We start from the raw sequence: 72,089 nt of genomic DNA on the forward strand, positions 1-72,089 counted from the left end.
TAAACTGAAGACCTTGGACACTCTTCATGGTGAGTTACATTGTTTTTGTTTCTATGCCAGAGTTTATCTGTGTGCATGAGCTACATCATTAAACTAAATGACAGGAAACTTCTTTTCCATAACTACGACCACACACACACACACACACTCTCTCTCTCTCCCCCCCTCTTACATGGACAAACAAACATACACACACTGGCAAACACTTTTGCATGCAAATTACACATATACTCACATTACAGGATTTCTATCAATAACAACAACAACAAAAAAAGAAAATGTAATGTTTGGGATATTTCTTTCAAGTAATAAGTCATAAAATAGACAAACATCTATAATTGATTCCCCATTTGAAAAATGAGATTGGAGACCCATGAAGCTTCTTAGTCTTGACTAGCATGTCATACATGTGGCTAAAAAGTGAATAATAATAATAAACTATTATCCCCAGAGCTGAAGTCCAACAGGTGGAAATGGTTCCAAAGTTTTGGCCAGCTATTCTCGTGTAGCCAGATTTTCACTAAAGTCTTGTCCACATTTTTAGCTTATTCTGACCAAGAACCGCTGACTTAGAATGTAAAGGTCGGTCTGAGTGACATGAACTGTGACCAATCAGTTTGATTTGTTTTAATGTGCCTTTTAGGGCCAGGTTTATCTAACACAATTATACAACAACAGAGTGCAACAGAGCCCACCCACTTCTTGTTTCCGTAACTATTTTTCCCATAATGTTTGTACGTAGGAATTTCATTAAATTCTTCATAAAAGAGTTCTAAGCACATTACAAACTTTGATTTGAAGCAAAAAAAGTATTTGAAAATCAGACATAAAGACAAAGGTACTAGAGTGTGTACTTACTGTAACAGCATGATCTTATGAAAATTACGTGACTGTGGCAACATTTTTGCAAAACAAAATTACATGCTTCATTACACCTCGTCCTAACCAGACAAGACGCAATAAGTTTCCAGCAGCAAGCTATCTGTCTGTCCACACCAGACGCGACGTGACACTGTGATATTAATACACTAAAATGAGGATAATTAACAATAAAATGTAGAAAACAGAGCAATTACAGATGGAACAGTCTGTTTATTGAACGCAACTAATTTTTTCACATAAGCTCAATAACACTTTCTACGGCAACCCCCAAGGGGATAAATACACAGTCACACTGTTTCACACACATACACAGGGCAAAGTTACATTATGAATCGCATCCTTATTTAGTCTGTTACGATTGTTTATGTTCAAGTGTTACTCCTGTTGTTATTTCGCCGATCTCCACGTGAGAGGGAAGCAGAGAGAAAGTCAGAATAAGCTGGTATGTCTCCCCTCTGCCATTGTGAACTGGTGTGTGTGTGTGTGTGTGTGTGTGTGTGTGTGTGTGTGTGTGTGTGTGTGAGACAGAGCTCTGGCTGAAGAGAACGAGACCTCAAGCACAACATTCCCTCAAATCAAGTTGTTCTGAACCGGCTAGTGAGATGCGGCTTTAATATACTGTTAAAAGAATAATTTTAGACCCATTTGTTGACTGCGCTGCCTGGCGCGATGTCACAGAAATAGAAATCATTCCAAAAATAGAAAGCCCTGTCGCTCATCGTGTGTTGCGGTTGGTTAGGACAAAAACTCTGATTAACACTGAAAAACATACATTTTATCGCGTGTCGCGGCATTGCGTCGCATCTGGTTAGGACACGGTGTTACACGGTTTGCCGCAGTTTCCCAGTGAAATGTCCAGCGAGGGGCGACAAAAGCAAGTGAATTGGTGTCATTTTCAGGCAAGGTTTTTAAGGTGCATGTCAGATAAAGGTTTAATGAGTAAAACATACCACTAACAAAAAACTTTAACCTAACCTAACCAATAGTATCTTAAAAGCAAATGAGAAGTGAACAAAACAGACATCCTTTCCCTAAACTAAAACATAAACCTAATCGAAAGTGTCATAAAAGCAAATTCAACATAAAAAGCTAATTTTCTGAAGCAGCCAAGTCATCTCAAGTCACTTCAATCACACTTTCATCTCACCTGTTAGCTTGCGTGTTTGACTGGGCTTGAGCCTCTGTCTTCCGAGTCCAAAGTCCAACACTCTATCAAGAGAGCAACCACGGAAGCTAATGTCATTGGAATAAGTGTGTAAATGTAGGTGGGTCTGTAATACAATCATTAAAATGTATAATATTTCAAATGAAAAAGTGTTTTGATATCATATAATAGCAGTGTGTGAGTAATAGAGCAAAAAATAAGTGTTTATAAAGTTGTAATTGGCCGTTGAAGTTATGATTTTTGTGAAAGTGAATAAAACACACAGTTGTTGTAGCGCCTCTAGTGTTAATTTCACCAGGAAACTGTGGTGGGCAGCACATAAAACTCAGTTTGCAAACATTTTGCTATACTAATGTTCATTCTATAAGGTTTGTAATCACCGTCTTTTATGAGGGAATAAACTACAATCCCATGAAACTTTGTGAATGACATACCTGTAATCAAATAAAAACCAATGAAAAATAAGTAAATAAATAACTATTTATTTAAAGTTGTTGATTATAAGTATAGAACAACATATTTGTTTAACTTCATTGCAAACTATTCCGATATATTCAAATATGTAAGTAGTTTGAGAGTGTAGGGAGAGCTACTCGATTGCATCATTCACAGTGCATCATGGAAGTGGGCGGTCACTGCAGAGCTCTTTTGGCATACTTTGTTTGCAACGACTCTCTGATTGGTGAATCTTTCTCTTCAGGATTATGGGTAGTGTAGTTCCTCAACAGGAAACCCACTATTAAACATTTCAGTATTATAGTAACGGCACCTCACACCAAGTAAGAATAACTGCAAACAAAAGTAGCAAAGTAGTGTTTAAACTGCGGATTTCAATGCAGCATTAGAGTTTGCTTTTACAGCTGGCTGCGGGGTGCAGGTGAGAAACCCCAGTGAGCCCCTAAGATGAATGGCATACTTTTGCATGAAGGTGAAACACTGCATAATAAGGGGGGATGGAATAATTTCTCCATTTTGAAGCATTTCCTAATCTATTTATGAATAATGTTTGCCCTTATTTGTGGAGAACCAAATGGCTACTTGCTGAAAATAGAGAGCTGATGTAAAATTGAGGTCTGACCACATTATTTCCCAGAAAGCAAGTGAACTAGAGTAACTGGCCTGTTTGAGAAAAGAGGTTCCAAAGGATAGCAAACCAAAGGAAGGGGTCGGTTTACAGCCGCAGGAAGAGCTGCCGATCTCTTGGGGCACGTGCTCCTTCTTGCATAACTGCCTGGGAAATAAATATTAATTTAATGAAAGATGAATGACCTTTCTAGATTTTTATGGATCCTTTTTCTAGATAATAGACAGAGCGCACAAACCATAGATTAGGAGCAACTCAGCAGCCTTTAATTTGTGTCCTGCATCATGCCTAGTTATGAATTTACACTTATATACACATAATCATCCCCCAAAAGTTGTGTGAAAATTGTATAATGTGCTTTTAATTTCACATCTAATGCATTATCATTCTAACTGACAATGTTAAAGTTCACTAATCATCGTACAAAATATAAAATATTTTTGGTTCAAGTCAAGTTAAGCTTAATTGACAGCATTTGTGGTAAAATGTTGATTACCACATACATTTATTTTGTCTCGCCCCTTGTTTATTTAAAGAAAAATAAAAAGGGAGGTCACGTGACACCATGCAAGAAGCAGACGTGTGAGCGACGAGCTCTGCGCACTTTGCTAAATTTGTAATTATTTTCATGTTATAATCTGGTGAAATTTGATACACCCAGTTACACATTTGCTCTTTGAGGCAAAACATGGCAAAGAAGTCAAAATCCTCGGGCTCTGGAGACATTAAAAGACACTTACGTGTTCAGGATGAAAGCCCCGACAGGCCTACAAACCGGGGACTCGATTTGGATGGCACGGCGGGAGATGAGATCCAGCGTCAGTTGTCCAACATGTCGGTGATATTGACGAAGGTTCTTGCTGACTTGGAGGATCTCGCTGTAATACGTCGATCGATTATGGCGATGGAAATAAAATTCTCTGAGTTAGTTACAAGAGTGACTGATGTTGAGAGACGAATCGATTGTCTGGATCACTTTTGCTCTGATGTTTCCAGCCAAACTGAGAATAGAAACAAAGGACGGTCGCAAAGTATTTACATGTCCCAACCGGGCAATGTCTTTTATTGAATCAATGGGTGAGTAAACCATTGGGTGTTTCTCATGTGAGTGGGTCGACTCGCTGTACTTACTCTGATTTTGAGGAAGTTGGGCGTCATTTTGGTTTCTTTTTTCTTTTTGAGTTGGTTCCATCGAGCGGCTGGAATTTGTTTTGTGAATAACACTTTTCCTTAAAGAAACTTTTGCATTGACAAAAGATTACATTTGCATTGAAGTTCCCGGCCAGTTTGAGAGTGGACAATACGGATGACCGCAAAATATCTACATGCTCACACAAAGGATGTCTTTTATAAAGTTGACAGATTGTGTAAGTCATGGTATTTACATTTATGCGGCCTCCGAGTGAAATGACTCGACCATCCGGGGAACCGGGATGCCGGTTTTGTTTCTTTTTGTATTGGTTCCGCCTAGCGGCTGGAGCTTGTTCTATTGAATAACACTCCTTTGGAACAGCTGTGGATTAATCTGTTCGTTCTTCGTGCTTATTCCTCCTGCTGGCTGGAGTTTGTTTTGTTGAGTATTTTTACAGAACATTGGAATGATTACGTCATCTGCTGAACTCATAAGAGCCGGTTCACTGAACATTCGTTTGTCTGTCCGAGGAATCTGAACGGTTTTATATCAGCTGGAATTTGTTTTGTGGAAGATCACACCTTTGAGACAGTTCTGTGAATGAATCTACACGTCCTTTGTGTTCATTCTTCCTATTGGCTGGGGTTTATTTTACAAAGTATTTTCTGTTATGTAATTTTGCCTCACAAATTTGTTTTTGACACACAATTTATTTTTTCTACTATATCAAAATGTCAAATGTTAATATGAGTGTACTATCTTTCTCCACATGGAATGTAAATGGGTTGGGGCACCCCATAAAAAGAAGGAAGGTTATTACTTTTCTTAAACGTAAGAAATATGATATAGTGTTTCTTCAAGAAACACATCTTTCCCTGCAGGAAGCTGAAAAATATGGGAAGATATGGGGTGGACATGTTTTTTTAGTGCTGGCTCAAGTAAGAGTAAGGGAGTCATTATATTGATTAATAAACATCTACAATTCAAATGTCTCAAACAGACTAAAGATAAATTAGGGAGAGTCATTATTGTTTTAGCTGAAATTCAAGGTCAAAGGTTGATTTTGTCTAATATTTACGCACCTAATGCTGATGATCAGGGCTTTTTTATAGATCTTGAAGGGATGCTGCAAACCGCTGGCACCCCTCATGATATAATATTGGGAGGAGACTTTAATCTTTTGATGGACTCAGTCCTTGATCATAGTGAAGCAAAAGTGTGCAAGCCCCCTAGATCAACATTGATGCTTCACAGGATGTGTAAAAATCTTGGTCTTACAGATATTTGGAGACTTTTGAACCCATCTGGTAGGGACTATACATTTTTTCATCAGTCCATAAGATTTATTCTAGAATAGATTTAAAAAAAAAAAAACAAAAAAAAAAAACATTTATATCCAAATCCCTCATTTCATCTGTTGTTGATTGCTCAATTGGTGTTGCCATATACAGAGAAAAAGAAATCATATAGCAGGTGCCTTATGTGTCCCTTTTGCAAAATCCTGATTTCCAACAAATGTTAAAGACTGAAATCAATATTTATATGGAGACCAACTGGTCCTCAGTATCCTCTGTGGGCGTGGCTTGGGAGGCACTTAAGGCGGTTCTTAGGGGTCGGATCATACAGTATGCCTCATTCACCAAAAAATCCAAAGCACAAGAACTTGTGGAGTTGGAAGGAAATATTAAAAATGCAGAGGCAGAGCTGAAGTGCCATTTGTCATCTGATGGCCTCAGAGAACTGACCCGATTGAAATACAGATATAATACTATTTTGTCGTGGAAAGTGGAGTTTTGGCTATTCAGGGCAAGACAGTCATACTTTGATTTGGGGGACAAAGCAGGAAAACTTTTGGCTAGATATATAAAGCAGAGAATGTCTTTTTCTACTATTCCCTCAGTGAAATCTGCTGGTGGTGAAATATTTACCTCAGCCATTGATATTAATAATGCTTTTAAAGAATTCTACTCTGATCTCTATAGTTCCACATCTTCATCTACTGATGAAGATATTAGAAACTTTGTGGAACCATTAGATCTCCCTAAACTGACGACTGAGCAAAAAAATTCTCTTGATTCTGAGATAAACTTTGAGGAGCTTGGCGAAGTTATTAAGGCCTTACCTGCAGGCAAGGCTCCGGGGCCTGGCGGCTTTGCCGCTGAGTTTTTCAAATCTTATGCTACAGAACTGGCTCCACTTTTGCTAGAAGTTTATACTGAATTGTTAAAGAATGGAAAGCTCCCGCCAACCATGACACAAGCCCGGATCAGTCTGATTCTTAAAAAGGACAAAGATCCAAGCGAGTGTAAGAGTTACCGTCCAATTTACCTGATCCAGTTAGATGTAAAAATTTTGTCAAAAATTCTGGCTAATCGATTAAGTTATGACATCTCTTATACATATAGATCAGGTGGGCTTTATTCGAGGCTGTAGCTCTTCTGATAATATTAGGCGTCTCATCAATATCATGTGGTCAGTAGCAAATGAACAATCTCCAGTCGCTGCCATCTCACTTGACACCGAAAAGGCATTTGATATGGTAGAATGGGATTATCTTTTTAAGATTTTGGAAATGTATGGGTTCGGGAGTACTTTTATTGGTTGGATTAAGCTACTTTATAGACACCCTGTAACGGTGGTACAAACAAATGGACTAATTTCAGATTATTTTACTCTGAATAGGGGCACCCGGCAGGGTTGCCCTCTTTCCCCATTATTGTTCTGTCTTGCTCTGGAACCATTAGTAGCCATGATAAGAAAGGAGGATGATTTTCCAGGGATGATTGCGGGAGGTATGGCACATAAGCTTTTGCTATACGCAGATGATATTTTTTTATTCGTCTCTGACCCTATGCCTTGTCTCCACAGAATTATTAATTCCTTTTCCAAGTTCTCTGGATACAAAGTCAATTGGCCTAAATCTGAAGCTTTGGCTTTGACAGCGTACTGTCCAATAACGGCTTTTCAGCCAGGCAAAAATTTCTAATTTTTGCTATAATTGTAAGAGACCACTGTAATGTGTGTTTGTGTCGGATGGGGGGATGTTCGGGGGGGGAAAGATTTAATTTATATACAGGTGCATCTCAATAAATTAGAATGTCGTGGAAAGTTCATTTATTTCAGTAATTCAACTCAAATTGTGAAACTCGTGTATTAAATAAATTCAATGCACACAGACTGAAGTAGTTTAAGTCTTTGGTTCTTTTAATTGTGATGATTTTGGCTCACATTTAACAAAAACTCACCAATTCACTATCTCAAAAAATTAGAATATGGTGACATGCCAATCAGCTAATCAACTCAAAACACCTGCAAAGGTTTCCTGAGCCTTCAAAATGGTCTCTCAGTTTGGTTCACTAGGCTACACAATCATGGGGAAGACTGCTGATCTGACAGTTGTCCAGAAGACAATCATTGACACCCATCACAAGGAGGGTAAGCCACAAACATTCATTGCCAAAGAAGCTGGCTGTTCACAGAGTGCTGTATCCAAGCATGTTAACAGAAAGTTGAGTGGAAGGAAAAAATGTGGAAGAAAAAGATGCACAACCAACCGAGAGAACCGCAGCCTTACGATTGTCAAGCAAAATCGATTCAAGAATTTGGGTGAACTTCACAAGGAATGGACTGAGGCTGGGGTCAAGGCATCAAGAGCCACCACACACAGACATGTCAAGGAATTTGGCTACAGTTGTCGTATTCCTCTTGTTAAGTCACTCCTGAACCACAGACAATGTCAGAGGCGTCTTACCTGGGCTAAGGAGAAGAAGAACTGGACTGTTGCCCAGTGGTCCAAAGTCCTCTTTTCAGATGAGAGCAAGTTTTGTATTTCATTTGGAAACCAAGGTCCTAGAGTCTGGAGGAAGGGTGGAGAAGCTCATAGCCCAAGTTGCTTGAAGTCTAGTGTTAAGTTTCCACAGTCTGTGATGATTTGGGGTGCAATGTCATCTGCTGGTGTTGGTCCATTGTGTTTTTTGAAAACCAAAGTCACTGCACCCATTTACCAAGAAATTTTGGAGCACTTCAGGCTTCCTTCTGCTGACCAGCTTTTTAAAGATGCTGATTTCATTTTCCAGCAGGATTTGGCACCTGCCCACACTGACAAAAGAACCAAAAGTTGGTTAAATTACCATGGTGTTGGTGTGCTTGACTGGCCAGCAAACTCACCAGACCTGAACTCCATAGAGAATCTATGGGGTATTGTCAAGAGGAAAATGAGAAACAAGAGACCAAAAAATGCAGATGAGCTGGAGGCCACTGTCAAAGAAACCTGGGCTTCCATACCACCTCAGCAGTGCCACGAACTGATCACCTCCATGCCACGCCGAATTGAGGCAGTAATTAAAGCAAAAGGAGCCCCTACCAAGTATTGAGTACATATACCGTAAATGAACATACTTTCCAGAAGGCCAACAATTCACTAAAAATGTTTTTTTTATTGGTCTTATGATGTATTCTAATTTGAGATAGTGAATTGGTGGGTTTTTGTTAAATGTGAGCCAAAATCATCACAATTAAAAGAACCAAAGACTTAAACTACTTCAGTCTGTGTGCACTGAATTTATTTAATACACGAGTTTCACAATTTGAGTTGAATTACTGAAATAAATGAACTTTTCCACGACATTCTAATTTATTGAGATGCACCTGTATATCTGATTCCGTATTTTATGTTGTGTGTATTGTTTTATGAATGGAATCAATAAAAATGCTAATAACAAAAAAAAAGAAACCGTCATGGATAAAATTATTAAGGTAGGTTTCTTTCAACTGTACAGTCGGGTAAATGGCTGTAAATGACATACTTTTAAATTGATTGTACCAAAATTAATTGCAATAATATTTACAGTGCAATTTTTTTTAATAAATTATCAAAACGGAACACTTCTGATTTGTCTGCAAACTTCAAAACACTTGTTCGGTTTTGGTAATAATGCCTGCATAAATTGAAAAGTACAACTTCTAAGCTTTCAAACGATCCCTGTTTTGTGTTGGACAAGACTGTAGTTATTAACTGTTACAATAGCAGGCTGAAGAAGGCTGGATCCAAATGCAGTTATTTAATGAAAAAACTCAAAGACTCACAAAACACTGAAGAATAAATAACAAAACGCCGGAGAAAATGCAAAACTTGAACACATATCTATATTGCAGTCTGAAATAAACAGAACAAGAACCAACAGTGAACAGAGGAAAACACAGGGATTAAAAACACAGAGACTAATGATGAAATGAGGGACACCTGACACTATTGAACACAAGGACCAATGAACAAAGACCATGAAAAGAACTACAAAACCCATAAACAAACAAAAGACATGAAATGAACAATAAACATACCTAGCGACCCCTGGTGGTTGCCCAGGTAATCCTTACAGAGCCCCCTACTAAGGAATGGCTCCTGAAGCTCCTTAACACATAAAAATAAAAATAGTTCCTGGGTGGACCAGGAGGCGGAAGCTCAGGGGGCGGAGCCACAGGAGGCGGAATCCCAGGGGGCAGAGCTGCAGGAGGCGGAGGCTCAGGGGGCAGAGCCGCAGGAGGCGGAAGCTCAGGGGGAGGAGCCGCAGGAGTCTCAGGGCATGGAGTCCCAGGGGGCAGAGACACAGGGGGCAGAGCCACAGGAGGTCCAGGAGAAGGAGCCGCAAGAGGTGGAGGCTCAGAGGGCAAAGACACAGGAGACCCAGGAGGAGGAGCCGCAAGAGGCAGAAACTCAGAGGACTGAGCCGAAGGAGGCGAAGCCACAGTAGATGGAGCTATAGGAGGCAAGGGCTCAGAGGTTATGGCATCTGGGGATTCTGAGGGCTCAGAGGTCAAGTCAACATGGGACTCAAAGGGTTCAGAGTTCAGAGCGGCTGGGGACTCCGAGAACATGGCACTAGGGGAGTCAGAGAGTATGGCACTAGGGGATTCGAACTACAGACTGGTAGTTTGTGTCTAACAGGTGCTGGCCACTGGACTGAGCAACAGACTGGTCGATGGCCGCTGGAGACTGGACAGGCTCGCCATGGAAGACTCAAAGGGTGGAGCCGCTGGACAGGGATCAGCAGACTGGGCGGTGGCCACTGGACAGGTGTCATACTGGAAGTGGGCGGCCGCTGGGCACTAAACAGACTGGTAGCTTGTGTCAGACAGGTGCTGGCCATTGGACTGAGCAACAGACTGGTCGACGACCTCAGGAAACAGGGACAGACTCGTCAACGGCCTCAGGGAATGGGGACAGGCTCGTCGATGGTCTCAGGGAACGGGGACAGGCTCGTCGATGGCCTCCGTGGCCGGGAGTGCCGGCAGTGACTGGAGAACAGCCTCTGTGGCCGTGAGCACTGGCAACAGCAGGGGAATGACCTCTGTGGCCATGAGTGCCGGCAGGGGAATGACCTCCATGGCTGTGAGTACTGGCAGCGATAGGGGAATGACCTCCGTGGCCGTAAACACTGGCAGTGACAGGGGAACAGCCTCTGTGGCTGTGAGCACAGGCAGTGACAGGGGAACAGCCTCTGTGGCCGTGAGCACTGGCAGCAACTGGGAAGCAGGAGCCCTTCTCCTCCTCCTCTTCCGGATGACCGTGAGCACTGCTGTGGGAACGGCCTCTGTAGCCGAGGACGCTGGCACTGGGATGGACTAGGCTTCGGGCGCTGGCTCTGGGACGGGTGAGGCTTCAGGCGCTGGCTCAGGGATGGGCGAGGCTTCAGGCACTGGGTCTGGGACGGGCGAGGCTTCAGGCGCTGGCTCGTTGACCGTGGCATGTGTGTGCGCTGGCTCGTTGACCATGGCAGGTGTGGTCAGCTGGACCACCGAGTTGGGGACCACTGGACCTCCGTTATGGGAATCTCTGAGGAGGAAGCCTTGAGAGTCGCATGGGGACTGGAGCAGTACCCCACTATGTAGAGGGAGGAACTTAGCAGTAAGGCATATTCTATGTATTGTTCCAAAGTACAGTTAAAGCTGCCTCCTGGCATCCATGATTGATGGACTCATTGAGCCCAAATCGAAATAGGTCCTTTAACACAAGCTCTCCCTAGTTTACATAATCTGCGAGGGCACAAAAAAGCTTAGTGAACTCTTCAATTGTTTCACCCTTCTGCTTCAGATGTATTAGTTCCACTGCTGGACCCATTTCTTTGGTTGATTGTTCTGTAACAATAGCAGGCTGAAGAAGGCTGGATCCAAATGCAGTTATTTAATAAAAAAATTAAAGTATTCACAACACACTGGAGAATATTGCAAAACACCAGACAAACTGCAAAACTTGAACACATAGCTACATTAGTCTGAAATAAACAGAACAAGAACCGACAGTGAACAGAGGAAAACACAGGGATTAAATACAAAGAGACTAATGATGAAAGAAGGGACATCTGACACTAATAAACACAAGGACCAATGAACAAAGACCATGAAAAAGAAATACAAAACCCATAAACAAACAAAAGACACGAAATGAACAATAAACGTACATAGTGACCCCTGGTGGTCGCCCAGGTAATCCTTACATTAATATTTTGACAGTATTTTTTTTTATGGCAGGCCCATCCAAGCTTAAAAGGTTAAACTTCTTAAAGAAAAAAGATTACACAAATTATTTGAAATAATGTAGCCACATATGAAAAGACCCTACTTGTACATCAGCATAATAAAAAAATAAAAAAATAAATAAAAAAAACAATTTTCTAAGTTTCTCAATCTAGTTATTTTTCACCCACCCTTTACTATTTAAAAATGATAAAGTTCTTGAAACTTGAGCTGACATATAGGGCTGAAATTGTATATAAAATAGGGTCCAAAAATCAAAAAGTGTGAAAAGGCTTCTATTTTGCATTATTTTCTATCAACAATTTCAATTGTTCAACAATTTTAGTGAAAAGTTTAACTAAAAAAATTGACATGAATTTCTGAATGGCTTATACAGTATATTTGCAGCCCAATATTTGTTGAAAGTGGCCTGTTCAGTGGCTAAAATTGTGTACCTCTGGAACGTGAGATAACTCATTCGCAGATTTTGATGTTAAAATGAACGTTTAGATGTGCCGTTCACAACATGTTCTGTCTTAATGGAAAGCTTGTGAGTTTAAAAATGTGAAGTATCCATAGGGTCCATACAGTGAGATGGTTCTACTGATCTCTGATCTGTTGGTTGAATATCTGAGCCAGAAGATCACAGATTCTCTTAAGCACACTTCAAAGGGTTAACCTGATCCCTGCGCTTTGCCGATGCACAGGAGGTTAATGTAACGTTCCCTCAACAGTGTGGGAAAAATGTCCAGGGTGGCAGAGGAAAGACAGAGAGGTCAACCCCACCGACAGTCTCTAGAGAAAAAACACTGTCCTGTTTACTCAAAATTACCTTTAAACCCCTCAAAAATACCCGCAAAATGTCAATAAAGCAATAAGACTGCCAAGTTTTTTGAAACAACTTTTATTTTAAAACTAAGTCAACATAAACATGACCTTTGACCCAAGGTTTTTCATGCAGTTATTGATTCAATCTCTATCGCAACAGTGAATAATTAACTCTATTTACATAGCAGTGAGGTAAAAACTTTTGTGGCCACATGATTAAGAAAATTAGTGATTAGTGAAAGTCATTAAACACAATTTTTGTCTTATTCATCATGTAGCAGTGTGTGTTGCTAAACATCTTTATGAAACATGTTGTATGCTGCTCTGTACATCAAATGTGATATCTCATATGCCTTTTGCACAGTGTATGATCACAAAATGATATTGCAAATTCACAAAACTTTATACATCTTAACGAGGATTTGTGCTGGCATCATTGTGAATTGAGCTCTTGAAATCTGGATGCAACTTTTTACATTAAATATCAAGATTTTAGACAACAGTGTTCTAAAAACGTTCTTCTTTTAATGACGGCAACGTGGTAAATTCACACCGATTATTTTTATATTGTTCTTTAAAAAGAATCAAACACCAAGGAAGACATAAGACACATTGAAACATAATTTGTTCTCATCCACAAATAATTGCTGTAATTAAATCATCCACGATTTCAGTCTAGACTGTCCGGACTGTTACAAACACAGATTCCCATCACATTAACAAACTAGCAGGGGCATAGCAATCACTAAAAAAAATTCTACATTCATCCCCAAGTAACCTGCGCCTGCAGAATTCATAAGGAACGCCCCTCATTTACAACGTTTGACATATTCCCTGTTTCTTGCATGTTTATTTATTGAATATTTTGTCTAATTTGATTATGCTTTTGGACGCCAATAAGAGTGCAGTACTCTCAGCTTCATTTAAAGGAATAGTTCACCCAAAAATGTGAAGAAAAACAATCTGTCATAATTTACTCACCCTCATGAACTGTATGACTTTCTTTATATAAAAATATAAATTTGCCATGGATAGTGCCTCACTTTAAAAAAAAAGATCCATGTGACTCCAGAATCATATTCTAAGTCTTTTGAGGGCATGAAATTGGTTTCAGTTATAACTCAAAATGTACGTTATTCCTTTAACACATTTACCACCATTAAAAAATATTTTGTATTTATTTATTTTTTTGCTGCTTGTTCAATTTACTTAATTAAAATGAAGTTTTAAGGAAGTGTTGAAATTAAGTGTTATTTTATGCATTTCTCACCTGGCATATAATAAAATAAATTAAGTTGGACCAACATAAGAAAAAGTATTGAATAAACTTTAGTAAATTGAGTTTGACGAACCTATTTAAGTTGAGTTAAAACCATTATATTAACTAAGGGTAATGACTTTAATATTTAATATTAAAGAATTTAATATTAAACATTAAATATGTTTTGATTCGCTGTGATTTAATTTTTGGTGGCAGTATTTTAGCTTGGCATTGGAAACCTGTTGCGTTGCGTCCCGTCAGGATGTTTAAATCCATCTAGATTGATGGTAAACAATTTCAGTTGTGATTTTGTGATCTTTTTTTGCACGTCACCCTTCAGACAACAGAAATGCTCACTAGCCACACTTCCTTTAGTCACATGACCTTTCACAGGAAAAACAGCTGGTGTGCTACTGTTTGTGGACTGTGGGGGGTGTAATGAAAATCTGTGCTCATTGCTTTTCTTTATATAGCTTCAAACACAACAACAACAACCAGAGGAGGAAGATCACAGCACAGACAGATGTCAGAGGTCACATACAGTGTCACACTGACAGGGCGAACTCCCGAAGATGGTGAAGGAGGGACACGAGACAGAGACGCCAACAAAGAAAGGTGTACTTTCACTCTCAAACCTGCAAACTTTCTCCCTCCTTTGAGTATTCAACTTTACTTTGTGTCTTTCTTTTTCTAATTCTTACTTTAATCTTTCTCTTTGGGTGAATCTCATGAAAATGTGTACATGATGGATTACACCACCATATATATACATATATAAATTCACCGCCTGTCTTTCTTTCTTTCTATTTCTTTTCTTTTCTTTTCATTCTTTTCTTTCTTTCATTCTTTCACACATCAGTTTCAGTCATATTTTCAAGGCATTGTTCAGCATCTCTTCGTTTGAACTGAGCTGAATTCCTCTTGTCTTTTTCACCTGTATCTCTTCCTCTCTCGCTCTCTCTCTCTTCCTCCTGAGGCTCTTGTTTCAGTCTGACCACTTTGGCATGGGAGGCACTTGGCTCATTGCATGCAGTAATGCAGGTGGAGTTTGGGAAACTGCGGCTCCGGATGACTACAGCAGGGGGCGATGTGATCTCCCACTCTCTGTGGTCTGCTGAAGATCCCTCTTCCTCTTCCTCTTCCTCCTCCAGATGTGTGCCGGGGTTCCTCAGCTGCTCGATGGATTGAGACAGAACCTACGGAAAGAGAACGCAAAAGTGTGAGATGATCCACTAGTAAACATCCACACTTGAAAACGAAATGTTCAGTTTCCTAACATCACCGGTTTCCAAAGTATGCTGTAATGGAGAGCATTTTCAAAACGCTGTGTTTTCAGTGAAGGAAAACAGCATTCAAGTTCAAGACGTTTACATAGCGAAATCAATGCTTTTTCAAATGAAAACGTATTCATGCGGTTGTCACCTTAGTTTATAATGGGAGCTAACAAATCTAATTTGGGGGCCTGGGTAGTTCAGCGAGTAAAGACACTAACTACCACCCCTGGAGTCGCGAGTTCGAATCCAGGGCGTGCTGAGTGACTCCAGCCAGGTCTCCTAAGCAACCAAATTGGCCCGGTTGCTAGGGAGGGTCGAGTCACATGGGGTAACCTCCTCATGGTCGCTATAATGTGGTTTTCGCTCTCTGTGGGGCGTGTGGTGAGTTGTGCGTGGATGCTGCGAGAAAATAGCATGAAGCCTCCACACGCGCTACGTCTCCACAGTAATGCGCTCAACAAGCCACGTGATAAGATGCGCGGATTGACGGTCTCAGACGTGGAGGCATCTGAGATTCGTCCTCCGCCACCCGGATTGAGGCGAATCACTACGCCACCACGAGGACTTAGAGCGCATTGGGAATTGGGAATTCCAAATTGGGGAGAAAAGGGGAGAAAAAAAAACAAATCTAATTTGCACTCATGTTTAAAAAAAAAATACTTTTGGATGAGTAGCACCATGCTTGATGTAATCAATTCCAAACACCATTAGTTCTCACATCATGTGACCGATCATGACGTAATGCCTTTAAAAACGTGTCTGTAAATGAGATTTCAGAGCTTTGACAGAGAGGATGATTATCAGTGAATAATGACTGCAAATGTCAGTCGTCGCAGCTTGTACATTCTTCCTAACTTCTTCTTTCGTGTTTCACGGAAGTCATACAAGATAAGAGTGAGTAAATGATTAATTTGGAGTGATACATTAACATGATTTTTCACTCATTTACATCTTGTCTTATAAAGCAATAACAGCAACTCATATGGTCTGCCCTTCTGCCCTTCCCAGTATATTTACCCCCAAAACAGGCCACCCGGTCTGACTGCAGTCCTACTGTAAAAAGTAAAATAATACCACCCCTCAAAAAATAGCAGCAGTGAAATCTTTGCCTCAAAAATAAATGTGTTAATTTGTGCAATTCTCATTAGCAATATACATCTGTAAGTTCAAAATTTTAAAAGTTATTAAATTACCTCAAAATTAAGCTTTAGATGTTGCACACAATGACCTCATGGATCAGTGCATAGTGACAACCAGTTTTTTAGGAAAGTGCTGTGGTAGTTTTTGTTGCTGTTTAGTTATTTTTTTTAGCTTTCTCTGGGTGGTTGCTAGGGCGTTGCTATGCAGTTGCTAAGGTTTTCTGAGTGATTATAGCACATTTCATATTGTAATGAGATTTCACAGAACGAGTTTCATTCTGTGCCATTTGAGTCATCACTGAGTCTGTGTCATGTACTTGGCGCCATCTCCTGGTGGCCATATGTAACATTGTGCTTCATGTGGATTATCTAATGATCTATGCATCCGATTACCTTGTGTATGGGCTTGTTTGAAAGATAATCGCCTCCTCTAAGTATTTTATGTTCTGTTTAGTTTCGTGAAGTTATAGGCAAAAATGAGGCATATAAGCAACACCAACATAATTATCAAAGACATATACTTAGCTATTACTCGCTATATTTTTGTCTGTGAGTAAAACAAATAGGCTGGTTGTATTCTACTCTTTGAGACCTTTCCAACAACATATGACACATGGCTATTTGATGAGTTTGACATTTTTACTGATTGCAATAATATGTACAGTGCAAAGTTTCAAACTTGTGTGACTAATGACTAAACTAGCACATTTACAGAAATATTTATTCATGTGCACCGTCCCTTTAAATCTAAACTAAATTATGTAAAATAAAGAAACAGAGACATAGAGAGGTACGAAGAGGATAATACAACAGCCTGCTGGGATTTACTCACTTTCTGTCCCTGTATTAACCCACTTCCTGTTCCAATGAGGCCTCAGTCAGATAATTTAACAGCCTCGTTTGAGAGAAAAGAGCCATAAAAAATGTCTATTAGCAACACAGAAACACTGCAAGGCCACAGTCTCATGAAACACTCACACACTGCAGACATACTCTTAAAAAATAACTACTGAAGTCCTGCTAGAAAAAGCTGTTGAAATTAACCTTATGTAAAGATTTACAGCTAACTTAGAGTTTTTGTAAATGAGTTTTCTTTAAGATACCTGGCTGATGTGAACCTGCTGGTGGTACTGTTTCTGTTTTTCCACAAAGTTCTGGTGCTGTTGTTGTAGCACTAGCTGGGCCAGGGTGCTCTGAGGCAGCGGAGCTGACTGGGTCCGGTTCAGGGGCCGATGACGCGGTAATCTGGCGCGAGAGCTCACTGCCGGACGGTCTTTCATCACCAGAGGAGATGGAGACTGCACAGGAACACTACCTGTGAATGGACAGAGAGAGCAGAAAATACTGTATGTCTTCCCCAAAACACTTTCTGTGAGATTATTAATGTTTTTTAAGAGTTTTGTTTTGTTTGTAGCCGCCAAGTGCAACAGTCAATTTAAGAGTAAGCAAACTAAGGTAATCCTACACTGCGTTATTTGAATATCATTTGATTGGTCAGTTTATTAATGAGAGGAGCCTTCAGGGAAAAGACAAGTATTAATGGTTAATTCGTTGCTTTCTTTCACTCACCAGGGGAGATCATCTGTCTCTGCAGTCTCTGCTCCTTCAGCAGGAGGTGTTGCAATAGCGCCTGTTGACCGTTGCTCACTTTAGACTCCAGTGAGACAGGCGATGTAGCGGCCACGAGCCCCTCTGCAGTCCGATCTTTCAGTGCCGTACCCGTCTGAGAGAGGAGAGATCAGACACATCAGACTAGGCATATATCAGCCAGACAGAAGATAACATTTATAAATCTAAACATTATTTATGTGAAGTTACAATTTACAGTTACCGATTTTTTGCTAGGTGGTTGTCAGCATGTTCTAAATGGTTTTAAGCATGTTTTGGGTTGTCAGGGCATTGCTATGCAGTTGCTTAGGTGTTCTGAGAGTGTTTTTGAGCATTGCTATGCAGTTGCAAGTGTTTCTGGATGGTTGCTAGGTGGTTGCTTACTGGCCCAAGATAAAAGAGCACATTATTTATGTTAACTTATATTATATAGTTACCAATTTTGGAATTTTCAGAAGAACATGTGATGGCCACAATGTGTGGGTGGTTGCTAAGGTGTTTTTACCGTTTTTAGAGTGTTGCTATGCAGTTGCTATGGCGTTCTGGGTAGTTGCTAGGTGGTTGTCAGTGTATTCTGAGTGTTTTTTAACATGTTCTAGGTGGTTGGTAGTTCTGAGTTAGTGCATTGCCATGTGTTAGTGCTAGTGTTTTTTAATGGTTGCTAGGTGGTTGCTTACTGGCCCAAGTCAAAAAAGCAGATTATTATAGTTATCGATTTTTTTAATTTTCAGATGAACATGTGATAGCCAAAATTATTAGGTGGTTGTTAAGGTGTTCTGAGTGTTTTTTTAGAGCGTTGCTTTGAAGTTGCCAGGATGTTTTAGGTGGTTGCTAGGTGGTTGCTTACTGGTCAAAAATGCACATTATTAATGTCATTATTAATTTTCAGAAAATGTTTTGAGTTGTGCTTGCCATGCAAAACCCATGGCCACAATGTTTGGGTGGTTGCTAGGTGGTTGCTAAGATGTGCTGAGTGATAGTGCATTGCTATGCAGTTGTGAGGGTTTATGGATGGTTGCTAGGTGGTTGCTTACTAGCCCAAGTTAAAAGAGCACATTAGTTATGTGAACTTATAATTTAGTTATAGTTACTGATTTTTACATTTTCAAATTAACATGTGATGGCAACAATTTGTAGGTGGTTGCTAAGGTGTTCTGGGTGGTGATAGTGCATTGCTACGCAGTTGCTAGGGTGTTCTGGTGGTTGCTATGCAGTTGTCAATTTGTTCTGAATGTTTTTTAGTGTGCTCTGTGTGGTTGCCAGGGCATTGCTATGCAGTAGTTAGGTGTTCTGGGTGTGTTTTAGAGCATTGCTATGCAGTTGCTAGGGCTTCTGGGTGGTTGCTAAGGTGTTCTGAGAGAGTTTTAGACTGTTGCTATGCAGTTGCTAGGGTGTTCAGAATGGCTTTTAGTGTGATCTGGGTAGTTGCCAGGGCATTGCTATGCAGTTGCTAAGGTGATCTGAGTGGTTATTCTAGCATATTGCTATTAGGTTGCTAGTTTGCTCTGGGTGGTTGCTTGTCTCTATGACATTCTGGTCTCGGGTCCGTCTTTTTACCTGTTTCTTTTTTTCTTTTCTTTTAATTTTTTTGTCCAGTGCACAAAAATTACAAGTCTGATCACTTAGAAAAATACTAGTGCACCTCACCTCTGCATATTTTGAGGTATCATTCATGTCTGTAGTGCAATAAAGTTTAATACTTAGGGTTAGGGGTCTGCTCAAATCTCTTATTGAGCTATAGTACTAGTATTCCATGAGCTCTCAAACACTGCCATATTTCCATATTTTTCATATTCAAATATTCACTGGTCTGTATCACTCAGGCATGAGAGACTTACATCATGCCTCTTGCATATGAAATATTAATAACTGCAACCTTTTTAAAACACGTACAGTCAGCATTTGTGTTCTGCATCGTCCATACGTGCACGTAATTATCACACCACTTTTAGAATTCCCCAATGAGTCATTTAACTATTTTAAAATGTGAACGTGTTGAAAGTATTCTCGTCTTGATGTTAAAGTGATGCGTGTTTTGATTTGTTGGCATGTTATGTGGTTTTCAAACACTATTTCTTGAACTTTTTAACAGGCAGTTGATGAACGACAAGTTAAATTCATGCCCTGAAACCCTAAACCCGAGTGCCTTATTTACCTAAGGGCTAAAGATCCCACAGGTCAGAGGTCACAAGCCCCCAGGGCTCTACATTAATCCAGCCGGGCTTGAACACAACAACCCAGTGAAAGCAGAAAGTGAGATCTGTTCCTAAACCTTTTGCAAACAATACATCCGAACCTTCATCTTTTTTCAAAAACACACCTGATCTCTGCTCTCTACAAAAAGGATTGTCTCATCTCCGTCTCTTAATGTACCCGGCGAATTCCTCGTACAGTATTTTGTGCTTTCTCCACAAATAGATGTGAGTCTCACTGTCTCCTAAAAATACTGTATCGCAGTCACTGCTTTTTCTGTGAGATCTATTCATATCTGTTGCCAGCAGAATGAGATCTGTTGATGCTGTTTTTGTGTTTAACCCTAGAGGAAAGTTCTTACACTATTTCTTTGTTGGTTGCTCTGGAGCTTGAAGGGATAGTTTATACAAAACTGTAAAGTCCTACATAAGGTTTGTAAATGTGACGTGTCTGTGATGGATAGGAACTCACGCAGATGTGTGCATGAGCAGGGTGCAGTTCCTGTGTAAGGTTGGGTAAAGAGGGAGACGTGTAGAGATTCAGCAGAGATATGGATCCATCTGTCTTTAAGACACCACTCTGTGACAGACATCGCTGGAGAAGAGAGAGAAAGCATTACATCATTTGTTATGTAAGGCAGAGAAACACAAATTAAGTAACAAGAACACACCAAAGAATTGTTCTTCACTGGCAGTTTGAGGAGTGTTGGTTGATTTAGATCCAAGAACTATCAGGGTTCCTCGTGTCAATGACATAACCTCTCGTAAGCATTTAGATGGATAGATTTAGTCAGTGATGCCAGACCACAAAAATGAACATCCTCATTCCAGTAATCTAGAGTCGAAGTCAGTGTGTTTTATGACTAGATTTTTACATTTTCTGAATAAAGGCACGGCCACATTTACCAGTGCATTCATCTCAATGGGAATCCGCGCGATGGACTTCCGGTGGCAAATAATTTCCTCTCGTGGATTTTGCATGGAGTTAAAGTTTGGTAAACTTTGCTTGGTTTGGCAGTGACATCTGCGTGGGCGCTGCTTCATACACAGCTACACTGAATATTCACAATGGAAAAGTAAATAATTTTAGCAGCGAGTTTGTTTTTATCTACACTCTCACAGAGAATAAAGTGCAGCTTTAAGAAGAGGCTGCTTGGGATTTTGTTTTTTTCTGGTTTTACACGCACTTAACATCCACCCACACCTTCTTCACCCGCAGAATTTCACATTGCAAAGGTAAATGTGACAGCGTATTGAAGATGTGAGTGGTGCTTGCCCGTGCAAAACACCCACTGTGGTTGTGGGTGGTTGCTGAGGTGTCCTGAGGGGTTTAGTGTGTTGCTATGTGGTTGCAAGGGTGTTCTGAGTGTTTTTTCGTTTTTTGCTGTGCGGTAGGTTGTTCTAGTTGCTATGCTGTTGCTAGGGTGTTCTGGTGGTTGCAAGGGAGTTGCTATAAAGTTGCTAAAGTGTTCTTAGAGGGATTTTAGTGTATTGCTATGCAGCTGCTAGGATGTCGCTAAGTGGTTGCTAGGGTGTTCTGTATGGTTTTAAGTGTGTTGCAATGCGGTTGCTAGGGGGTGTCTGAGTAGCTTTACATGTGTTGAATTGCAGTTGCAAGGGTGTTCTGGGTGATTTTTAGTTTGTTGCTATGTGGTTGCTAGGGTGTACTGAGTGGATTTTAGTGTGTTGCTATGTGGTTGCTAGGGTGTTATGGGTGGTTAAGTGTGTTGCTATGCAGTTGCTAGGGTGTTCTGAGTGGTTTTTAGTGTGTTGCTATGTGGTTGCTAGGGTGTTCTGGGTGGTTTAGTGTGTTGCTATGCGGTGGCTAGGGTTTTCTGAGTTGTTTTTAGTGTGTTACTATGTGGTTGCTAGGGTGTTCTGGGTGGTTTAGTGTGTTGATATGCAGTGGCTAGGGTGTTCTGAGGGATTTTAGTGAATTGCTATGCAGCTGCTAGGATGTCGCTATGTGGTTGCTAGGGTGTTCTGTATGGTTTTAAGTGTGTTGCAGTGCAGTTGCTAGAGGGTGTCTGAGTAGCTTTACATGTGTTGCAATGCAGTTGCAAGGGTGTTCTGGGTGGTTTTTAGTTTGTTGCTATGTGGTTGCTAGGGTGTACTGAGTGTATTTTAGTGTGTTGCTATGTGGTTGCTAGGGTGTTCTGTGTGGTTAAGTGTGTTGCTATGCAGTTGCTAGGGTGTTCTGGGTGGTTTAGTGTGTTGCTATGCGGTGGCTAGGGTTTTCTGAGTTGTTTTTAGTGTGTTACTATGTGGTTGCTAGGGTGTTCTGGGTGGTTTAGTGTGTTGCTATGTGGTGGCTGGGGTGTTCTGAGGGATTTCTAGTGTTTTGCTACGCGGTTGCTAGGGTATTTTTGGTGGTTGAGCCCACGCCCAATTCTCTGATATTCTGGCCCATTTTATTGTCCACAAGGCGAATATCGTAAGTTTGATCACTTAGAAAAGTAAAAGCACACCTCTCTTCAACAAGACACGATATTTTAGGTATCTTTCATGTCCGTTGCACAAACGTGAGGGACGAGTTACACAGTGAAGTTTAATATATCAGATGAGCTTTAGTTTGGCATTGTAGCTATCAACGCTTTGGCCGTAAGTAGTTAAACACACACTCTGTGTCTCTCATATGAGCATTAACTCTGTAGGCGGTATGACAGAGTGAGTTCTACTGCTGCGGTTCTCTGGCCCAGTGCCCGTGAGGAAATGCTTGGGCAAAACTTCACAGGGGATCTAAACCTCACCATCCCTGCGCCCCTCGCCCCCTTCCCCAACTGCCAGCACAGCCAAAACCACAGCGGAAAAGAGCTGTCAAAGTTAGTTCAGCATTACACACACACATAAACAATCGCACACCTTCAAACTCAATATAACTCTACAACAAGAACAAACTGACATTTCGAATCTGCTGGAATGAGTTGTTTTGACGTTAAAATGGCATTTTAAACTATATGTTTACGATGAATGTTTGTTCGGCAGGTCGGTGTAATGCGAAGCCCCCGCACGGATCTGTGTACTCTCAACTCCAAGCAACGGAAAATTCGGGGGCCCCTTTCTTTCACCCCTTAGTTTGATAAGAGGAATGAGACATTGGACCCTAACCAGGGATTTTTTTATTTATTTATTTTTTCTGTTTTTTGGGTTCTATGGTACATTTCCCAATAATGCAATCACTAGAAACTGCACGCAAGTTCATGAAATGTTTGAAAAGAGAAGATTGGTGCAACAGTTTAAATGAGCACAAAGGTCATTTGCACACTTGAGTCACACTTAAGAGGTGAGTTAATGAATTCTTCAGTTTCGGTACCTCGATTTCAGTTGTGCTGCACCGGTATGGCGCTCCGTTCTCATTGTTGCACAAGCCCATCGGTGAGCTCGGTCCAGAACCAGCAGGGCTTTCATTGGCTGAAGAATCTAGAGAAGAGGAGAACAGGAAGTGATTCAAAAACAGACGGTACTGAAATGTAACTATTAGAGGTTGACCTTGTACTTTTATTAAATTAAGCAGATGCTAAAAGGAATTTGGTCTCTGATCTCTGTTTTCCAATATAATGGCTGTTTATTTCTCTTTCAGGTTGCAGGTGGAGAGCTGTTTAATTCAAACGACTGTTGTTTACTCACCTGTTAGTTCTAGGGTTCGTTTTTTCAGTGGAGTGACGAGTATGCTGCCATCTCGGCGCCGCATGGGACCGCTTCTTCTCCCGAAAACTTTCTGCTTGAGTCTGTAGCGCACCTTCAGATTGGGCTCGGACGCTGTGGGAGAAATCAGATAGCATCAATGAACTTGGCACATCCAAATGACTTGAGTTTCTGTTATGTAACAAAGACAAAAAGCTCTGATGTCCAAATGTATTTTTTCACTAAAATTTTGATACACTTAAGCCAAATACTTTCGTTTTTACGCATGCCGCTACGTCTTGCACACCAATTGTGTAACGCAAATATCGTCATCAGCACGGTACGCACATACTGTCCACGTGCAGCCTAGTTTTCTACACACGCGGACCATCCGCATCTGAGTATCACAAAGCAGTCATATGTGCAGCCGCATTAAGCAAACACGTCCATATGCGCTCACAGGCAAAAAAGAATACTTTTAAATGCTAGAGCACTAGACATGTAATGGCACGCTAAAAAACGACGTATACTCTAGCCTTCAGGGTCAGATTTTATGTTGTGTCTAACATCGCAAGACAACAAATTTTTGATATAAAATTCCAAAAAAAGAACCCTAAAATTATTAGGGCTGTGTAATTAGTGCGATTAATTACATGAAAAATAACACGTTATAAAAACACAGTGTTTATGACTAGAGAGGCTGAAAACTAGGGAGACGAGATACAACAATTAAACCAACAATTAAAAATAACGAAGACGAAAGTAGGCCATTCATAGGATTATGTTGACTTATTTTGACTTTTTGTTTAGTTTTAATGTTGCCACAATATGTGTAGCCTATATATAATGTATTTTATTTATCTGAATTATAATAATTAATTATTATATATGTATGATAATTTTAATTATTATTTACAAATGTATCTTTATTTGGGGACTTTTCTTAGTAAATATTGATAAATGTGATTAATTAGATTAATTTATAGGCACATCGTGTAAAAAATTCTATGAAAATTGAGAACCTGAGTGCACAGCATGAGATAATTGAGGATATACCATTAACTTCTGTTGTCTTTATATAAACCTATTTATAATTAACCCCTTAAACTCTATGGACCCGCCAAAGGGGGGCACTATATTGCAGAAAAAGTTTACGATTAAAACGTTAAAGTCTCCATATACGTAAGTCAGGCATATGAGGTATCATTTGAAAGGTTAGAATCTGAACTTTTCCTAGATGACCATATAATAACCAATAAATTCTGCATTTATGTTACTAAAAATAACCAAATAAGGCCTCAAAACATTCGCATTGAAAATTAGCGCCCTCTAGAGGTAATGGGGTAGAAATATTTATATGAAAATAAAAGTCCTTCACATAGCACATAAATGGACAAGTCATATATCAAATGAAAGCTCTCATTCTCAGGAATGTGACTGTATAGTTTATTATGTTGCACTAATACCACAGTTCAAAAGATTTTCAAAAATATTTACAAAGTGAAATATGATTTCTGTAAGTCATCAAATACAAATGTCTCTTTATGCTCCGATAACTGCTGCTGTAAGCCCCAAGTAGCCAAATAATTTATATCTGATTTTACCGTAGGCAGTTTTCTAAAAAATTAGCCATTGTTTACTTGTCTGTGAGCTTGCGTGAATAATCCAATGTTATATTTTAGATGTCCAGAACAAAATATGCCATCCAAAAAAAGCAAGTCAGTCCATTGTCGGCCATCTTTGGAATGCTCTCGGGAGGCTATTTCCAGCAGTATTGGGTAATGTTACTTTTAAAAGTAATTCGTTAGAATATTGCATTACTCCTTAAAAAAGTAACTTCATTCATTAAAAAGTTAATTTTTATGAAAAGTAAAGCATTACGTTACTTTTGCGTTATTTTTGCATTACTTTTTTCTCACAGCCACTTTCTCTTCTGCTATGCATTCCATATAAATAAGCCATGCATTGCATACAAGAGACATTCCAGGTCATGCTAGCTACTGTACAACACTCATGTCAAAACAACATAGTAAACAAACAGATATTTAGAAAGTAGGTCTTCACATCATATTTATAATAAAGAATCAATAACATGAATATGCATGATTGGTTTTTCCATCAACATGGCAGCCAATATGAATAATGAAGTATAACCACTGTCTTACCTAAAGCAGCAAAATCCAACACTTGAACGTGCATTATATTTGTCATCATGTGCTGTGCCCATCGACAGAGTCAACTTAAGATGTTCTTCAAAAGTCAGGATAAAATTCAGTGGGGAATGCCAAGGAATGTGTCTGATAATAAAATAATATTTTTCACTTAAGTCATCTCAGTGCACGCTTGTTTTGAGCTGATCCACGGTGCGTACAGACGCCAGTGGTTGATCGCATACATCTTCAAAGGCGCATGTTGATACAATTTGAATGGTATTGTTTTTAATGCTACCAAAATGTTATAAAAACAGTTTGTTTCATGTATATAAAATAAAAATGTAGAATCTTTTTAGAAACTAAGACATTTTCTCTGCGTACACAATCGATGTAGAACGTTGCTCGGAGCCACTGATCCAGAGTCAGCTTTTCTCATCCCATTCTCCCAGATACAGGGAGCTGTAACATGGAGCAGTTCGGCTGCATAACTCAGTGAATTGAGCGAGTTTCTCACCCTGTGTATCATGTCATGGCCAGTGGAAGACTTGTCTTATAATCCCTCTGCCTAAATGCGTTTACTGATTTTTGAATGCAGTGTGTATTAACACATGAATCAATTGTGTTTCACTCAACCGAATGTTGACCTCATATTACGCTAAAACACGCAATTTTCCCAGCTTGTATAGCTAATACGCATGCGCGTTAGCGAGTTGATTGACAGGTGATGTCTGTATCTAAAAGGTGACTGGCTCTTTACCTGCAAGCTGGGATTTCCTTTATATATCCATTGACTGTTGGGTGCTAGAGCTTCTTGTTTGGGCGTTCCAATTCCTCCCGTTCATTTAAATAAAAGTGACTCTTCTCTGCTAAATAGTCTCTGGCCTCACACTCTATAGAACTACAATGCCCATCATGCACTACGTCTTCTCCCCAAAGTTTGCACACTTTTACTCCAGATTTCTCAAAATACAGGGAAAGTAGAGGTGTACAAAAGCAACACGTTACTTTATTTAAAAAGCAACTCCGATATTATGGTCTAAAATAAAAAGATATCGGGTGCTAGAGATTCTTGGTTTGGCGTTCCAATTTCTCCCATTCATTTAAATAGAAGTGGCTCATCTCTGCTAATAGTCTCTGGTTATAACAACACAGGGGTGAGTAAACAATGAGTGAATTTTCATTTTTGGGTGAACTTTCCCTTTAATGGTGTGTGTTTATATTTGAACATTGTGACAGCTGGACTTTGACAGTCGGAGTTTTATATCATGAACATTCCATTTCAGACTCTTGGCTCATTTTAACATTCAATCAATGTATGGCTACTGGATTTTTGAAGGTCAGATTTGTGAAAACTGTAAGTCCGATAAGTTCGAAAAGATAGAGCACACTAAGTCAAAACAGTCTGAAAGTCTGTGCCAAGTTTGGTGAATGTAGATGGGTTTAGGGATATGTTAGATTTAATTAAGACGTTATTTAGTATGTGTATTAAGCTATTATCCTTACGGGGACCATTGGCCAAAATTACAATTAGGGGATTTCAGGTTTTACTATACTTATGGAGACCAAATGTCCCCACAATGTAGCCAAAACCAGATCCACAAACACACACATATGCAACTTGAACATGAGGCCTCTCATTGCATCTGTAAAAATGTGTGTTTGGTTTCATGCATTTTGATAACTGATACTGAAACCCAGAACCTCACGAGTCTCATTTAGGAAAAACCCAACACGCTATTGCCTCATTAACCCAGAAAAATATTACAACTAATTAAAGATCCCACACTGCTGATTAAGAAAATGGAAGACCACTTACAAAAAAGGCAGATCGTAATGAAAAGGACGCTTTGAGTTTCAGGAACATTTTGGCAGAGATAGCCAAATTACTGCCATGGCAAAATATTGTAATTTAGCCTCATGTGACACATGATGAATAAGAGCTATTAGAAAAATACAGCAAAAATATTTGCCCAGCAATTAGCGGGAAGGATTTACAAGTTTTTAATTCGTAGGGAAAATATGCAGAATGGTTGGCGTGTTTACGTTGGGCCACTTCATTAAAGGGCATTTCGAATGAAGCCCGACTCAAACTTCCTTAAACAAACACTCGTGGGAAGGAGTTACATGGCATGAGAGGGTAACGGGTGGGGGGCTGGTGGTACGTCCACCAAAATCCCACACGCACACCTGCAAGGCTTTTTTTAGCTGGTGCTGACCAGTTCCATATGTTGGTCCAGCACTAAAGCAAGAAGGAAGGTGAAACATATACACCACCAACAGTACATTATTCCTCATTTAGCATATGCATTCTTAACTAAAGTGACTTACAGTACACTTAATACAGTAAGCCTGGAATAACCTGATGTAAAAGGTAGAGAAAAAATCAATTTCTGTCATGTTACTCATTCTCAAATTGTCTTGGTCAAGACAGACTGATCTCACATTGAAATCGGAAACAGTAGGCTGAATTTCTTTAGCTAAAATCGCTCTGTGTTTACCAAAATTCGAAAACTGCCCCCATTTTCCGGGTTAATTGTCCACGGAGGGGTGCCAAAAGCGAGTTGTGAAGCGAGTTGTTTTCAGCTGTACTGGATGTAATACAGTGAAGAGGAATGCATATTTTATAAACTGAACCCCCTCAACCCAAACCCTAAACCTTAACCTAACCATCAGTGGAGTAAATATTTTATGTTACAGGGGAAACTGCAACCTCTGAATCACGCTCTTCACTGATTATGTAAAAGTGATTACTTCCCTGTTTCAACACGGGATTCGAACCCGGTTCTCCCACGCTGCTTACGCAATGCGCTTTCGGGCCACAAGGGAACATAAACATGCTGGAGCCCATGCAAAAATGTCTGATGGGAGATGCCGCTTGTCAGTGAGTCGGCATAATGTGTTCGATCCAAGTTCAATTCCCATGTGACCATGTAGGTCAAGGACACAATGATGGTAGTTTATGAATCAACCATTCTGGGATTTGAACCTATAACCTTTGGGTTACAAAACTACCGTACAGTTATTGTTAAAACTGTAACTTCATAATAAATGCATATTGGATCTCCTTCAAACAGTATGAGAAGAAGCTTTCAGAATTGTCCTGTCATGTTGATTAATAGCTTTTTTCTAATCACAGTAGTGGCTATAACATGTTTTATTGAAGAAACAGCTATATTTTTACATGACGTTTGCCCTCATAAAACTCCAACAACAATGCTAGTGTGTTGCTATGTGGTTGCTAGGGTGTTCTGAGTGGTTTTGAGCATGTTACTATGCAGTTTCTATGGTGTTCTGGGTGGTTTTTAGTGTGTTGCTATGTGGTTGCTAGGGTGTTCTGAGTGGTTTTGAGCATGTTACTATGCAGTTTCTATGGTGTTCTGGGTGGTTTTTAGTGTGTTAATATGTGGTTGCTAGGTGGTTGCTTATTGGTCCAAGTCAGAATAGCCCTCCCCCAGTCTCTATGATATTACTGTCTTTATGGCTTGAGTTCCTTCTTCAATGTTTGTCTATGGGATTTTTTGTGTGTAATACATAGAGGTTTGTTCAAATCCCTAACTGTATGTGCAATAGTAAAAGTGATGCTTGCCTCTGCAGTTTTCGAGTGTCTCTCCTGCTGTTATTTTTCCTTACACAAACAGACCTCTCGCCTGCACATCATGAGCACTCAACATCCCGCCCCCCTTCACATCTGTCAATCACTCATGAAGGGTCCTGACCAGGGCAAAGAACAAACGCTACCTTCATGATCAGCCCCTTCACCCCCTGCCTGGCACAATCTGAGCAGGCATCTATCAGGACTGACAGGAAGTGGGGGAAGGGGTCCTCAAAAAGTAATTTAAAACTGCTAACACAAGAGTATATAGGATGTTTGATATTTACGTAATTTATATATAAAAACATTGAACAGTAAGATGTTTTTGTTTTGCTAGCAATGCTTAGCGATTTTCTTAATCAGTATTTTTGTCTTGTTTTCCAGTTACATTTACTTGGAAATCAAGCCTATAATACTGATAAGAAAATATTTTTTTGCAGTGTTTACACCTTGAATGTTGGGTACGAAACTGCTCGCTGTGGGAATACAGTTTTACTCATAAAAATCCTTATTTTTCAGCACAGTGAGGTATTTTGTGTTTTAGTTGGCTGTCTCAGCTCTATCTTTGCCCATTCTGATGTACGATTTGAAACCGGAGCCACAGGAAGTGGGCCTGTAGACTGTCTTGTCAGCGTAGACAAATTATTCCATTAACAAAAAAGCAGGCTGTTTTTCTTTTCGTCTTTTTTCCGCCTCTGTTTCGTTCCTGTTGTTTTTGTATCCCCCTAAAGTGCAGGACAGGCCTCTTTTTAAAAGCTGTTACCTGAGTTATTAAGACCGGATGAAATGACGGCCCATAGATTCACGCTGATCTCCGATGCGGCCTGAGGCAGTGCAGACCCCTGCACTCTGGAACAATCTCCCTGGAGGTTTGCGGTATTCCAGCCCACTAAGCCTCAGGACCCCTTCCCAGTTTTTCGGCATGCTGGAAATTCCGTGAAAACAGGGCCTGGATGAAAATCAAGTCTATTTTTACATCCCCTTTGAAACAAGTTTCGTTCTTATCATCGAGTCAGATGTATCATCTTTCTCTACAAACTCACCTCAAAACCAGCCTCACAGATGCTGAAATATTCCAAAAATATCAGAGGTTGAAGATCATGTTGACTTAAATACGAGTTCCCAGAAAAGTAAGCGTGTTTTCAGATTTTTTTTTTTTTTTGTGTGCACTGTTTGCTAAAGCAAGCATCACTGTTACTATTGATCATACTGTTAGGGATTTGAACAAACGTCTAATCCTAAGCATTTAACTTTGGTGGATACTTGTCCCGTCCCGATTGTGGTAAAGATATTAATAATACGTCAAATAATGCGCTTGTTGAGGACAGGTGTGCTATTGCTCTTCAAAGTGATCAGAGACTTCATATTTTCACCTTGCGGACGATAAAACTGGCAAAAAAATAAATAAATCCAGTATATATAAATTAAAAGAAAGTACAGCTGCCAGAATCCCCATCCTGGAAACCACCCGCAAAACACCCTGGCAACCACACAGCAACATGCTAAAAAGCACTGAGAACACCCTAGCAACAACATAGCAACATAATGGTAACCATCCACAACACCCTAGCAACTGCTTTGCAACCACATAGCAGCATGCTAAAAAGCACTTTGAACCAAAGCAACTGCATAGCAACACACTGAAAACCAACCACAAAACCCTAGCAAAACACCCTGGCAACCACATAGCAACACACTGGCAACCATCCACAACATCCCGGCAACCGTATAGCATCACACATGAAATAACCCACAACACCCTAAACATTCTGGCAACTGGATAGCAACATCCTGGAAACCACCCACAACACCCTAGCAAAACACACTGTCAACCACATCGACACATGCTAAAAACACAGAGAACACCATAGCAACCGCATAGCAACACACTGGTAACCATCCACAACACCCTAGCAACCGCACAGCAACCACATAGCAACATGCTAAAAAGAACTCAAAACAGCACAGCAACACACTGGAAACCACCCACAACACCCTAGCAGCCACATTGCAACCAGATAGCAACATGCTAAAAGCACTCAGAACACCATAGCAACACACTAGAAACCACCAACAACACCCTAGCAATACACCCTGGCAACCGCATAGCAAAAGGCTAAAAAGCACTCAGAACACCCTAGCAACTGCATACCAACACACTGGCAATAACCCACAACACTCTAGCAACCACACTGCAAACGCATTGCAAAATGCTAAAAAGTACTTGGAACACCCTAGCAACCGCATACCAACATGCTGTCAATAACCCACAACACCCTAAACATTCTGGTAACTGCATAGCAACATCCTGGAAACCATCCACAACACCCAAGCAACTGCATTGCAACCACAAAGCAACATGCTAAAAAGCACACAGAACAGTCTAGCAACCACATAGCAACATACTGGAAATAACCCACAACACCCTAAACATTCTGGCAACTGCATAGCAACATCCTGGAAACCATCCACAACACCCTAGCAACTGCATTGCAACCACATAGCAACATGTTAAAAAGCACTCAGTACACCATAGCAACCGCATAACAACACACTGGAAACCACCCACAACACCCTGGCAACTGCATAGCAACATGCTTAGAAGCACTCCGAACACCCTAGCAACTGCATAGCAAGTGGTTGCTATGTTGATCTGAGTGCTTTTAGCAACTGCATAGCAACACACTGGAAACCTCCCACAACACCCTAGCAAAACATCCTGGCAACTGCATAGCAACATGCTAAAAAGCACTCAGAACACCCTAGCAACTGCACTGCAACTGTATAGCAACATGCTAAAAAACACTCAAAACAGCCTAGCAACCACATAGCAACATACTGGAAATAACCCACAACACCCTAGCAACCGCACTGCAACCATATAGCAACATGCTAAAAAACACTCAAAACAGCCTAGCAACCACATAGCAACATACTGGAAATAACCCACAACACCCTAGCAACCGCATTGCAACCACATAGCAACATGCTAAAAAACACTCAGAACACCCTAACAACTGCATAGCAACACTGGCAACCATTCTAGAAAAACACCCTGGCAAGCACATAGCAGCATGCTGAAAAGCACCCTAGAAACCGTATAGCAACACACTGGCAACCACCCACAACACCCTAGCAAAACACCCTGGCAACCACATAGCAGCATGCTAAAAAGCTCTCAGAACACCCTAGCAACCACACAGCAACACACTGGCAACCACCCACAAGTGGCGAGTTTTGCACAGGTAAGCTGCACTCAAATTTTCAGAAAAAGTACAAATCTAAAATATGAAAATTTTAAATATCTCTCTAGCTGCTCAGAAAACATTAAGCGTAATAACGGATGGACACTTCTATTACTCCGGGGTGATTTGGGAAGCCACCTACTTCCTGCTTACGCCCAGGAGGATTTAACCTCTCTCCCCTTCCTCTCCACTCTGATTAGGGGGCAGAGAGCCAGACCCCTCTGCCTGGGCCAGGGTCCAGTCTCAAGAACCCTTCCAGTGGGTAATTGTTTGCAAACCTCTGCACCGGCCACCTCAGGGCACAGAACGGGCATAAGCGTGGTCATTCTGACCAGGTTGACCCTAAAGCTAAACAGGGTCACTCACCAGCCCCATTTAGCAAAGCTCACAGGCCAACAGGCTCACTGACATGCACAGTTCACTCTTGACCTCAGTGATTAAATATCGGCAAGATTCATCTGCAAACATTCAGGCAGTGTCACCTCCACCAAGCCCCGGTGACATTTGTATAATGCTGGTATATTCTGCACGAGCGTTGAGCAAGAAAACTGATCGATGAATATCTCCGAAAACCTAGTGAGCTGCCTACTTATACAGCATTATAAAGCATGTGTGCTCCCAACACAAGAGCTGCTCCAAAAGGTAGGCAGCAACATTATGCAGACTTCTAAGAAAACAAATACTGCCCTAAATCAACAAGAATGCACTGCGAAAAGTAAAAAAATCCAAGAAATTCTAATTATAAAAGTATTTCAATTTTAAGTACAGTCACAGTGTCAGAAAAAGTATGTGAACCCTTTGGAATTACCTGCATTTATGCATAAGTTTGTCTTAAAATCTGGTTTGAAATTCATTAAAGTTACAATAATGAACAAACACGATCTGTTTTATCTAATAACACAAATTATTGTACTGTTCTTGTACATTTTGAATACATCATTCAAAAATTCACAGTGTAGGCTGGAAAAATTATGTGAACCCCTAGGCTAATGATGTCAGCAAAAGCTAATTAGAGTAAGGAGTTGGCAAACCTGGCATCCAATTAATGAAACAAGGCTGGAGGTGTGGGTTAGAGCTACTTTGACTTATAAAAAGCACTCAAACATTTTGAGTTTACTATTCACAAGAAGCATCTTCTGATGTGGACAGTACCTCGCAAAAAAGAGATTTTAGAAGATCTACGATCAAGAACTGTTGCTTTGCATAAAGCTGGAAAGGGTTACAAAGTTAACTCAGAAGAGCTTAGATATTCATCTGTCCACAGTTAGACAAACTGTCTATAAATGGAGATGATTTAGTACTGTGGGTACTCTCTCTAGAAGTGGCCGTCCAGCCTAGATGACTCAAAGGGCACACCACAGAATGCTCAATGAGGTAAAAAAGAGCCCTAGAGTGACAGATAAAGACTTGAAGGAATCATTGGAACTGGTTAACATCTTCATGAGTCTACTATATGGAAAACATTAAACAGGCATAGTGTCTATGGCAGGACACCACGAAGGAAGCCGCTGCTTTCTAATAAAAACATTGCTGCACACCTGAAGTTTGCCAAAGATCACCTTGACACTAACAACACTACTGGAATAATGTTTTGTGGACTGATGAAACTAAGGTTGAATTGTTTGGGAAGAACACGCTGCACTACGTATGGCATAAAAAGGGCACCACATACCAACATGAAAATATCATCCCAACGTTGAAGTACGGTGGAGGGAGCATCATGATATGGGGCTGCTTTGCTGTTTCACGCCCTGGACCACTTGCAATCATTGAGGGAAAAATGAATTCCGAAGTTTATCAAGATATCCTACAGGATATTGACAGGATGGCTGTGCACCAGCTGAAGCTCAGAAGAAGCTGAGTGATCCAGTAGGACAATGACCCTAAACATCGAAGTAAATCCACTACAGAATGACTTAAAAAAAAGAAAATCCCCCTTTTGGAGTGTCCCAGTTAGAGCCCAGACCTTAACCCAATATAGATGCTGTGGAATGACCTCAAGAGAGCCGTTCACACCAGACATCCTAAGAATATGTCTGAGCTGAAGCAGTTCTGTAAGGAAGAATGGTCCAAAATTCCTTCTGAACGTTGTGCAGATCTAACCCACAGCTACCGGAAACACTTGGTTGAGGTTATTGCTGCCAAAGGAGGATCGGCCAGTTATTAAATCCAAGGGTTCACTTACTTTTTCCACAGCACTGTGAATGTTTAATGGGATGTGTTCATTAAAGACATGAAAGATTATAATTGTTTGTGTGTTGTTAGCTTAAGCACATTGTGTTTGTCTGTACTTGTGACTTTGATGAAGATGAGATCACATTTGATGACCAATTAATGCAGAAAACCAGCTAATACTTTTCTTGGCACTGTATATAAATGGTTCAACCTCATTTAAAAATAGACAGTTTTGGGTGTGCTATGTATTTTTATGCTTACTATAGGCTCTGTTCCAAAACCTATTGAGCTGCCTATGCAGGCAGCATTTTAAGTCATCGTAGGTATGCTCCCAAAGTGAAAGCTTTCTTTTTTTCTTTTTTTTTTAAGAATTTTCCGATGCAAAATACACAGGCATCCATCTAATCCAAAACCTGTATACTTGTATAAGACTTCTGTTTATAATCCATTCATTGGACATAACCACACAATATGTCCCAGAAGCCCTTTTTAAATACCCAAACCTGAAGACTTCAGGGTTTGCCATCCAAATATGTCTCAGATTATACTGATTTTGTAAGGATCATAGAACAGAATTCTTCGATGTGACCTCTGAACTCCGACCTACCAGTTTTCCTGAGAGGGAAGTCCTCTCTGTAGTCCAGACCAGAGGTCAGAGGGTATTTGAAGGTGGGAGGGGTCTCTCCCAGCGGTGGGGAGCTCTGCTCTGCGGGACCTGGGTGGGCGGAGCTAGAAGGAGTGATGACACATATTATGACATCACAATACAATGGCACGCTTTTGTTATCTTCACTTACAATTAATGTGTATTCTACTCTTATTCTATTAAATCTTTAGCATATCTGATATGACGCACCTGTACCACAGTTTTGCACGCTGGCTGAGAGGGTAACCAGCACTGAACGTAGATGGATCTTTAGCCGATTTACTCATCAGGAAGTCGTGCAGTTTCTGTCGAACTTCAGTGCTCGCCATCGCACCTGCAAGAAAATGACACAAATGCATTATTTAGTTCAGATTGCTGAGCTTATGATAGATGAAAGAGTCTTTTATTTGATCCACTTCAAAGGTGTCATCTGAAAAAAATCTTTAAAATAGTTCAAATTCATACTGTAATAGTATTATGATAGTCTTTGCCTATTTATTCTTTGAAATTCTCACTCATATGCTGCTGTGAAATTCAGAGAGGACTGACATGTGCCTAAACAGTGCCACCTTGTGGAAAAATCACACATTGCAGGGCAGAACACCTCCGTATGTTGGGATTGGCATTCTAACTACCATATTTGAGAAAGTAGTATGAAGTATGTATTCAGTGCACAGTATGTGAATTTTTTTGTATTCATAGAATACTGAGAATTCATTTGCACTGTACAGTTTGTTGTCTCTACTTGTCAAGCTTTACAGAAGAACATGCATTAACAGAAAATGAAACTGTAATATCTATAATGTCTTAGAGTCATCACTGTGTAGTTTGATTAAATACGATTGTGAATTGTGTTTAAAAATAAGTAATTAAATAATAATTGTATTTAGAAACCCAGTGAGCAAGCCGAAGGCGACTTGTGCTATAAGTTTATTGTATCAGTTGTTATTTATTGTTGTAGTGTGACGTTTTTAGGTGACTATTTTTGTGGTCTGTAACTGGCACCCTGCTTCCACAATACAATGCTCTCTAGACTTGACAACATTTCAGCCGTGACGAATGAACCAGAAGTGATATCAACTGTGATTTTTAATTGGCCTATATTAACGCTGTAACATCATTAGATCAGACTGCCGAAGGTTAAGACAGTTTCAAAAGTCTATTAAAAATGCAACCATATTTACTAGAGATGATAACTGAACGCTACTGAATTCTGAAATTAGTATGCAAGCTAATGACGTCATGTGACAACAGTGTAGCTTACCACGAAATGTTCATTGTTGCATTCTGTTTCACATACTATTATTAAAATAATAGGAAATATACATAACAGTACATACTGTGCAGTGCACTAGTATCCTCAAGGGCGTTGGGGGGTTGCAGCATGAAGCATTTACATGTTTCCATTGATCATTGTATAAATATTGGGGGGGTTGCACTTGCTTGGTTTGATTATTCCGAACATTCCGAAAAGTGTCACATTGTGCATGAAAGGTTTATGAAATGTAACTTTGAAATGACAGTGACATCACTGAGGCCTCACACAGGGATTGGATGTTTTGCTCACTCTCTTTAGATCGCTCCTTCCTCCTGTGTTGCATTTGTTTCTGTGTCTCCCTCCTGTGAATCTCCTTCTCCTCCTCGTGCACCTCCTCTCTCTCCTCCTCCACCAGCCGACGCTCCTCAGTGAACACCTCCTGCTGCTGGCGGAGAGTTAACAGAGCCTGTTGGAGCTGAGAGAGACACAGAGAGAGCTAGTTCACTCTGACATGAAGTACAATGCTATTACCGTGTTTTTTTTGTTTTTTGACATATTCTGTGTTAAAACCGTAATATTCTTTAAAGTATCTAGAAAAACCATGATTCTTGAACATAGTAATCATTCAGTACCATTATATGTCAAAGTACCACCCCTATGTCAAAGGGAACGTTTTGGTAACGTTAGTAACAAACAGTGTTAAAATAATGTTAATGGAGCTCCGTTATGACATTATAAGTGTTCGATAAAAGTGTTCTTTGTGCAACACCGTTCATATGTCCTTTAAACTAACTGCATACTTTGGAAAACAATGACGTTTGGAAACTGAAAACAAGGGTTTCAAACTTAAACAGATTAGTGTGGACATGGCATACGTTTTTAAAAGTCATGCTAACCTTTAAAGGTGCACTCAGTAACTTTTGTCTTTGTGTCATCTTGGACTTACACTGACACCTAGTGGCTTGGATGCAGCATCATTTAAAATCAATAGTTTTCAGTTCCAGATGACATTGCAGATGACCCTCTCCATGAGGAATAAAACAGCTTTTATAATGTTACTGATATGACTGGAGTCTTCATTTTAATGTGAGTGCTCATGATTTCATACATGTATTGCACAATTACAATTCACACCTTTAGGAGTTAAATGACTGAGTGCACCTTTAAATACCATTTTACTTTCATTAAGAAAACTGGACATCTTTACATTCCTCCAGCCACAATGTAACGTTTAGAAAACTTTTTAAGAACATCAATTTGTGAAGTGGGAGAACCATGAAATATAGCCTAACCATGAAAATATGGTAAATATGGTACCATGGTATTACCTAACAAGGAACGTTCCAACAGCTTTGGCTAATGTTATGTGAAGGTTAGGAACAAACAATGTTAAAATAACATTAATGGAACATCCTTATGATGTTATTCATGTTCTCCCAATGTTAGGAGAACGTTCTCAGTGCAACCTTGTTTGTACATGCGCTGAAAAAGGTAGTAACCTGCATTTGTTACCACAAGGATCTATTTCTACTTGATTTTTAATCCATTAAAATAACTTTCATTGATGTAACTTGTATTGTTCGGATTAATGAACAATTTGTTACATTTAATAAAACCAGTTCATTTAGATCTTAGCACATCCAGCACTTTGTTTAGGTTACATCGCAAAACATTTTTACAGTATGCTTTAAAATAGATTTCTTAAAAACTTTTTTTTTAAAAGTGAGGTTAACGTGTTTTTTAACGTTTTTCTATTTTTCAGGATGTTTTGCTAACCTTTAAATAATGTTTTAATCATGATAAGAAAACTACATTTTCGCATTTCTACAACAACAGTGTAACGTTTGGAAAACGTTTTAAGAACATACATTTGTTAGCTGGGTGGAAAATATCATAGTACTTGAATAAGATCGTGGCATATATCGAATTACCATAGTATTACCATGTTTTTTGGACATGTACCATAGTAATGCCAGTGTATTCTTGTAAGTACCTCCCACCTAACAATAAATGTTCCAACAATATGGGCAAACGTTATGTAAAGGTTAGGAACAACATTTTTTAAAATAGCTTAAATGGAACATTCTTAACTCTGTAAAGCCTGACAATGAAAGAATTGTCAGAAAATGCAATTTTTTATTTATTTATTTATTTATTTATATATTTTTTTTTTATTTATTTTTTTTTACATTAAACAGTTTTTAGTACCATTAGACAAACTATAAAAATAATTTTTTTTTCTTCTGTATCATATTTGGTACATTAGGCTTTAAAGGTCATTTTCGTCCTGAGGCCCAGCGATTCATTTGTGTGCAGGACATTTGTTATGTAAGTTTTTCTACAGTGGTAAATCTTGGGGTATTATCAGAGGACTGCCTGGGCTTTTCAGAGATACCAAATGTTTGAGAGTTTGGCCATGACAACTTCCTCTACTTGCTCTATAAATATGGACTGAAATGTATCACAGTTCAAATACAATATGAATAAAATATTTTTTCAATAAACAATTTTTATCATATGATCTTTTTTCGCTGGGTCTCATGAACTTATGGTAAGATGACATCATAATAGCTTGTAATGTAATGTAATGTAATGAGATCTTTATAATGACAGAGCCGGCTGCAGATATGAAAATACACAGAGTTCACACTTTAAATATGTCTTAGAAAAAGTAAATGTCAGAATTATGTCAAAAGTGATGTTTTTTGTGGTGGGCATGAATGTAATGTAATGGTAGATTGAGAGATAAACCTCAAAAGTCTGTTAAATTATATTTGATACGTGGATTTCAAAGGAGCTTTTTCAATAAAATAATATACAACATTTTAACCAAGCACAAGTTGCTTATATTCAGCAAATACTCATATATAATTGAATTACTGTCACATAACAATATAATTATTACTGTCACTTTTAAAAGCGGACATTTTTGGAAAAAATGTTAAAATATTTTTCCATCAAGAAATGGTCGGAAACGTCCACCAGGTGGCAGCAGACATCTAGTACATTGCAGTTTTAGCTAACGTTATTTTAAGGTTAGGAACAATGTTAAAATAATGTTAATGGAACATCTTTATAACTTTATTTATATTCAATAAAAGTTTCGGCAAGGTTAGGAGAAAATGTTCTTATTGCAGCATTGTGCGTACACCTTTTTTAAAAATAGATTTCTTTAAATTTTTAGAGACTGAAAACTTCATGTTGGAAAATTACATTTTAAGGAATTTTTCACATTGTAAGGAATGTCATGCTAATGTTTAAATTATGTTCTAATGTTCTACTTTTAGAAAACTGGACCTTTTCAGATCCCCACAACCACAATGTAACGTTTGTAAAATATTTTAAGAAAATGTTTTGATCAGTAAGAGAACTATGAAAATATAATAAGACTTGAATAAGGTAATCATTCAGTACCATGGTATATATAAAAATACCATCATATTACCATGTGTTTTTTGTGTGTGTGTGTGTGTGTGTTTTTTCTGGACATGTACCATGTTAATGCAATTGTGTAGAAATACCTGTGAGCAGTATGTAAATATCATGGTATTATATCCACTGTACTTCTGTACAGGGCTATATAACTTTACACACACACATACACACATACACATCGGGGTAATGAGATTTAGCACTTCTACAATAATCACTGACTGAGCCGCTCTGACTTAATCAGTTATGTTTTTCTTCCAGTCTCTTGGTCGACGTTTCCTCTAGGTCAGCCAAATGAACTTAAATCCCACTGACCTGCTTTAAAGATCAACTTCAACCACAAATATCTTACACAATCAAAGCTGAGAAGCACAAACACTCACAACAACATAGAGTGACTTAACTAATTAATCAGCCAGCAGCAGTCATGATTTTTAAAGGAATATTTTGGGTTCAATACAAGTTAAGCTCAATCGACAGCATCTGTGGCATAATATTGATTACCACAAAAATTAAGTTTGACTTGCCCCTCCTTTTCTTAAAAAAAGCAAAAGTCGCGGTTCCAGTGAGACACTTACAATGGAAGTCAATGGGGTCAAACATTAAAATACTCACTGTTTCAAAAGTATAGCCACAATATATGTGTTAAAACATGATTTTAATGCGATAAAATCGCTTACCAACCCTTTCTGTGTAAAGTTACAGCCAATTTTACAACTTCATTGCCATGATGGTGTAATGTTAACAAACCCTAAAACCCTAAAATGACTAAAAATGACAATTTAAACAACTTTACAGCTCATATAATACACAAGTTTTAACAGAAGAATTAAAGTGATTTTATAAATTTATAAGCGTCACATTTCTGCCTTTAAACCCTCCAAAAATTGGCCCCATTGACTTCCATTGTAAGTGTCTCACTGTAACTTCCATTTTTTTTGCATTTTATAAAGAAAAGGACGGACAAGTCGAAATACATTTTTGTGGTAATCAACATTATGCCACAAATGCTGTCGATTGAGCTTTACTTGTATTGAACCCGAAATATTTTTTTAAGAAATGTTACAATGGTAGTCTATGGGGTATTAAAACAGATATGTGAAGCTTGTATTTTTGTGCTTTTGTTAAAGTGTATGGAATCTGTAATGAAAAACATTTGTTATTTTATTTGTTTAAGTGTCTAGGTGTCTTACTAATGTAAACAGATTAGAATCATGTATTCCTGATAGTCGTGTAATAAAGCCTGATAATTATTTCACATGTGCACAAGTATATTAGTGGTGCAGACCTTGATGTGTTCCTCGAGCTGGGCCTGGTGCTGTCTCAGGAGGTTCTGGTGTTGTTTCTGGAACTCAGAGATGAGTAGCTGTTTCTGGATCTGCTGCTGTCTCTGGATCAGAAGCAGCTCGCGCTGTAACTGCTTCTCCCATTCGTCAGAGTCACAATCCCAGTCCGACATACTGACCTCAGACCTGCCCACTGCAGACAACACCTCTGAACCTGACAGAAAGAAAGCAAACACAGTTATCTAAAAGGTGCCAAAGCAGACTTTATGGAATAAAGTTACATTTGAGAGTAAAAGTCGAGAGGTTAGAGGCAGTGTTGTGGTGTATCTAACTAAAAGTAACGATGCTACTAACTTAGCTACATTTTCTGTAGTGGAATTAGTGAAGCTTTTCCAGGAACAAGCTACTTTTTACAGCAAGTAGCGGTGCAGCTACTTCTCAAATGTCCTCTATTTCTCTCAAGTAGCGTTAGGAATTTCAAATAATTTTATTTAACTGGTTAGTTAGTTTGGACAGTTCAGTTTGATGCCCTTTAAGAGAAAACTGATATTCGTAATTTTAACAGTAAAAGAATGTAAAAAAAATTTTTAATTGATTAACGGGCAGTTAAATGAACATATATGGTTAAAAATATATATATAATATATTAAATAAGACAATACAAGTCATTTTACGCTAAAATATTGTTAAATAAAAAAATAAAATGGTTGAAAAATAATACCGTAAATTTAACGTAATTTTTTACAGCGTATAGAAGATGTTCATTTCCGCTAATGTCCGCTATAGTTCCCCTTGTGGCGACACTGGGAATGCAATGCGCCATTATGAAATACGTTGTGATGCATGAAATTGAGCTTGTAGCTAGAAGTAGCTGCGTATACTTGCGTATGTTTCAAGCCAAAGACTGCGAGAGTGGGTATGAAAATGTCACTGAATATTGTATAAATCCCATTTTTGCTTTTGCTTGCCTTTTGCCAGTGCATTTCCTTGTATCTGGCCAAATCAAGAAAAATCTCCCGCGCTGCACTGCTCACACACCGATAGCAAAGTGTTGAGTTCAGTCCATGTGTGCACTGTATGTGGCCGTGCTGAAGAAATTAAGGATTGCAGTGTTAGCTGCATGAAAAAGACAATTTAAAGCCCTTCTTTAGGTCTTTAAATAAACTCCAGGGCAATTATGGGTGTAATCTGCAGGGAGGGTCTTTTTATGGGATCTACTTCAATTACCTCGAGCATAAACACAGAGGTATTTCAACACCCTGCCGTTCAAGACCAAATCTTATTTAAGTGCAATCTAAAGTGAGACTGCATGTGACTGTCACATTTGAGATGCAGTTAAAGTATTTTTACACAACAAAACAGCAGAAAAAGGAAAGTGGTTTGGAGTGGGTATATATGTTGTGTGTGTGCGAGAGAATGACTTGGCCTTGTGCCCTAAAAAGTGGTGCTGTAAAACTAACTCGTAAACATGCCCTTAATCTATAGCCCAAAACAAACTGTGTGCACTAATAAACCTATTTGTATGTTGTTTTCCTTATGCATTCTTTAGGAAGATCACACACAACCACAGGAAAGAAAAATCCCCAGTGAGATCTCGTTAAAATCTTAATTGTTTCTCCTAGCAGCAATGAGATTGAAGGAATATTCCGGGTTCAATACAAGTTAAGCTCAATCGACAGCATTCGTGGCATAATGTTGATTACCACAAAAAACAATTTTGCCTTATCCGTCCTTTCCTTTAAAAAAAAACAAAAAAAGCTAAAATCGAGGTTACAGTGAGACACTTACAATGGAAGTCAATGGCGCCAATTTTTGGAGGGTTTAAAGGCAGAAATGTGACGCTTATAATTGTATAAAAGCACTTATATTAATTCTTCATGTATTATTTGAGCTGTAAAGTTGTTAAATCGTTGTTTTTACAGTCGTGTTGGGGTTCTACAGTTTACAGCGTTGCGTCATCATGGCATAGAAGTTGTCAAATTGGCTATAACTTTACACAGAAAAGGTTTATAATGGATTTTAACACGTTAAAATCATGTTAACACATATATTGTTTACGTCTTGTGGCTATACTTTTGTAACAGTGAGTATTTTAACCTCCTGAGACCTCTGCGTGACTGCTGTGTGCTTTTTCCATTCCCCTTTTTGATTTGTAACTAGTAGCCCCTAAGAAACATGAAAAAACATTAATTAATTTTTTTTAGACCAAATAGTTTTCCTAAAAATTGATGTCCACATATGTGGACAGCGGGACTAAGTTGTGAAATTTTAAATAATATCAAGATATAGAAAGTCTGATTTTTTTCATCAAATTGTTTATGTTTGCAGGAGTGTTGATTATTCATGTTTTTGAGACGTTACAGACATTACATCAGAAATTAGCATAATTAATTATTATTCAAATTAATGGCCAGCATCATCCAATCACTGCCAACCATGTTCAAATAAAATGATACATTATAAATTCTGAATCTATGTACTGATTATCATTGTCTCATGTCTGTCAAACATGTTGAGTGATCCAAACATCATCTGCAGCCTGAAACTGAACTTTTGATCAGATTTTAGGAGTGAATGCACTTAACTGCATAGAGAGCTATAGGATGCTCCCTTGCTCCCTATTTAGTGAATGACTTAACCTCCAGTGTGCTGTCTGTCTGCACTGGTCTCAGAACAGTTAGAAATGCATCTGAATGCCATATAAAGCCTCTGAAAGCAACATTTTCCAGTTTTTGGATGCATCCATTTATTCTCAATGTGATAATGCACAGTGAATATATTGGATATTTTAACTGAAAATGAGCCTATAGTCCACGAATGTGGTCATTGTGTTTAACAGCGTGCCGTTTCATGATAAATCTGTCAGATTTTAAAAATAGCACATCGGATGAAACTAGAGACTCTAATCTTTTGACTCAAACAGGTTTCAGTGTAAAAGCTTAATTAGTTTTCTTACCAGATGTAGTTTTGTTGGCGTTTCTCCCAAAGGCAAACACTGCTGTGATCGGCACCCTGTTTTTTTTGTCACATGACACGGTGCAGCAAAAGTTTAACCCTTTAATGACAGCTTAGAATCTCCTGAACTGAGATCAGTCAGTTTAAATGAAATGAAATTATGCGTTGCGTATAGCGAAGCCAAAACGTGATGTCCACGGGGTCTCATTTGGTTAATGTTTACAGATTGGCCCCGTTCACTTCCACTGTAAGTGCCTCACTTTAACACTTTTCTTCTTTGAAGAAAAGGACGGACGAGTCGAAATACATTTTTGTTTTAATCAACATTATGCCACAAATGCTGTTGACTGAGCTTAACTTGTACTGAACCCAGAATATTCCTTTAATTGGAAAACAAATGAGGACTTGAAGCCTGAAGTCTCCTGCTTAGAACGTGTTTTCTTCTGAAGTTTCAGAAGACATCTCAACAGTGTCTTAAACTATACTTACAATTTGCCAAGATACCAAAGTCTGCATCAAAAGTGAGAGATAAGAACTGAAACATTTCTCAAGACCAGAATATCTGACCTATGCAAGCCACATTAATTTTATAACTCTATACTGTTACTGTCAAAATATTTTCAGTCTCATTGGTCACATTTTTTTTCTCCTAAGGAATGTTCTGGGAAACACTGAGACAGTGTTGATACTTAATTGCAACATAACTGAGAATTCCAACTCTCCTAAGCTATGAAATAGCAACCTCTGAGCAATAAAAGCTTCGTCTGAGGTAATATACACACAGTTATTCGTTGATGCCACTTCTGGTGTAACTATGTAACAGTTGCATCTGACTCTAAATATCAGTATCACGTCGCCCGCAAGCGTTGAAATAAAAACAGTTGTGTTGTGAAACCATCTCTCGCCACAGAGACTCCATTGGGCCCCTTGCCCAGAATACACCGGCCACAAAAATCACAGACCACCAAAACTGAACCACAACACCGTCCAGAGGTGTCATTTAACACCAAAAATACCTCCGCATGTGTTCTGATCGCAATAAAATAGTCGAGACACTCATGAGTCTTTCTATGGCTTCATATTCTGTTCGAAAACCTCTCAATGATTGTGTCTACTGAGATTAGCCGCTGTTATTCAAGAAAAACTGCTAAACAAGTGTACATTATAAATAAAGCCTTCCGGTATGTACTTGTGTGAGGAGTTAACTCAGACGGAATGATAACCGGGGCTAATCTTAGCCTCCTAATGCCTTAAGCCCGAAATACAGCGGCTAAGAATAGATGAGCTTGAAGTCAAGAGGCCAGAACATTCAACATGCATCCGCGGGCATTAACGGGGTGCAGGGGCACTGAGGGGTAAATAACTGCCCTCTCATGCTATAACTAAAGCAGACTGCCACGCACAAAAACCCTTGAGAACGACCAAACATGTTTCTCGTTGCTTTTTCTAAAAAAAATCAAATCAAGCATGAAGTCAACCTACATTCACCTGCTACACATTTTGCGACAGTTAGGGTTGCCAACTGACCCGTATATGCCAAAATCACAACATCCCATCCGAGACGCCCATTGTCTCGGGTTTTAACCCTGACATGCCAAAATGTGCAGAATTTTGTAAAATGTGATGATTCACATTGGCATATTTTTGTAAAACACAAAACTCCTAAAAAGAAATACATTCAAATCAGTTTACAAACTATTTACGTGTATCTATTTAGGAGAAACCTAAAAAGAGAATGACTTTACATTTTACGACAGTTTACATATGAATCATTTTATAAACAATTTGCACAGACATTCTTTTTAATTTATTTCTCCTTTAGAGCGCAAAACTATTAATGTGTAAAATCCAGAATGCGCAAAATTTTGTGAAATGTGACGATTTACATCGGTAAATTATCATAAAAAAGATGAAACTCTTTAAAATAAATACGTTTAAAAGGGTTTACGAACAATTTACACATTAGTTAAATTAGTTCAAATGTATTTCTTTTCAGAAACATAAAAAGAGAATGATTTACATTTTGCAACAATTTGCATATACTGTAAATGATTTATAAACTCTTCGCACAAACATTTGTTTGAATTTATTTCTCCTTTAGAGAACTGTATGCAAAGAAAAAGGTTTTGTAAAAATCTTTGCGTTATTGCGTAAATTTCAAGATTTGCTAAATTTAGCGTAATGTGAGAATTTACATCTGAAAATGTTCGTAAAAAGCTAATCTCTTCAAGGGAAAAATTCAAAAAAATTTCTTTTTGAAAATAGTGTGTTATAGATTAGAGGTCGACCGAAAGTGGATTTTGCCGATAACGATAACTAAGGTGGTGGGAAAGGGCGATAACCCATTAATCGGCCGATAGTTATGACAAAATCCCAATAATAACCAGAAAAAAAATGGTGCAACAATTGGTGCATAACGCAGGACTTTTAAGTATAAACAAGTCTGAATCACACTGGGGACTCTTATTTTAAAATGACGAAATGAAGAAAAATCTATTGGCAACTATCGACACAGATTTTTGCCAATAACCGATTGTTCCAAAAAGCAACAATTGGCACCGATTAACGGTAAAACCGATATATCGATCTACCTCTACTATAAATGCCTATATGGTACCCTGATGGCACACAAGCATCAACCAGATATGTGTGTTTCTTCTCGGTTGTCAAAAAGACATTCAGGAGATATCTTTAAAACATTTATGATTAAGAATGTTTGTAAATTGGGGGTCTGAGTAGCTCAGCGAGTAAAGACGCTGACCCCTGGAGTCGCAAGTTCAAATCCAGGGCGTGCTGAGTGACTCCAGCCAGGTCTCTTAAGCAACCAAATTGGCCTGGTTGCTAGGGAGGGTAGAGTCACATGGGGTAACCTCCTCGTGGTCACTATAATGTGGTTCGCTCGCGGTGGGGCGCGTGGTGAGTTGTGCGTGGATGCTGCGGAGAATAGCGTGAAGCCTCCACATGCGCTACGTCTCTGTGGTAACGTGCTCAACAAGCCATGTGATAAGATGCATGGATTGACGGTCTCAGACGCAGAGGCAACAGAGATTCGTCCTCCGCCACCCGGATTGAGGCGAATCACTACGCCTTAGACTTAGAGCGCATTGGGAATTGGGCATTCCAAATTGGGGAGAAAAAGGGGAGAAAAAAAATCTGATATTTTTAAGTTGTTCGTCAGATGTTAATCAGAATCCGATGATTTCCAGATTAAATGCTCCAATATCTCAAAGATGTATTTGAGCTATCATAAGGCATACTTTTTCTAGTCGACTTTAGAAGTGTGCATCTGTACATGCTTTTTTTGCTAATTACTCACAGTTCCTTGCCCTACGGAAGAGGATGAGTTTGTTATGTTCTCTTTAAACTTTTACAAGCATACAAAAGTGACCAGGTATGTAACAATGTGATGTAATAATGAATGTGAAGGGAATGAATTTAGCTACATGCTAATGTTTGCATGCTAATGCAAACAGTGTACAACAAAGGGGTTTGTGGTATCAATTCACAATTTTATGTATCACGATAGTATGTCCCAATACTGGTGTCCTGCCTTATTACACACTCTGTAGTGTAGTATGTACTTTCTCATCACCTGCAAAGTACATGCTTGCAGCACCTAGCAAAAACATGCTAAATGGGACACAACCACACACTCTCACTTCTCTTAGGAACTTTCATCTCATTCAGAATGACTCCAGGTATCTCCTGAAGGTCCGTCAGAGAATCACAGGTGATTTTAGAGAAAGACACAAGTGCTTAGCGCTTCACAGAAGAGAGACAGGCTAAAAACAGGAGCCATAATCACATCTCTGAACTGTTGAACCCATAAGTCACACTGTGTTTGACTACTACACTCATAAATGGAAACAATGGCTAAGTTTGGTAAAGCATACTACCATCCTACTCTTACTGTTCCTGTTGTATATACTGTAGTATGTATGCTGTGCACCGAATGCTAGAACACATGGATGACATACTATTTCCCAGAATGTGTAGTATACCACAAAGCACAGAACTGGAAGTTATATTAAGCCTTGATTCATTATTTGATTGGACTGCTAAAAGTCAAGACATTTTTACACAAACTTGTTTTTTATTTCCAAGATAAAAGTGCGCCACTCACTTAAACATGAACTGTGATGAGGTCATATGACAGCAATGTAGCATACTACTTCTCAAAATGCTTATGCATTCTGTTTCACACACTCATTTTAATTTAACAGCAGGCAAAAATGCAAGTGCAAAATAGTCCTCTGTAATGCACGGTCTACTTATGCATTTCAATTGTACGGCAAATTGCCATCAAACTGCATTAAGTAATCTTTAAATAATCTACATTGTCACAAATTAAGCATAAATGTGAAGTATTTACTTCACATCATGCTTAATTCACTATATGAACATTTTTTAAATATTGCTCAGTTAATTTGTTAGAAATTTGTCTTGCAATTGAAATAAACTATTTTTGCTAAAAGTTAGAGTTTTCAATAGCATCTCAAATGTTTCTCATTATATTTCTCAAAGGCTAAAAGATCTGAGCTATACTATCCACAGTAATTTTATACCTCACTATTTATACTGTATGCCAACAATTGTCTAATTTGCATTTATTTGTGTTCCTACAAAGAAGAACCATCTTAGAGGAAGTTAACGCTTCAGTGAAGCATAACTGGAGCTCAATTAAGTCTCCTGAGCTATGAACGAGAAACCTCAGGGACTTCTCCTCACATGTGGTACCTGATTCGTTCATAGTGTCTCGTGTGTCCAGAATTCTCCTCCTCCAGTCTGCAGAGATGCTGGAGTCTGCCTCATAAATGGTCTGAAGCATAACTTGTGTTTCACCTCTCAACAGAGCACTGTCTCCACGCCACAATACCTCTCTCTCAATGTCCAAACTTCCTCTCTTCTGATCTGTCTCTCTCCAGAAAAGCTGTTCTAGTTTCCCGGACCTCTTTTCGTCTCCTCTGGCTTTTCTTCTGGCTGTTCCAGCAGAGTTATATATCAGGTATATAAACAAAGATTGACAATATGAACCGTTTTACTCCCTGTCTGTACAAACAATGCTCTCTCGCTCTGTCTCATGCTCTCTCTGTTACTCTTCCTAACAGCACTGTCTCTCTTACCATGCTCTCTCTCTCTCTCTCTCTCTCTCTCTCTCTCTCTCTCTCTCTCTCTCAGGTGCCAAGAATAGCAGCAGGACCAGCCCAGGACAGAAATAGGCCGGGCCAGACCAGGGGAGTAGAGCAGCGGCCAGACATTTAAAATAGCAACTCAAAAACACAGCTGTCTGCCTTCATCTCTTCCCCGTGCTCGTTCTTTCTCCTTTCATTATCTCTCTCTGAGTGAATCTCACAAAGTGAGCGGGTCATATTTCACCCCAAATCAAAAGAAAAAGCCATGAGAAATGGTATTTCGTATGAAGAAGCCTATTTTAAGGACCATTAAGATTTGAGGACAATTAAGCACATTTCCCACCAAAATTCTCATCTTAAAATATAAAAACTTCATCCTCATTATGTTACTGTTATGTGAAAAAAGAATTTTATTTGACACACAAAGTATTTGAGTAGAGCCTACATTTTAATTTCATATAAAAGAAACAAATTTTCATTGTGTGGAGCCAATGTCCACAACTGAATTAAGTTAAACCAACAAAAAAAAATTTTCAGTGTACAATAAATACTACCATGACTAGAGATGGGAATCGTAAGGAATGTAACGATTTCGGTTCCATAACGATTCCATTCAAAATTCTTATAGAAGCCCACTTTTGAGGAAGAAATATTTGCAACTAAGAATTGCAATTAATACTGTATTTAGGGCCTACTGAATACCATGTAATCATTTCAGATTTTTGCAAAAGATGTGTTTACACACAGACTTTTAAATGAAGATATTTAGTTAATTTGGGTTAGGGCATTATATCATTATTTTTATATAATAACCCTACAACAAAACTCACTATGTGCCTTTTAAACTACACACTGTGAAATGAACATCCAGTCAGTAATAACTCTTGAGTTGGACATGGTGAAATGAATGATTTGCTGTTCAGAAAGTTAATTCACTAAAATGAACTAATAAGAGCTGATAAGAGTCATTCGTTCGGGAGGTAGAAGTGTATGTTTTGCGGTGTAGATTCAAAAGGACCGTCTCATATGAGTCATCCGTTTAGGAATTGGGCTGCACTGTTCGCATTGGCACAGTAGATTCATAAGAACCGACGCATAAGAGTCATTCTTTCGGGAGTCAGATTGGTTGGGCTGTATATTCAGGCCAATTTCTAAGCTACCTTTTCTGAGTAAAGTTTTGGAGAAAGTAGTTTCTTACTCAATTGGAAACATTTTTAGATAACCATGGAATTTTCGAAAAGTTTCAATCTGGTTTTAGATCACGTCATAGTAAGCTAGCAACTCTGTGGTGGTGTAGTGGACTAAAGCACTGAACTGGTAAGTAAAAGGTTGTTGGTTCAATCCCCACAACCACCACCATTGTGTCCTTGAGCAAGGCACTTAACTCCAGGTTGCTCCAGGGGGATTGTCCTTGTAATAAGGGCACTGTAAGTTGCTTTGGATAGAAGTGTCTGCCAAATGCATAAATGTAAGAGATTTTAATGATCTTCTCTTAACTGTTGATTCAGGGAACTCTGCTATCCTGGTGCTTTTAGATTTGACTGCTGCATTTGACAAGGAAATAAAGGTACTGTCCTAGAGTGGTTTTTATCTGACAGATAGGAGTTTCTCGGTTCATTTGGCCGATTATTCTTCGACTACAGCCCCACTTACTTGAGGGGTTCCCTAAGGCTCCATTTTGGGCCCTGTTCTGTTTTCATTGTATATGTTGTCATTGGGACTGTCTCTAGATTATGTAAAATTCATTTTCATTGTTTTGCTGATGATATACAAATCTATTTGCCTATAAAAATAAAAAGCGAAGAGTCAATGCAGCCCTTGCTGGATTGCGTAAAAGATATTAAAACCTGGATGGATTTGAACTTTCTGAATCTGAATGAAAGTAAGACTGAGATCGTTATTTTTGGACATCCGGGTCTTTTGGATGATACTGATGGGACTCTTGGCCCTTTGGCTTCATATAGTCGATCTGTTGTGAGTCATTTTTGACAGCTGTTTTGTCAAAATTTGATAAACAGATCAGCTCAGTTGTCAAAACTAGCTTCTTTCAGTTAAGGCTTTTAGCCAAGGTAAAGGCCCATCTCTCTCCCAATGACTTTGAAAAGGTTATTCGTGCATTTATTACCTCTCGTTTAGACTACTGCAATTCTTTGTATGTGGGTATAGACCAGTCGTCTCTCCATCATCTGCAGCTGGTACAAAATGTGGCTGCTCGTCTTCTAACAGGGAAAAAAAAGCATGATAACATAACACTAAGTCTAGCCTCTGACACTGGCTTCCTGTCCGTTTTAGGATTGATTTTAAGATTTTATTGCTTGCCTTTAAGGTTTTAAATGGCTTAGCACCACCTTATTTAGCAGATCTCTTGCATCATCATACCCCGGTTAGAGCACTGAGGTCGAACAACCTGATGCTCTTGGATGTTCTGAGATCCAGGCTCAAAAACAGAGGCGATCGAGCCTTTGCGGTGGCTGCTCCTAATCTATGGAACAGCTTACCTTTCCATATAAGGACTGCTCAGACTATAGAAATGTTTAAGTCGCTGCTGAAGACCCACCTCTTCGCATTGGCGTTTAACTCGAGTAGAGCTTGACACCCTGACTTCTTACTCTGTGTGTTGTAACTCTATAGCCCTGTCATATTTTTATTGTTTTCTTTTATTTATTTATTTATCGTGTTTAATGAATTCTATGGCTTTGCTTTTCTAATTGTTCAGCAATCTTTGGTTCAAAATAAATTTGACCTTGACCTTGACCTATATTTTGCACTGTAGATTCAAAAGAACCGGCTCATATGAGTCATTCGTTCGGGAATTGGACTACACTGGTCGTGTATTTTGTTACATTGTTCCGTTTGTATAGACAAAAGAATGCTCATTCAAAAACCCTTAACGGAACTTCATAAAAATCATTAGGTTTTGGTATTTTTAAAAATTGGATCTGGTTTTGACATGGTTTTTTCCCAACCCAAACCATGACATACTTTGAAAATTTTATTTTACAGTTTAAATAATATATCTTTTTTTCCACATTAAAATAGCCTACTGGGGGGGGTGGGGGTTGGGGTTTGCCTTACTTCATTGTCCAAAAATAGACTTCATTTCTTTAGTATGCAAACAATTTCTTATTTTATTTCTTATACTATTGGTTTGGGGTTGAAATATGGCCTGTACATGTTTAAGATTTACCACTCTGTCTCTCTCCTTATCTCTCTCGGTACCCTTTGAATCTCTCTCTGTCTCACGTATTCTCCTTCTTTGTCAGAATCTATTGCCTCAAATCCTTTGTGGACAATCTTTCTGTCATTGTCTGTTTTTCTGCTGTTTGATCTTTCTTCTTATCTGTTCACTTGAAATGACTGCAAGAAGCTTTCAGAGAGCAACAGATGAGTCTGTATCATCTTCCGGCTGCTTGTTCTCATCTCCTCGCTCTTACAATCTTCTCTTTACCTCTTTCTCTTGACAGTTTAAGCTCCGTAAATCCATTAGCAGGTTAATTTCAAAGGGAGATTTGGCGACATCCTGTTTTCAAAAGTCTAATCAGTAAATAAACAAAATGAGTTCACTGTCTGCAGAACAAAGATTGAAGTTCATGGACTAAAGAAGTGAAAATACTGGTTTTGATTTTTCAGTAAGACATAAAGTGTTGGATTTACAGTGAGAGTTGGGTGATTTTCTTTGTGATTAATTTCCATTGGGGCATCAAATTTACATAATTAAAATTATGTGACGGAAAGTTATCAAATCCATCCAAGGATGATTTAATTGCTCAGGGGCTTTCATAGCTCATGAGACTTAATGGAGTTTCCAACATGTTTGTTTTATTTAAGTATCAACTTATTACATAGCATACCTCAGAAAATTTGGTCTTGGAAGTATTTGATGAGAAATGCTTATGTTCGTTATTATGTTCCATTTTCACAGAAAAAAAGGACTGTACATTGTAAAAGTGCATGTCTGTTAAAAGTTAATTTCGTACTCTTTTAGGAATACACAAGCATATAGATGACCTCAGCGCTAACAGACATGGACTAAAAGCCACAAAACTCTAAACTACCCTGTGGGGAAAACACCTGACAATCGGCCAGTGTTGAAAGAAAAATAGGATACAAAACAGCGGCTATTGACGTGGAAAACCCTCGGGACTGCAGAATGAATTAGGAAATGGAGGAAATCTTTTTGTAATCCAGAAACAGCACAATTCCCAGGAGAGAGACATTCCTAATGTCTGACAGAGATGTAGTTCCTCTGTGGCCGCAAATGGCATCACAACTTTTTTTCCCCCAAGCAGTTTTTAGTGTTTGCAAAGGCAAGCATCACTATTACTAGACTAGAACAGAACTCTAAGACTAGTATATAATGGAGACTTGGGGATGGGATTTTTTGACTAAGCAACCACCCAGAAAACCTTAGCAACCACATAGTAAAGTCCTAGCAACCACCCAAAACACCCTATCAACTGCATAGTAACACCCTAGCAAACACCCAGAACACCTTAGGAACCATATAGTAATGCCCTAACAACCAGAAAGAACACCCTAGCAACCACATAGCAACCACCCAAAATACCCTAGCAATCATTCAAAACATGAAAGTAACTGCATAGTAATGCCCCAACATCCACCCGGAATACCATATTAACAATATAGCAAACACCCAGAACATCAAAGCAACCACCCTGAACACCCTAGAAACCACCTAAAAACAACCCAGAACATTCTTACAACCACATAGTAATGCCCTGGCAACTGCCAGCCACAACCCAAAACACCATAGAAACCACCCAAAACACCCAAACTGCGCATAGTAGCGCCATTGCAACCACCTAGCAAACACCCAGAACTTCCAAGCAAACAACAAGAACATCCTTACAACCACATAGTAATGCCCTACCAACCACCCAGAACAGACTAGCAACCGTCTAGCAACCACTCAAAATACCCTTGCAACCACTAAAAAAATAACCTAGCAACCACCCAAAAACCCAAGAAATCGCATAGTAATGCCCTAGCAACAAAAAACACCCTAGCAACCACCCAGAACATCCTAGCAACTGAATAGTAACGCCCCAGAAACCACACAAAACACCCTAGCAACCACCTAGAAACTGCCAAGAACATCCTTGCAACCACATAGTAACACTCTAGCAACCACCAAGTACACCCTAGTAACCACCAAAAACACCTAATCATCCACAAAATAACCACCCAGAACATCCAACAACTGCATAGTAATGCCCTAGCAACCACCCAGAATACCCTAGCAAATACCCAGAATACCCTAGCAAACACCCAGAACACCTTAGCAAGTTAGCAACCACCCAGAAAACCCTAGCAACCACCTATCAACCACCCAAAATACCCCAGCAACCACTCAAAATACCAAAGCAACCACATAGTAACACCCTAACAACCACCCAGAATACCACAGCAACAACCTAGCAACCACCCTGAACACCCTAACAACCACCAAGAACACCCTAGCAACCACCTAGAAACCACCCAAAATACCCTTGCAACCATGCAAAATACCCTAGCCACCACCCAAAACACCAAAGAAACCACATAGTAATACTAGTAACAACCAGAATACCCTAGCAACCACCCATAACATCCTAGCAACTGAATAGTAACACCCCAGTAACCACTCAGAACATCCTAAAAGCCAGCCAAAACATCCTAGCAACCACCCAGAACACCCTAGCAACCACCTAGAAACCACCCAGAACATCCTTGCAACCACATAGTAACACTCTAGCAACCATCAAGAACACCCTAGTAACCACCAAAAACACCCAAGCATCTGCATAGTAACCACCCAGATCACCTAAGCAACCACCCAGAACATCCTAGCAACCACATAATAATGCCCTGTCAACCACCCAGACCACCCTAGCAACCACCCAGAATACCCTAACAACCACCAAGAACAACTTTGCAACCACCAAGAATAGCCTATCAAACACCTAGAAACCACACAGAACATCCTTACAACCACATAGTGACACCCTACCAACCACCCAGAGCATCCTGGCAACCGTATCACCCTAGTGACCACCAAAAACACCCAAGCATCCACATAGTAACCACCCAGATCACCCGAGCAACCACCCAGAACACCTTAGCAACTGCATAGTAATGACCTAACCACACAGAAAACCCTAGCAACCACCTAGAAATTACCAAAACATCCTTTCAACCACATAGTAAGGACCTAGCATCCGGCTAGCAACCACGAAGAACACCCTATCAACTACCCATAGCACCCAAGCAAACACAAAGAATACCCTAACTACCACCTAGAAACCACCCAGAACCTCCTTACAACCACATAGTAACGCCCTACCACCAAGGACAGACTAGCAACCGCCTAGCAACCACCCAAAATACCCTATCAACCACCCAAATCACCCAAGAAACTGCATAGTAATGCCCTAGCAACAACCAGAACACTCTAGCAACAACCCAGAACATCCTAGCAACTGAATAATAATGCCCCAGCAACCACCCTGAACACCCTAATAGCCACCCAAAGCATCCTAGCAACCACCTAGAACATCCTTGCAACCACATAGCAACACTCTAGCAACCTAGAGTGACAAAAAAAACCTAGAACATTCTAGCAAGCGCATAGTAATGCCCTAGCAACCACCCAGAATACCCTAACTACCACCTAGAAGCCACCCAAAACATCCTTTCAATCACATAGTAACGCCCTAGCATCTGCCTAGCAACCATAAAGAACACCCTTGCAAAACTCTAAAGACAACTTAGAACACCTAAGCAACCATAGTAATATTGTTGCAGTCACCCACAACACACAGCTTTGTGGCATCGAGTTTTGCATGGGAAAGCACTGCTCACATTTTCTTCAGAAAATGACAAAATCTACTCAGTAAATACAGTATATGAAATATGAAATACAGCACTGAGTGCTGGCAATGAGGCTTGGATCATACACACACACGCACACACACACACACACACATTCAGACACATACCTTTAGCTTTCCTGGTCTTCCTCTGTAGACAAAACAAAGGCAGTGTTGTACACAGGTCATCTACACAAGTCAGTGGCAGAGAAACAGGCACTCCCAAGGTAAAAGGGGACAGATAAAAAATAATCATGACAACAAAACAAAGCCTGTTCTATCTATAAAGACCATACACTCTTTCTATCTGGCTGTGTTTGGAATGAAATGCTGGGGTACTGCTTACTGCATACTGTACAGTGTGTACTGTATCCTGTCTAGGGCCATAAACATACTCTCTTCGCAAGTATGTAAACACAGATCATGTGAAAAAAGATATTGATTCTAGTTCATTCGTCACACTGAAAATGGAAGGTCAGGTCCAGCATATTGAGGGATGCGGTAATTGTATACTGCACATCTTAAGAAATTAAGTAGGTCATTCACAGCGTACATACCGCAAAAGTAGTACTACAGTATGGAAACATGAGCTATAAGGAGGATGCACACACATGGAAACAGGTTTGAACACTCATGCAACAGCTCCTTCTTGAGGCTAGATGACAAAAGTACATGGCAGTTAGAGATGGTTAGACATGACACATCCCAAGTATGAGTGTATATACGTGATTTTTTTTTTTTGTGAGTGTGCGTCTGTGTGTGTTCATGTGTAACTGTTTGTGAGTAGAACTACTTTTGTTTGTGTAATAATAATATTGCAATAATCCTGTATATTTCTAATATTCCTTGTACGATCCGTGCATGATCACTGCATAATTTCATGGAGAATCTCTCTGCATTTGTGTGTTGAAAGCGCCTCCTCTGTGCCACCTGTCAGTTGGACGTCCATCTGTCTCCATAAACCAGCCAGAAACATGTCCAGAACGTGGTCTGCTGCGGGCGGACACCAGACGAGGCTAAATATACATCACTGCTGTCACATCACCTTTACCTGCGGCCTGAAAACAGCCCCTACAGTGCAGTTAAGTGTGTGTGTGTGTGTGCGTGGCGTGCAATGGATAGGTCAAAAGGTCATGCCATAGTAAGTAGTGGAGAGGTACCTGAGTCCTGCGACAAGCTCATTGTGGGGTTGCGTTCAGTCAGTGATGTGTGTCGACTGCGTCTTCAAATGCACTAGCAGCATAAGTCCTTTAACAGAGAGAAGAACATTTCAGTTGAAACACACACAAATACACTGAGCTTCATTACCCCAACCCTTAGAGATGCAAAATAGGGGGTCTGGGTAGCATAGTGAGTAAAGACGCTGACTATCACACCTGGAGTCATAAGTTTAAATACAGGGTGTGCTGAGTGACTCCAGCCAGGCTTCCTAAGCAACCAATTGGCCTGATTGCTATGGTGGGTAGAGTCACATTGGGTTAAACTCCTCGTGGTCGCTATAATGTGTGGTTCTCACTCTCGGTGGGGGCACGGAGAATAGCGTGAAGCCTCCACATGCGCTAGGTCTCCGCGGTAACACGCTCAACAAGCCACATGATAAGATGCGCGGATTGACGGTCTCAGACGCAGAGACAACTGAGATTCGTCCTCCGCCACCCGGACTGAGGAGAGTCACTACACCACCACGAGGACTTAGAGCACATTGGGAATTGGGCATTCCAAATTGGGGAGAAAATGAAAAAAAAAAAAAAAGAGATACAAAATAAACAGATATTCCAATATCATCTTATTTTTGTAATACCTGTTGGGTAAACAAGTGAACACTATAAACCACACTGGCATACATTAAGACAAAAGTTTACTATATAATTAAGGTAGATTTTAGCGTTTCTGAACTGGCCCCATTCACTTCTATTGTAAGTGCTGTACTGTAACTGCAATTATTTTTTTTTTTTTTTTAAATAATCGAGGGATGAGTCTAAATAATTTTTTGTGGTAATCAACATTATGCCACAAATGCTGTCGATTGAGCTTAACTTGTATTGAACCAAGTTCCATTGTGACAACTTACCTCATATAGTGTGACTCTGTGACAATGTGTGCAAACTCTGTGGGGGACGTTATATCACGAAAATGTTTACACTTAAAACGTAAAAGTCTCCATATACATCAGTCAGGCATATGAGGTATCATTTGAAAGGTTAGAATCTGAACTTTCCAGCAATTCTGCATTTATGTTACGTAAAATAACAAAATAAGCCTCAAAACAGTCGCATTGAAAATTAGCGCCCCCTAGAGGTAATGGGGTAGAAATATTTATATGAAAATAAAAGTCCTTCACATAGCACATAAATGGACAAGTCATATATCAAATGAAAGCTCTCATTCTCAGGAATGTGACTGTACAGTTTATTTTGTTGCACTAATACCACAGTTCAAAAGATTTTCAAAAGAATCACAAAGTGAAATATGATTTCTGTAAGTCATCAAATACAAACGTCTCTTTTATTCTCATATATATATATATATATATATATATATATATATATATATATATATATATATATATATATATATATATATATATTTATTTTTTATTTTTTTTTTTTTTGCACCTTTATATCTGCTTTTACCTTAGGGAGTTTTCTAAAAAAAAATAGCCATTTTTACTTGTCTGTGAGCTTGCTTGGCCGAATAATCCAATGTTATATCTTAGATGTCCAGAACAAAATATGCCATCCAGCAGGAAAAGTATGCAAAATAAATCAACAGAAAATATGTTTTCGACTATTGATGATAAAATGTTATACATCATCACAAAAAGGAGGATCTCAGCTTTTATAATGACTAAATATTGAGCTTCTTGTCCACTCAGAGGCCGAGATATTCAATGAAACGAGGGTGGTGCTTGAACTGAAAATTAGACTGAATGTCTATGGACGAGCACATCTGTGGCTAAAATGCGTTAGAGCGCCACCTACATTTCAGATCTGTATATTGTGATGGAATATGATAGAGAAAAAAAAAATTTCTAGTGCTTACTGCCACCTAGTGGAATCAAATGAGACTTTTCAAAGTGAGATGGAGTGAACAGAACCAGAATTACATGTTTACAAAGTTAGAAAAAAAAAAAACATTTATCATAAGATTATAAACAAATGCAATATTGTTTATGAATAATTGGAGTCTCTTTTTTTATATGGGGGGGGGGGGGGGGGGTTCTCCGAAAAATTATACTTTTTGCAATTTGTCCAGGATTTGTTAATGGTGAGCTTTTACATTTGAGTGTGAAAAATTGTGGGCGGCAGTCCAAAAATGCACCAGAGTTTGAACTGTCTTTCTTTTCCTGCGCAATAAAGGTGGAAATGTTCTAAATTTGTTTTTTAGTCAAGACTTCAAGGAATATGGTTATACAGAAATCGACTGAAAAAAAAAAAATCTTCCAAAGAAATATTCACTGGGGTGTGACAACTAGCCCCGGTCTCCCCTATACACATATAATTCCCTTATGCCCAATAATAGCGCCAGATTGTGACACATTCATTGTTATTTATTTTGCTATTTATAGCAGACCTGTTGATGTAGCCTATGAACTTTTTCTGAGGTTGCCATGGATAGGAGCCATAACAATCCACCTGTGCATGCTTCCGACTGTCTCATCTTTATGTAAAAACACACCACTGCATTAAAACAAAGCAGAGATGCACTGAAGGAACAGGTTCTGTGAGGCATCCTCAGTGTGTGTGAGTGTGAGTGTGTGGATGCTGTCAGTTCTATTAATAGCGCAGTGATGTTCCCCCATGCATCCAATGAGGAAAAGATGGTGGTTATACAGTATTCTTTACCTGTTACCAAGGTCTCTAAACCCTTCTATTAGAATAAAACAACAAAACAATTATTAAAATGAAATTACATCTGCATTACAATGAGTATTTTTATAGTACATTATTGATTGCAATGTGTTATTAGACAGATTCTGGTGTTAAAACTGCTCCAAATAATGGCATATGATGGCATGCATGCATGCATAATGCCATGCATAATTTCATATAATTGCATGACCCTAAATAACACAACATATCTATCTATCTATCTATCTATCTATCTATCTATCTATCTATCTATCTATCTATCTATCTATCTATCTATCTGTCGATGAAAACCTTAAAAAAGAAGACTGCACTTACCTGAGAGACTCTGTTAGTATTTCTCTGTTCCTGCTCGTTTGTGTGGTGATATGAAAGAAATGATGGCGATCATACACTCATTCATAAAAATAACTCTCAAGGCTTCAGACGCGCGCGCGCAACAGTCAGTGCACACTTTCTAAAAAATAGCGCATCTCCACAATAGCGAAGAAGATGCACTAGACTAGAATAACAGCGCACTGGTCTATAGGAGGTGTCGGGATTTCTCACATGACATTTACAGTCTGATATTTCTCAAGATGACCAAATGCTGACAGTGTCAGGAACTTGGCTCGAGCAATGCTTTGAGATCGACGTGATTTTACCACATAAAACAGACATGCGGTCTTTCAGCAAAGAAACTTGTGCGCAATTACCTGTTCATTATCTTTCTCAGTTATTAATTTATTAATTATGTATATCCCCACAGAACGTTCCCTAATGTTTCTAACGTTGGTTAGTAGGCAGGGATGGTAGGGACATGTCCCTACCAACTTTCAGAAAATCAGAAATGTCCGGACATTTGGGCAATTTTACCACACATAAAATACTTTATACTATGTTTTTATTTTCATCTGACCAAATATCAAAGTTAGTTAGTGTAATTACTCATGTGTAAATTATTGACATCTTCTGAAGCAATGCATAAAGGCGTTGTCATGTGGCATCTGTACATTTTCTCAGGACTGTTCACGTGATGTCTGGGCGATATGGCTTCAGAAATCATATCTCATGGGGGCCTGGGTAGCTCAGCGAGTATTGACGCTGACTACCACCGCTGGAGTCGCGAGTTCGAATCCAGGGCGTGCTGAGTGACTCCAGACAGGTCTCCTAAGCAAAAATTGTCCCGGTTGCTAGGGAGGGTAGAGTCACATGGGGTAACCTCCTCGTGGTCGTGATTAGTGGTTCTCGCTCTCAATGGGGCGCGTGGGGAGTTGTGCGTGGATGCCGCGGAGAATAGCGTGAAGCCTCCACACGCACTATGTCTCCATGGTAACGCGCTCAACAAGCCACATTGACGGTCTCAGACGCGGAGGCAACTGAGATTCATCCTCCGCCACCCGGATTGAGGCGAGTCACTACGCCACCACAAGGACTTAGGGCGCATTGGGAATTGGGCATTCCAAATTGGGGAGAAAAGGGGAGAAAATCACAAAAAACAAACAAAAAAATTATATCTCGATATTTTTCAGCAAATTGACGATATTCAATATATATCTCGATAATTATGTTTTTGCTCTGAAATACAACAACACTTTTATGCTTTTTTTTAATCAGTGGAACCATCATTTCATCTAAACAGCCACTGTAGCCAAGTAGAATTAATATTTCAAAGGCATTAAATAAAAATCTATTTATAAATGTTGAAGGCATGTTTCCCCCAGTTTTTCACTAAACACAAGGGAGAGTAAAATGCAATCATTTTCATTGATTTGCACATTTATACAGATATTTAACATACAATCATACATGGAAGCTTAACAAAAATCTTATTTACCTTCATATATTTTTACTAAAACATTTTTATTTGTGAATGAAGAAGGTGTGCAAAAACTACTTCATTTAGCTTATTTTTTGGAAACCAGATGAATATTGCATCATACTAAATTATTACTGTGGATCCCAGTCAAGTTTATTATAATTATAATTATTATTATTTTTATTTTTTTTCCCTCTCCCCTTTTCTCCCCAATTTGTAACGCCCAGTTCTCAATGTGCTCTAAGTCCTCGTGGTGGCGTAGTGACTCGCCTCAATCCGGTTGGCGGAGGACGAACCTCAGCTGCCTCTGCGTCTGAGACCGTCAATCCGCGCATCTTATCACGTGGCTTGTTGAGCGCGTTACCACGGATACATATCGCTTGTGGAGGCTTCACGCTATTCTCTGCTGCATCCACGCACATCTCACCACGCGCCCCACCGCGAGTGAAAACCACATTATAGCGACCACAAAGAGGTTATCCCATGTGACCCTACCCTCCCTAGCAACCAGGCCAATTTGGTTGCTAAGGAGACCAGGCTGGAGTCACTCAGCACTCTCTGGATTCGAACTCACGACTCCAGGGGTGATAGTCAGCGTCTTTACTCACTGAGCTACCCAGGACCCCAGTCAAGTTTATTACTGTAATATAATACTGAATTATTATTTTCATGATAAGCTTTGTTAAAGATAAATGAATATATTAATAACTGGGGTTTTTATTTTGACACTGCAAGTGGAGTTGTGTTTATTTCACCTTCACCAGGAGGTTTTATTATTAAACGGGAAGTGCAATGTTTGTTTGACACTTATGAGTTTCACATCTTGTGAACCGCTGTCAAACTCTCCTTTACTGTTCTGCGCTTGTAGATTTGTATAATAACTTTATAGCGTTTACTAATGTTTGGAATTGCGCGAATGCTTGAACCTGCAGTACTTCACAATGCAGGTGAACTGCGCTAAAAACACGAGCCCCTGCCATGCGTGCACACAGATCAGCGCGTGGCCGGTTCATTCTGAAACACACACAAACCATGTTTGTCTGACTTTAATTGCAGTCTTTGGCAGTTCAATAATCACATATGATCATATCTCCATTTTGATGTTATTTTGATTAATTATGCAGCCCTGAAGGATTGTGAAATTAGTCTACTGATCACTCAGGATCAAATTTCAAGATCGATTACACTTCCTAGTGCTTGATGGTGCTAGGAAGTGTAATCAAGCTTGAAATCATGATCAGCAAGGAGACTGATGTCATGATTTACAGTGAAAAAGGAGTTCTTCCAAAATGGATTGGATTGCTTCAGATGACCAACCACTGGAGTCGTATGGATTACTTTTATGCTGTCTTTATGTGCTTTTTGGAGCTTCAAATTTCAGGCCACCATTCACTTGTATTATATGGACCTACTGAGCTGAAATATTCTTCTAAAAATATTCATTTGTGTTCTGCAGAAGAAAGAACGTCATACACAAGATGGCATGAGGGTGAGTAAATGATGAGAGAATTTTCATTGTTGGGTGAACTATCCCTTTAATGATCAGACCCATTCTTAACATTTTTAAGTATAATCCTGATGTCAAAGTATTTTTTTACTATCAGCATGTGAGAAATATCTACAGTATATTGCATTCCAAAGTCATAAAGTCATTTATGACATGCAGTTGCACTGAAGAAAGATTATTCATCAAGTTCATGAACTGTGAACAGGTTCTTGGCTTATTTCCTACATAAAAACCCTTTATCACTTTAATCAGAAAAATCAGTTTCTTGAGCTTTGTTCTGCAGTTGTTGTGCTGTTTAAGGAATTTGTCACCTTTCTTCCTGGTCCACGTGTGTTAAGTTCACTTATGGCCATAAACCTGAATAGGGTTTAAAGTTTATTTGTAATGATTCAGGGTAACGTCATGTCACCCTGTGTCTGTGCCATTCAAAAAATTTGATAAAACAGAAAGAATCTGTGACATTTCATCCTTTGTGCTCTTGCAATATTTAGAGAATTGGCAACATGTTGAGGCACTGCACTTAGATTAATCAAACATATACACTGTAAAACATGATAGCCCCATTAAGTTATGTTAACTTATTTCTTATCTTTAACTCCAGTTGTCATGACAAGTTTTGCATATATATAACTCAAGATTATACGTTTTCAGAAAATTAAACTTAAAGTGATCCATTGTCTTAACTACTTGTGAGTTTTGTCTGGGTTTTATTTATTTATTTATGTTATTTTCTCCCCAATTTGGAATTCCCAATGCACTCTAGTAGTTTTGAATATATAGGATAATTAAATCCATGCTTACTGTGTAGTTCAGATCATAATTCCCCAATTTGGAATGCCCAATTCCCAATGCGCTCTAAGTCCTCGTGGTGGCGTAGTGACTCGCCTCAATCCGGGTGGCGGAGGACGAATCTCAGTTGCCTCCGCATCTGAGACCGTCAATCTGTGCATCTTATCACATGGCTTGTTGAGCACGTTACCACGGAGACGTAGCACGTGTGGAGGCTTCACGCTATTCTCAGCGGCATCCACGCCCAACTCACCACACGCCCCACCGAGAGTGAGAACCACATTATAGCGACCACGAGGAGGTTAACCCATGTGACTCTACCCTCCCTAGCAACCGGGCCAATTTAGTTGCTTAGGAGACATGGCTGGAGTCACTCAGCACACCCTGGATTCAATCTCGAGACTCCAGGGGTGGTAGCCAGCGTCTTTACCACTGAGCTTCCCAGGCCCCCTTGTCTGGGTTTTCAATGTTCATTTAACTCATGTCTGTAAGTTATACGTTGAAAAAGGGGAAGGGGAGGAGGGGTGATACTGAGCGGAAATACAGAGAAGTTGCTGCCTTATTGAGTGAGCTGGAGTAGCTGAATTTCTGTTGAGTAACACAAAGGTGGCAAGGAGGTAAGTTTGTATTTTTTAATTTGTGTTGATAAAATTTAATAATGTTGCCAGTTTCTTGTGTGGTGAAAAGTTCAGCACATTGACCGTGCTCTGCGAATGTGACTGCACCAGTTCTGTAAAGCATTGGAGAAACCTGCATATTATTTTGATGAAATGTGTAAGTTCATTCAGTGTAAAAAAAGGAAACTGGCAAACTTGCCATTATTAGTCAAGATGAGAAATAAATTCAAGAAACAATTTAAAAACATTAGTGCTCTTAACTTAAAATGGCAATTGATAGGAATATAGTTTAAGTTATCTTAACTTGAAAGTGTGAGTTGAAATAGTGAGTAATTATATGTTTGACAAGATAAAGTGAGTTTTCTTGAATTGATAATGTAACATAGTAAGTTGTTTTAACTCAGAGTATCAAGTTGAAACAACAAAATGATCATTAGTTAAACAACTTGTAAAAAGTAACTATTTGAGCTGAAACAAAGGTTATCTTCAAGTTGAGTTTTCTCATGTTTTTAAGGCAGCAGATGAACTTTTGTTTCTAAGTTTAACCAACTTGAAATGTTTTACAGTGTACTTGATTTGCAAAACTAAACTACTTTTTAGTACTTAAAGGTGCACTCAGTAACTTTTGTCTTTGTGTCATCTTGGACTTACACTGACACCTAGTGGCTTGGATGCAGCATCATCCTACATATATTGCAAAATTACAATTCATGTCTTTAGGAGTTAAACTTTTTTAATGAGGTACCTTTAATTATTATTACTATTATTTACCAAATATAACATTATAAGTCTCATTTCCCAAATGTGAACAAATATACTTATGTTACCGCTGTCTCCCTGCTGGTTCAGCAAAATGCTGCGTTCAAATTTGCTGATTGTAAAATATAATTTTTCCACAGACCGGTGGACGTTACTATGTATAGATCTTTGATACCAAACACTGCCTGTATTATTCAAATTTAACAAAAAAAAATAATAGTGCACAAGTCATGAGTCGTGAGATGTGTGTGTCATCACACGCTGACCAATCACAGAGTGCGCCACAGATACTACAGAGCCGCCCATCGAGTAGTTGAGGGACAGATAAAGGGGGGTCCTTATAGTAAGTACTTGTAAATAGAATACCATAGGGTTCACAGCTAACATTATAAATATAGTTATATCTGAGGCATTATATTTGAAAATATTAATAACGAACAAAACATACACGTCATATATTCAATATGATGCAATTTCATATGTTATATGTTTCTCAATAAAGTATAATGTTTATACTATTTAGACAAAATCGCTAGCTTTGCAGCTAATCATCCGGGTGTGCGACTTCTGTAATCCAATCAGAGGCCGCGTTTTTGATCACATGACCATTCCCACGGAATCGCGCAGGAGTGTTCTGTCTTGTTTCGTCGAGCTCGCGCTCATGGAGGCTGCACGGAGGGCGCGCGCAGTCCCGAAGCGCCTCTGTTTGTGAACTCGAATAGAAAATAAACGTTAAAAATGCGGCGGGGATAAACGGAACAACCTCCGGTTTTACATTTTAAATAATGTTTGCAGAGGTAAGTCATTATTCGCCTACAGTGTGGAGTCAGTTTTGTGTTTTTAACGCATTTCCCGTAGTGTACAGCTGCTGTTAGCTTAGCCGTGTGTTACCTGAACAGGTAAATAGACATGCACACTGAATCACACACACAAAGTTATATGCACAAACTCCAAACACACACTTTGACAAGGCTTGTGTTCAGTGTGGGATTACACACACTAATGCGATGGGATTAGATGTTTGTGAGCACTGACAGCTAGCTCAGCTAACATCAGCTGTAAAACGGTGTGTTTATATGAGTAAAGTGTGTGACAGCTATGTATAATGTGTTCATATGTGACGACTAAGCATGTCTGTGTGTTTTCGCCGTGTTGCTGGGTGATAATTGGTGGGAAATGACACATGCGACGTGGCGTGTGAATTAAACTTTGGTTGTTGTCAGTCATATGTTTGTATAAACCTCTTAGTTATCAACGTAAACGTATATTGAAGTATAAGCACATGTTTTGAATGTATGTGACAATTAACCCCATGTAAACTTTGTAGTTCAGATTAGAGTCGGTGTTTGTGACTAAAAGCCGACACACTTTCATGGCGAAACCGTAAGCTAATTCGTATGATATCGTGCCACTGCACTCGTATGAATTCGTACGTCTTTCGCTACAGCCAGTGACGTCGCTGGACATCGTTTCCATCTAATATGCGACAGTTACTTGCTTCTGTCACACACAGCAGCTTCCTAGCATGTTTACACACTACTGATCGGTTAGGTTTATAGATAATAAGCATGTCCTTAATGCCTCGTGTGCGAAACGCGCGCCTCTGCATTAGACATCCGGCATTTGCACGAACAAACTTGTATGAAATCATACGAAACGCCAACTCGTAAAATATGTACAGATTTTCATGAGACTGGGTTGGTACGAGCTTGATAACATATCAGTTGATTAAAACTTGTTGTGTGTGTGTGTGTGTGTGTGTGTATATACTGATTTGTGTGTGTTTAGCAGCTATCGGTTTTACCAATTAATCAGTGGCGATAGTTTCTTTTTGGAACTATCGGTTATTGATAGTTACCAGTAGTTTTTTCGTTGTGTCGTCATTTCAAAATAAGAGTCCCCGGTTTGTTTTGGGCTTGTTTATACTTAAAAGTCCTACGTTATGCACCAAATCTTCATTTTTTTTCTGGTTATTATTGCGCTTTTGTGTTGAACAAAAAAATGCATGTGAGATTTTATTCATTTTGGACTCGTTCTCATTGCCTGCCATATTAAAGAAAGAATAATTGTTTTGACATTCTATAAATCGATTTTAAAAACCATCAGCTGATAAATGGTTATCTGCCTTTTGGACCACCTTAGTTATCGTATCGGCAGTATCCACTATCGGTCGACCTCTAATTCTGATTCACAAGCTCTCAGTTCTATTCTGATCTCGATTCATATGGCTACATTTCTGTTACAGTGTCCCTTTTGCTTATATAAAAAAAGAAATTCTCTCTCCGCTAATGCTATTAATTATAAACGAACCTTCTAGGTGCAATTCGAAAATATAAAGTTTTACAAATAAAACTGTATCTTTAGTTTTTCATCAAATTGATCACATTTTAGCTTTTGAAATATGTTCAAATTCAGTCTATTCCATCAGTTAATGTCTTGAAATTGCATATGTTGCATATTTATTTTTGTAACATTGTTTTTGTTCACTTGCATAATTTTTACTTAACATTGATATGTATAACACACGCTTAATCAGTACTGTCTCTTTAAGACTACCGGCATCAGCCAGTAAGCGCATATAATGAGAGAAGACGTGCGTAGTTTCTTTAGCGCATCCATGTGTGATTGGAGTTGAATGTTTCTTTTTTGTTGATGTTTTAATTAACAACTGATGGTAAAAAACACAAAGTGTATTAAAAGAGACATTATTCAGTGACATATGGATCCGTGGATCTCGTCTTTGGACACAGAACGAGTTAAACCAAACTTTTACCCTCAACATGCATTGAAAGGATCTATACTTCTGTATCATTGGTGAGTGAAATCTGAACATTTACTAGCCAGTGGCTAATCACAGACATTTTTAGCCGCATAGTGTAAGATTTGTTTTTTCATGCGAGTGATTTACTTGCATTATAGAGGGTTGCCACATAGAGCAAAATATCGATCTTGGGATTTAAGAATCGATATCGATATCATTCAAATGAAGATCGCAATGCATCGGAAAATCGATATTTTTACCCAGCTGTAGTTTTGACTATATAGGATAATTAAACCCATGCTTACTGTGTAGTTCAGATCATAAGGCCTGATTTTATGTTGCTGGTCTTGTGTGGATGTTTTTTATTTTTTTCTCCTCAATTTGGAATGCTTAATTCCCAATGCACTCTAAGTCCTCATGGTGGCGTAGTGACTCGCCTCAATCCAGGTGGCGGAGGATGAATCTCAGTTGCCTCCACGTCTGACACTGTCAATCCGTGCATCTTATCACGTGGCTTGTTGAGCGCGTTACCGCGGAGACGTAGCGCGTGTGGAGGCTTCACGCTATTCTCCGCAGCATCCATGAACAACTCACCACACGCCCCACCGAGAGCGAGAACTACATTATAGTGACCACGAGGAGGTTATCCCATGTGACTCTACCCTCCCTAGCAACCGGGCCAATTTGGTTGCTTAGGATACCTGGCTGGATTCGAACTCGCGACTCCAGGGGTGGTAGTCAGCGTCTTTACTTGCTGAACTACCCAGGCCCCGTGGATGTTATTTTAGTTTTTGAGATAGTCTGAATATATGACAACAGTCTAGTTTTATGACACCGGTATATGTTATTTCAGTCTTTGATTATATAATACTAAATTAAAAACACCTGTTTTGACTGTAGAGGACAGTTAAACAAATGCAAACTTGGAACAGGTTGTAAAGTTGGTTATAATAACAAACTGGTTGAATGACCCTTATTCTGCTCTATTGAGAGTGTTCATCCTCTGGTTACATTAAATCTGTGGCTGTGTTGTGTCACCTGATGACAGGTGCATGAGGTGAATCCTCTTTAAGGATGCTCGCACGTGCTTCTGCCTATATTTGAGGACTCTGACACATTCACTCTGTCTTTGGATTTCAGGACTGGACCTATAAGTTAATTTATAATGACAAATGTTTAACTAGCCCAATGAACCAAAGAGTTTCTCACATGTGACATAATATTACAAGTCATTTGTTTGGGTAAAAACTGGGCCATAGCTGCGCTCTAGAACCTCATGTGTATTGCACATAATTGATCAAGTTTCACTTTCATAATGCAGAAAAATCCCATGCACATTTATTAGCCATAATAGTTGAGAGTTAGTAAATAATTAATTGGAATGTCATGCTGAAAACATGCCGTCTTGCAACTGTTGTGTGTGTTTTTGTGTCTTTAGTTTCTGCAGTGCTCCACCTTGCAGAAGTGGGTGTAAATGTATGAAGTATGTATAACTGAATGGTATACAGCTAGTTAGTGTCAACAGAGGAATGCTGTAAATGGCCAGTGCTTGACTATGAGCGGTTCTCATGTTACAACACAGTAGCTCAGTTTACCTGCGTGTGCTGAAACTGTCCCAACATGGACAGTGCTGGATGTGCTCACTGCGTGTGCCCTGTTCATGCAGAAGTTGTCAGATAAGCGCTCATGTAAATCTCATTATCTGATCTTAATGAAAGCTTTGGGAAGCTCCTAGTGATGGGGTGTTAATTAGCTGGGTATCAGTTATAAAATAAGTTTAGTTGGCATTGACAGGCTGTTTTTTGCACAGTTCCATGATTGTTTATACAGTGTATCATACTTATAGTTATGAATAATGATCTCAGTAGATAGAAGAAGAAAAAGTGGCAACATGTAATGGCATCTGGGACTAGGGCTGGCGATATATTTCTTTTTTTTTTTAGCCTATTGAGAATGTTAAATATATCTCGATCATGTATTTGCTCTCAGTGTTTCCCACAGGACTTTGTGAGACTGGTGGGTGGACCTCGGTCCCCCGTAAGAACATTCTGTACATTTAAAAGTTAAATGCATCAATCTGGTGCACTTTGAGAGCAAAATTAAGAGGCTTGATTTATGAAGAACTTTGTGCTCTTGTAAACAATTTTGTGCTCTATTTAATCAAACACATTGGTTGTATAGATATTAATGGTGATGACACGGCAAAAAAGTCACACCCACAACGCATAAACGAGACAGAGTTTAACGCAGTTCACAAATGGTCAACACAAAATTGACTAGAGCATACATTTAAGCCAGGACTCGTCATTTAGCGTTGTCATGTGCTTGTCCGAGTAATAAAGTTACTTGTCCGGAAAGAAAAAAGGACATTTACGTTACATGCTCAAGTAACATGTCAAAGTTTACGTTGTATATGTTTTTAAAATTATGACTGATGGCCAACATCTTCACGTTTACTTTAGACATCGCTGTCTGTGTTTACATGAATACCTCACCAAGACGGGCATTTTGCATTAGCGCGAATATTTTCAGAACACGTGCGCATGTTCAGCACACACACATACGCCGCCTGTCCATCAAACTGGGCGCAGCTGTTACTAGATCACTAGCGAATTACAAAATTACGCACTCTTGATTATTTTCAACAGCAGAATAAAAATATGAACTTATAAGAGACACAGGCCTATGCTTTCACAGGATTGCATCGTTAAGCCCCCCTGCTGAGGGTTGGTTATTTTTGATTGATTGATTTTGCTTTAAAAATGTTATTCATTTATTTAAACACAAAAAATGTAAAAGATATTTCTAAATTAAAATTGCACTTTAAATAAAATAAAAAAACTTCTATAACCACCTCCCAAATCCAAACATCTCCAACGGCCCCATTTGCCATCACGCAAGTATCCATCTACGACAACTGGTGGAAAATTACTAATAGCCCACAAAATAAGAAGTAAAGAAAATTAAAAATGTCAAGATGATAATAATAATAATAATAATTGAAATATAAGTAAACCATTACCTCCAGAAAGTTCAACACAACCCACATAATTTCTGCTTTTTCTAAAACGGCTAAAACACTTTGTTACCTCACTTAGTCTGTGCTTAAACGAATAGAAAACACCAGTTTTCATATTATGTGTAAGCCTAATAAATTCCCTTGCGTTCCCAAAATAATGCTGCCAAATGTGTGTTCGAATTTCTGTTTGTATTGCGTTTCGTTAATGCAGTTAATGCTCCATTAAAAAAAAAAAGAAAATAGAACTCAATTTTATGTTCAAAGTGAAAGTAGTCTTGCATTATTTTATGATTTAATCGTTCATCTTTGTTTCTTTAATACAAACATATATAAGTGAACCTGCAGAGTTTTACCATTTCCCGATATTGTCGATCATCGTCTGTCAATGACTGTCACGGTCGGCATCTGGATATTTGTAAGATATGGTCGATATCCGGTTACATCGTCCTAATCCTATCGCCCAGCCCTTGGGCGGAACTTTGTTTAATTTTTTGGGAATTGATTGAATTGTGAAAAGAGGTCTTTA

The 72,089-nt window shown here is 39.1% G+C and overlaps 2 protein-coding genes across 8 annotated transcripts in view; one reads left to right on the top strand and one right to left on the bottom strand.

The window, feature by feature from the left end:
* Window positions 1-12,674: 12,674 nt before the first annotated feature.
* Window positions 12,675-60,713, bottom strand: LOC127425234 (histone deacetylase 9-B). 3 transcript variants are annotated; one of them, XM_051670975.1, is made up of 12 exons: window positions 60,632-60,713; window positions 57,605-57,692; window positions 41,491-41,702; window positions 37,080-37,245; window positions 35,723-35,846; window positions 35,474-35,595; window positions 23,705-23,836; window positions 23,391-23,497; window positions 20,550-20,672; window positions 17,847-18,000; window positions 17,381-17,592; window positions 12,675-15,060 (listed from the first exon to the last, which is right to left on the bottom strand). In XM_051670975.1, exons 2-12 carry the CDS (start codon window positions 57,624-57,626, stop codon window positions 14,713-14,715), a joined length of 1,722 nt encoding a protein of 573 aa, XP_051526935.1. In that variant the 5' UTR covers window positions 57,627-57,692; window positions 60,632-60,713; the 3' UTR covers window positions 12,675-14,712. The 3 variants fall into 3 exon arrangements, with proteins under 3 accessions (XP_051526935.1, XP_051526933.1, XP_051526934.1); XM_051670973.1 differs by lacking the exons at window positions 57,605-57,692; window positions 60,632-60,713 and adding an exon at window positions 56,574-56,710; XM_051670974.1 differs by lacking the exons at window positions 57,605-57,692; window positions 60,632-60,713 and adding an exon at window positions 49,181-49,544.
* Window positions 60,714-66,440: 5,727 nt separating this feature from the next.
* snx13 (sorting nexin 13) overlaps window positions 66,441-72,089 on the top strand; it is a 51,157-nt gene continuing 45,508 nt past the window's right edge. For all 5 annotated transcript variants that reach the window (XM_051670960.1, XM_051670965.1, XM_051670962.1 and 2 more), the window contains exon 1: window positions 66,441-66,580. In XM_051670960.1, coding sequence (XP_051526920.1) covers window positions 66,569-66,580 — 12 coding nt within the window. In that variant the 5' untranslated portion in view covers window positions 66,441-66,568. The remainder of the gene's footprint in view (window positions 66,581-72,089) is intronic.

The sequence above is a fragment of the Myxocyprinus asiaticus genome, chromosome 34 (assembly GCF_019703515.2).
Source record: "Myxocyprinus asiaticus isolate MX2 ecotype Aquarium Trade chromosome 34, UBuf_Myxa_2, whole genome shotgun sequence".
Taxonomy (NCBI): Eukaryota; Metazoa; Chordata; class Actinopteri; order Cypriniformes; family Catostomidae; genus Myxocyprinus; species Myxocyprinus asiaticus.

What these genes read in the sequence shown, in the direction of transcription:
- LOC127425234 (XM_051670973.1), bottom strand. Translation starts at nt 56,700, where the DNA reads ATGATTATTTTTTATCTGTCCCCTTTTACCTTGGGAGTGCCTGTTTCT. An exon ending in CTGCTCATGCACACATCTGC is followed by an intron (nt 18,001 to 20,549) that starts GTGAGTTCCTAT and finishes CTCCTCTCTCAG; the next exon opens with ACGGGTACGGCACTGAAAGA. An exon ending in AGCAGGTTCACATCAGCCAG is followed by an intron (nt 15,061 to 17,380) that starts GTATCTTAAAGA and finishes CTCTTTCCGTAG; the next exon opens with GTTCTGTCTCAATCCATCGA.